This window comes from Rana temporaria, chromosome 13 (genome assembly GCF_905171775.1).
Source record: "Rana temporaria chromosome 13, aRanTem1.1, whole genome shotgun sequence".
Classification (NCBI taxonomy): domain Eukaryota; kingdom Metazoa; phylum Chordata; class Amphibia; order Anura; family Ranidae; genus Rana; species Rana temporaria.
In genome coordinates this window covers 73,413,822-73,485,910 of record NC_053501.1, presented here as the reverse complement: position 1 = coordinate 73,485,910, position 72,089 = coordinate 73,413,822, and the positions used below count along the sequence as shown (strand labels likewise).

General features: G+C 43.0%; 1 protein-coding gene across 2 annotated transcripts; it reads left to right on the top strand.

Annotated features, from left to right (window-relative positions):
• Positions 1-28,717: 28,717 nt before the first annotated feature.
• On the top strand, positions 28,718-64,648 carry PPP1R14D (protein phosphatase 1 regulatory inhibitor subunit 14D). 2 transcript variants are annotated; one of them, XM_040332733.1, is made up of 4 exons: positions 28,719-29,126; positions 50,762-50,851; positions 58,803-58,835; positions 64,103-64,647. In XM_040332733.1, exons 1-4 carry the CDS (start codon positions 28,941-28,943, stop codon positions 64,169-64,171), a joined length of 378 nt encoding a protein of 125 aa, XP_040188667.1. In that variant the 5' UTR covers positions 28,719-28,940; the 3' UTR covers positions 64,172-64,647. The 2 variants fall into 2 exon arrangements, with proteins under 2 accessions (XP_040188668.1, XP_040188667.1); XM_040332734.1 differs by lacking the exon at positions 58,803-58,835 and having other exon boundaries at positions 28,718-29,126; positions 64,103-64,648.
• The last annotated feature ends 7,441 nt before the right edge of the window (positions 64,649-72,089 follow it).

The window sequence follows — 72,089 nt, the reverse complement described above, 5'->3', positions numbered from 1 at the left end:
GGGAGACCAATGGTGGAATTTAACCCCTACAGGTGGGGTAGCAGAGGATTGCCCCATAGTGGCAAATGTGGGAAGCCATCTCATTACATAAAGTTACGAAACCCTTGTTTTTTTTATACATTAAAATAACAAACGTGTCATACTTACCTGCTCTGTGCAGTGTTTTGGCACAGAGCTGCCCAATACATTGTCACTGTATCCAACAAAGATACCTTCAAACGCTCTGTTTTGGAGTTTGGTGCGTTTTTCTTCAGGTATGTAGATAAATGCTTTGCATCCAAAAACTCTTAGGTGTCTTACACTTGGCTTCTCATTGTGCCATAGTTCATATGGGGTTTTCTCCAATGTTCTGGAAAGAAGTTGGTTCTGCAAATATGTAGCTGTCATGGCTGCCTCACCCCAGTATTTTTGTGGTAGTCCAGAGTCTGTCAGCATACATCTGATCATTTCGGTCAGAGTTCTATTCTTTCTTTCAGCTACTCCATTTTGTTCTGGTGTATACGGGACTGTCTTTTGATGTTCTATTCCATGCCTTTTTAGGTACTCTTGTATCTTACCTCCTGTGAATTCACCTCCATTATCGCTCCGAAGTATGAGAGGCTTCCTCTGAAACCTTTTACTTGTCTTGTAATTTGTCGAAAACTTCACTCTTGTGTTGCATTAGGTAGGCGACTGTATATCTTGAATAGTCGTCTATGAAAGTCACTATGTACCTGTTACCTCCAGGTGTTGGTGGGTTTAGGGGACCACACACGTCACTGTGAACTAAGTAAAGTGGTCTTGAAGCTCTCTTCTGACTGACTTTGGGAAGTGTTTCTCTTGTAGCTTTAGATTTAATGCAACATTCGCATTTAACAGTGACTGGACAAGGGGATACTATTAGATCCCTTGTCAGATTCCTCCTCTGTAGTTCCTGTATGCATTCTGGGTGTCTGTGACCTAGACGTCTGTGCCATATATGTATACAGTCATTGTGCTTGTGTGTACATAGTCTCACCTTTTCCTTCACTGTGTCAAGGTGATATAGATGATCATCCTGCTTGGCACTTGCTATTGTCTGTTTGCCGTTTAGAATGGAACACTTGTCACCTTGGAATTTCACAGTGAGTCCTCTGGCTGTTAGACGCTTCACAGATAAAAGTCCTCCTTCTAGATTAGGAACATAAAGCACATCTTTCACTGGTATGGTTAAATTGTGTCCCGCATCATCAGGGCATACAAGGGTTCCATGCCCACATACTTCTGCATGTATTTTGCTTCCATCTGCAAGGTAAATCGTTTCTTTGTTGTTCAGGTCAAGTTCTGTGAGGAAACTTCTATCACTCGTCATGTGACTGGTTGTCCCTGAATCGATGCACCAGTCTTGGCATTTATTGTTGCCTGTCGCTTTAAATGTGGCATTCCAGTTGCCTTCCCTTGGGTCATTAATTGTGGTTTTGACCTTTTGTTTAGCATAAGAGGGATGTTGTCTCATTTTCTCTGCTTTCAATATAGTACAGTCTTTCTTTATGTTTCCCTGTTTGTGGCATCTGAAACATACTCTGGTTTCTTTCCTGTGTAATCTTGCTTCTGTAGCTTTAAGGGCGGTGCTGGTGTCGGTTTCTGTGGAGTCATGCACTAATTCCTTTCTTCTCTGATACTCATCTATGAGCCTGGTTTTTACAAATGCTACCGTCAGATCTGTCTCGGGTTGTGTCTCCAGTGCATTGATTAGTGCAGTGTATGTATCGGGCAAACTGCATAACAACATGTCTGTTATGTGACTGTCTGTTATATTCTCTCCGCTTGATCTGAGTTGCGCAATCACTTCCAGCATTGCGTTTATATGCTCCTGCATGTCTTGTTCTCTGCCAAGTCTCATTTTGTAAAGTTTCCGTAGCATAAACAGCTTGTTGTTTAAACTGGATCTTTCATGCAGTCTTTTCAGTACATCCCACATGCCTTTCGCTGTGTCCTCATTGCGTATATGAATGAGCTGATCATCCTCCACTAGTAAGCTTTTGGTGACCCGTGCTTGTCTGTTTTTCTTGTCCCAGTCCTGATTATTATCCTGTGGCCTCTCTGTAGTGGTAACCTCCCACAAGTCATCTTTGGATAATAGCATTTCCACTTTAAACTTCCATAGCTGATAATTGTCATTGTTCAGCTTGGCCACTGAGAGTTTAAGCTCTGAGTTTACCTCCATTTTATCCCTCCTTTATATATAACCAGTCTTACTTGTCTATAGGAGATGTCACTGGAAAGCTTCCTTATGTTGATCTCCGCATCAGCCACACTGTCTTCCGTTCGAGGTTTTGTTCTGCTTGGGCCGCACCTGGTCATAAGACTTTATCCAGACTCTGGGCCCATAACCTGTTGCAAAGTACGATTGATAGGTGCAACAGAGTCAATTTAGATCAGACGTTGTCAGTGTTGTAAGTAACGGCGTTTAAATAAACGCCGTTACATAACGATTGCCCCTCAGGGGGTAATTAGTATTGTAACTAATTACATTTGCCCCAGTGGGAGCGCCGTTGCCGTTAGATTCGCTGCGTTACCCGTTACATCGAGCACGGCGCGGGTGGCAGTCGGGGGTCATGTCTCTGTCTAATTTCTCCTCAAGGCCGGCAGGATGGAGCATGTAAATGCAGTGTGAACTGTGATTGGATGGCCCGGGTCACAATGTCTGTCATCACATGATGCCATGTTGCTCCTTGATTGGTCGCCGGCGGGCATGTGACTCAGTGTCGGACTGACTCGGTGGATGGTGCTGGCGCGGCGCATGCACGCGCCCCTGGAGTCTCCCGCCCGCGGCCACAGATGTGACTTGTGTGTCTGTAGGGAGTCGGGACTCGTCGGGTGCGACTGACTGAGGGAGCCACCGACATCTCCCCCGTCCGTCTCCCACGGAGGCTCCGCTCCACTACCACCGGTCCGAGGCCAGCAGCAAGCCAGCAGCCAAGTCACACCAGGCAACACCGACTGTGGTTAGTACCTGCAGTACAAGCACACTCTAAGAACCACTTGTATTTAATAACTCAATATTGCATGCACATTTTTCCTAACAAGTTTTTGATGATTAAAGTGCTAATTAGAATGCAGTACTGAATAATAACTATCATAAAATTGTTGAGCTTCCAATCATTTGATCCATGAAACCCAAACCTGCTTTGATTACCGAGGAAACAATGATGACTGAGCTGGTTTTACCTGGGATCAGTTTGGGGCAGGTTCAGCGAACAGGACTAAATTTCAGGTGCTGAATCCCAACAATAATAAAATAAATGTTTGGTGAATGTTAATGGCCATTTTCTAGGTGAATATGCTAGTGATTATCAAACAAATGGCAAGGATAAGGATTGGGATGGGGGGGGGTTCAATGCCCTGGGGGACATGCAACAAAAAAAAACACACATATATATATATATATATATATATATATATATATATATATATATATATATATATATATATATATATATATATATATTTTTTTTTGCAGGCAGCAATTTTTTATAATGCTTAAAATGAAATTTTAAAAATGAAAAATTGCATAAATTACTATTCCTGGGGGGGTGCCCTGACCCTGCATGTGATTGGATGATATAGCAGATACCTCCAGGTGCTTGCACATTTTTCAAAAAAATTCTCAGTTACTTTTCCGAGTAACTAGTTACTTTGCTAATAAAGTAACTGAGTCACTAACTCACTTACTTTTTCGGACAAGTAACTTGTAATTGTAACTAGTTACTTTTTTAAAGGAAGATGAACAACACTGGACGCTGTGTAGTACCAGGAACTGGCTTCTTTATTGGAACATAACCACACTGGGAAAAATGTCACTGCACATGGTAAGAAGAACACACAGCCAGGAAAAAGAAAAACCAACAAGCACATCACTGTAGACATGAAATACAACACATCATAGAAAACACATAGCATAGCACACCACTGAGCATTAGCGACATCTTGTGTCCTTTTTCTAAACTGCATTCAATACAATAGGCTAAGCTGAAGGTTTGTTGTATCTCCAATTTCATACAGGGGGGGGGTATAGTATGCCTGTGAAGTAGTGCATGTTTCCCGTGCTTAGAACTGTCCCTGTACAAGATGTAATTTCTGAAGAAAAAAAAAAGTAATTTAAAAGTACTCATGGCTTTAAAGAATACAGTCATTGCTCATAAAAAAAAAAAGCGTGGGGTCCCCCCAAATTCAATTACCAGGCCCTTCAGGTCTGGTATGGATATTAAGGGGAACCCCGCCGTCAAATTAAAAAAAATATGATGTGGGGTTCCCCCCAAATATCCATATCAGGCCCTTCAGGTCTGGTATGAATTTTAAGGGGAACTCCACCCCAAATTAAAGAAAAAATGGCGTGGAGTTCCCCCAAAAATCCACACCAGACCCCTTATGCGAGCATGCAACCTGGCCGGCCGCAGAAAAGAGGGGGGGATGAGAGAGCGCCCCCCTCTCTCCTGAACCGTACCAGGCCACATGCCCTCAACATGGGGAGGATGCTTTGGGGTCCACCCCAAACCACCTTGTCCCCATGCTGATGGGGACAAGGGCCTCATCCCCACAACCCTGGCTGGTGGTTGTGGGGGTCTGTGGGCGGGGAGCTTATCGGAATCTGGAAGACCCCTTTAACAAAGGGGACCCCCAGATCCCACCCCCCGTGTGAAATGGTAATGGGGTACATTGTACCTCTACCATTTCACCAAAAAAAGTGTCAAAAATGTAAAAAAAGACAATAGCCGGTTTTTGACAATTCCTTTATAACTAAAGTTAAAGTTAAATAGTTTTTTTTTTTAGCTAGAAGTTAAAAGATTTTCAGGCCCCGCCTGCTGGCCAGGCCTGGTACAACAGGGCTGGCTGTACTGCCCTATTAGCGGCCCTAGGTCAGAGCACTGATTGAACAGCTGGTCACAAAATCTAGCACCTCTTTAGGGGTCATTGCTACAGTAAAACGATTCTTCTATTTAAAATTGTCAATAGGGATACTTGGCCACTTGGACATTTTTCCAATTAGTACAATGTTTAAACATCCATCAACTGCATCAGATGTTAGGATTTAAAGTATACACTGTATCTAAAAAAGAGAAGTATGGTGTTGGGCTTTTTTTAGATTAATATCACTTATGACTCATTTATTCTGCAAAACGCCCCCCTCCAGTGATGCGATACCTGCGATACCTGCGCTTCTTGCAAAGCACCCACCCCAGAGACGCAATGTCCACGGTCTCCCTAATCACTTTGTAATTTTTCTCTTGTTTTCTTCAGAGTTAATAATCTTTATATAAGTATCACATATTACTTTGTGGGGAAACAAAATAATTCAGAGATTATACAGTGAACTGTAGATGCAGAAAAAAAACAATGCTGGTGGTCCAGAGAGAAACATTTATGGCAGTATTTTTATACTTCCTTAAACAATTGTGCATAGGTTGGACATTTTACTCTTGTTCATGCGTTTTTTACAACTGTACCTTGCTCAAAGTTTTGCTATCTTTTCAAGAATTATTAAACCGAGGTGTGTCTGTTGGTAATAAACTTTTAAACAACATTCAGTCTCTGGCTTAGTTAGGGTGTGTAAAGCATAGAAATGGGTGCACTATCAGGCTAATTCAATAAGGCAGTAATTTTAAACTTCAATAACAATCAGAAAAGTGCAATAACCTTGAGAAACCTATAAGAGTTCTGTTTGCTACTGTCAGATCACTTAAAATATTAAAGAATAACTCTAGCGGAACATACAATAAAAAAGGAATATAAAGATAAAATAAAAGGCAGTATTTGCTGCAATGAACTTGTTCAATCCAGAGCTTTACTCTGCAAGATATTTTTTCTACCCCTAGATGTCCTCAGTTTTCTGCATTGAATGACAGGATAAATTAGCTGTATTTCATGCTTTGAAAGAATTAGGAGCGATCCAGGCAGGGAAAAAGCGGGATTTTTAACCAAAGAAAGAAGTGGTAAATGAGGCGATTAAAGGCCAAGAGAAGTTTTGAAACTGTCCCAGATGGATAAAAAATGTTTTGTGATATGATTGCGAGTAAAAGTACGATAAACAGTTGGTTTTAACCATAACATGTCAGATACTGAAATAGGGTCACAGTCAAAAGACACATTTGTTTCCCATAAAATAATTTCTTTGATTTATTGCATGATATTTTGGTAAATGTGCAAGGTGTGCAGCATAATACTAAGCAGAAATATTTGGGAGACCTAAACCTCCCCAGCTTTGTGGGATACAGAGAGTGGATTTGGAGGTTCGAGGGTGGCCATGGTGGCTTTGGCCAATTATGGCTCAGGGGGGTTTAGTACACGCCCCACACTATAAAAGGCCGCCTGCAGGTTGGCCTTGTGTAGTGTGTTTCGGCGGTGGTTAGAGATCTGTCTAAGAGAGAGAGAGAGAGAGTGTCTTTTTTTCTAGGTAGATAGAGCAGGCAGGCTAGTCAGTTAAAGTTACAGGGCCGGATTAAAAAAAATTGGCGCATATTTATGCCGGCGTAGCGCATCTTATTTACACTACACCGGACCAGGGAGGAGAGGCATGTACTGTATTCAGAAAGATATTACTCACCAAGATGCGCCGGTGTAATGTATTTTCGATGGCGTAGGGCAGCGTGGGTGTTAGTGGGCGTCACCCCATGCAAATGATGGTCCGACCGTGTCGCAGTGATTTACGTCGGGCTTATCTTAAACATTGTGACGCGGTCGACTTGCCTGCACCCATCTGCGCATGCTCACAACTACGCCCGGCGTAACCCCAAAGATACGCCGGCCCATCGCCTACGCCCAGTGCATAAATACGCCCAGACATGCTCCCGTCAAGTGCAAAAGTACACAAGCATTTTTTAGGACTGCTAGTACTTTTGTATTTTTTGGTGGCATGTCTGCACCAGTGGCTAAGACTCGGAGGAAGCTCAATTTCTCCCCTGATGAGAAGGCTATTATTATTGAGGGCCTCAATAGGTATGGCGCGTACCTCTATGGGGCACAGACTGGCACTACCAGCAAGGCGGAAAAAGACAGGATCCTGCTGGAAATAACTACCCAGGTGAATGCCCTTGGCATTGCGGCTATGACCACCAGGGATATTACAAAAAAGATGAACGACCTGCTGCGTCTTGTCAAAGAGAAGCTGGGCAAGATCCGCAGGCATGCTAGTGGCACAGGAGGTGGACCAGCCACCAACATTACCCTCACTGCTGATGATCTGATCGTTGCCAGGTGCCTGGAGTGGGAGATCGTTGAGGGCCTGGAGGGCTTTGATTCGGTCAATCAGCCCTTGAGGACAGGTAAGTGTGTTTTATCTTCACTCTGGTGTGTAGCATGTGTGGGGGGGCAAGGGAACATGTGTGGGTCCACCAACATGTGAATGTTTTGTGTCATCTACAGATGTCCAGGAGGTAGCTGGGCCTTCGTCGGCTGCTGGGCGACCGACCCCATCCCTGGCCGAGAGTGACCCCACCTCACCTGTAGAGGAAGTGGAGGAGGAGCAGCTCACTCTGGAGGATAGGTTTATCATATTGGAGGAGACCCCCATACCTATTCCCTCCTAAACCACCTCCCCATCAGGGATAGCCCCTCAAGGGCCACCTCCCCCATCAGGTATAGCCCCTCAAGGGCCACCCCATCCAGCCTGCCCCAAGCCTCTCCTGCCCAAGGAAGGCTACCAGGAAAACAAGGGGTGTCCCGGAGGCATTGGAGGAGAATTTGGCGAGGGACCAGGCCCGCCAAACCCACCATATGTCAGCCTTAGTGGGGGACCTTCACAATGTGGCAGAGAGCCTGGCCTCCTCGGCTCAGACCCAGGCTGCCTGTGCGCTATCTGTGCAGCAGGCCCTCACCCAGCAGGCATGTCATAATGTTGCCTTCAATAAGAGCCTGCAGGACGTGAGTGCCAATTGCACTGGGATTCTGACATGTATGGGGGAGCTGCAGGCCACCACATCAGGCCTAGTGACGGAGGTGCGGAGCCTGGCAGAGGCAGTCCAGGCCAATACGGCTGCCATGCAGGTGGAGGGGAGGAGCCTGGCAGCTGCCGTACATGAGAAGGGGGGGGCAGACACGGCGCCACCAGCGCAATACCACCACCCGCCAGCTGCGAATGCAGGCGGTGACAAACACTTACCTCCGCCGTATTGCCCTGGCATTGGAGGGCAGCCTGGCAGCCAGGGAGAGACCGGGGGATGTACCTCCACCAGATAACCCCCCCCACACCTGAGGCTCCCCCCAGGCGACTGCAGACCAGGAGCCTAGGCACTAGGCGCAGCCCACGACAGGGCAGATGATTTTTTTGTTGCTTTTCTTTTCTGCTCAAATGATGAGTTTTTTATTTTATTTTGTATACTCAGGTGATGAGTGTTTTTATTATTTTCACTCAGATTATGATTTTTTTTTGGTTTATAATCCCTGCACACGGTCAGGAGTGCAGGCTACAGTGTGACTGGTGAGTGAATGTGGGGGTGACACTCCTGCCAGTAAGGGGTGTCACCCTGGCTCGTTGGGGAGAATTTATCCCCACGGCCATGTGAATGTGGTATGAATGGACAGCAACAAAATTGGAGCCTTGCCGTGGCGTTGCTGCTCCCAAGTCCTGCATGGTGGACTTGGGCTAATCCAATGTGATGTGGATGTGGGGTGTGTGCTAGGGACCACAGTGGTATGCATGCGTTCATTCCCTTGTGCCATGATGAATGTGTGTGTTTAACTTGTAAAGATGCGTTCCACAAGGTATCTCCTGACTGCTGATCCCTCAGCAGACGGGGTACCCTTGGGCAGGGGGGGAACTTTGGGGTTCGGGGGTCAGGTCTTCGCGTAGGTCAATCTCCAGGCCCTTTCTCATGGCGTAGTTGTGCAAAATGCAACATGCCCCGATGATCTGGCACAAGAAGTTTGGGGAATACAACAGGGTCCCCCCTGATTTATCCAGGCATCGGAAACGGGACTTTAGGAGGCCAAATGTGCGTTCCACCATTGCACGGGTACGTAAGTTTGCAGCATTGTATTTTCTCTCTGCTCTGGTTTGGGGATTGTGTGCAATCAATGGCCTCCACGGTGCGTGGGAATCCTGCAATTCTGAAGAAATCTGCCATTGCCTTCTGCCGCAGATGCTCCTGGGTGGGTTCTGCTGAAGTCGTGGGACATGTGTCTGAGGATTGCGGGGACAACCTGGTGCACACATCTGCTCATGGAGGATTGTGACATCCCAGCCACTACTCCACTTGTTCTTTGAAAAGATCCACTTGCAAGGAAATGCAGTGTTGCCAGGACCTTGACCAGTGGCTGCACTGCATGTACGCGGTGTGTCTTGCTGGTGATGTCATCCTGAAGGGTTGTGGCTAATTCCATGATGGCTTCAGGACTGAATCTGAAGTTGCGATACACCTCTGATTCACCCATGCCAAAAAAATGTATGCGCGTGCGGTATATCCTCTCCCGTGCCCTCCTACGTGCCCGTAGACACAGTAGTGCTATGACCACGGCTGCCCCTGGCATGTTGTCATATAGATGTGTTGTCCTGCAAGTGTGATTGCTCAGCACGTCTGTAACGGTGCTGCTGTAGCTGCTCTCCAGCTGACTGGTGCAAAGTTACCCCTGCTTTATGAGTGGTAACTTTACGCCAGAAATTCCACTTGCGCGCACCGCGCGTAGCCTGCGCTGGCCAAACGTACGTTTCTGAATCGGCGTATATCACTCATTTGCATATTTGAATACAAAATGAATGGGAGCGACAGATGCGTCCAGCGTAAATATGGGCCTACTATACGCCGGAGTAAGAATTTTACGTCGGTCGGAAGAAGCCTATTTTACGGCGTATCTAGTATTCTGGGTACGGCGCAAAAATACGACAGTGCAAATTTACACTTACGCGGCGTATATCGAGATACGTCGGCGGAAGTGCGTTCTGAATCTGGCCCACAGTGTGTAGAGGATATATATACATGCCAGGTGTTGTACATATATTTATACACTGTATAGTTTAGCTAGATCAGTTCTTCCTAATTTACTGGCAGGCAGTTGATTGTGCTAGCTGCAGTATTCTCACATGGTGTATTGCCTGTGTCCTCTGTAGTTTGCACCTAAAGCTACTTGGTGTGTACTGCACGTGTCCTCTGTAGTTTGCACCTAAAGCTACTTGGTGTGTACTGGCCGTGTCCTCTGTAGTTTGCACCTAAAGCTACTTGGTGTGTACTGGCCGTGTCCTCTGTAGTTTGCACCTAAAGCTACTTGGTGTGTACTGCACGAGTCCTCTGTAGTTTGCACCTAAAGCTACTTGGTGTGTACTGGCCGTGTCCTCTGTAGTTTGCACCTAAAGCTACTTGGTGTGTACTGCCGTGTCCTCTGTAGTTTGCACCTAAAGCTACTTGGTGTGTACTGGCCGTGTCCTCTGTAGTTTGCACCTAAAGCTACTTGGTGTGTACTGCACATGTCCTCTGTAGTTTGCACCTAAAGCTACTTTGTGTGTACTGCACATGTCCTCTGTAGTTTGCACCTAAAGCTACTTGGCGTGTACTGAACGTGTCCTCTGTAGTTTGCACCTAAAGCTACTTGGTGTGTACTGCACGTGTCCTCTGTAGTTTGCACCTAAAGCTACTTGGCGTGTACTGCACATGTTTTCTGTAGTTTGCACCTAAAGCTACTTGGTGTGTACTGCACGTGTCCTCTGTAGTTTGCACCTAAAGCTACTTTGTGTGTACTGCACGTGTCCTCTGTAGTTTGCACCTAAAGCTACTTGGCGTGTACTGCACGTGTCCTCTGTAGTTTGCACCTAAAGCTACTTGGCGTGTACTGCATGTGTCCTCTGTAGTTTGCACCTAAAGCTACTTGGTGTGTACTGCACGTGTCCTCTGTAGTTTGCACCTAAAGCTACTTGGCGTGTACTGCATGTGTTTTCTGTTGTTTGCACCTAAAGCTACTTGGTGTGTACTGCACGTGTCCTCTGTAGTTTGCACCTAAAGCTACTTGGTGTGTACTGCACGTGTCCTCTGTAGTTTGCACCTAAAGCTACTTGGTGTGTACTGGCCGTGTCCTCTGTAGTTTGCACCTAAAGCTACTTGGCGTGTACTGCATGTGTCCTCTGTAGTTTGCACCTAAAGCTACTTGGTGTGTACTGCACGTGTCTTCTGTAGTTTGCACCTAAAGCTACTTGGTGTGTACTGGCCGTGTCCTCTGTAGTTTGCACCTAAAACTACTTGGTGTGTACTGCATGTGTCCTCTGTAGTTTGCACCTAAAGCTACTTGGTGTGTACTGCCCGTGTCCTCTGTAGTTTGCACCTAAAGCTACTTGGTGTGTACTGGCCGTGTCCTCTGCAGTTTGCACCTAAAGCTACAAGGTGTGTGTACTGCCTTTGTCCTCTGCAGGCCATTCGTATGTCTGGAGGACAACAAGGAGAGGCAGAGAGTCACGAGGGCAAGCAGGCTCTGTGTCTAGAGGCAACAGTGCTGGTTGTGGACACGGTGCATCCTCATCAGCACATGGCCGTTGGACACTCTCGTCCTTGTTTTCGGCAGCTGGCCGTGTTGAGCCGCAACATGCCGAAGACTTGGTAGAGTGGATGACCAAGCTGTCCTCATCCTCCTCATCCTCTCTCACCCAGGCTCAGGGTACTTTGTCTGGCAAAGTAGCTGCAAAGGCGTCCTCTTCCCTCTGCTCAATAGCATCACTCACTCCTTCCCTAGCCCCACCATGTCCTCCTGAGGAGTCCCCCGAACTGTTTGACCACAGTGTTGGGTACATGAAGCATGAGGATTCGCAGCGTTTTGAAGGCTCCGATGATGGTACACAGATAGAGGAAGCCAGTAAAGTGAGCCCAGAGAGAGGGGGTGCCCAAGAAGGACAGCAATCTGGCAGTCATGTTTCCCCAGCTGTAGCATACTTGTCATAAATATGCATCAAGTCTGTCCGCTTACCTGATCTCCATGTGTTGTTTAGAGGCAGATCCTGTTCTGGTTTCCCTTTTTATCACTTCCTCTTCCTGTATGGCTCCACCCTAGTCCATCCCAGGAAGCCTATATTAACCTTTGCTCTACAGGTCTGCAGTGCTGTTCAACAGTGTTCCTATGCTTAGTTCCTGTCTGCAGTGTAATCGCTAGTTCCTGTTTGCAGAGTGCTACGATCATCTTCCGTGTACCGTTTTGGCTTGTCCCCGACTTCCTTGTCTGCCTGTGCCCCTGACTATTTGCATGTTCCACGGTTATCCTTGTCTGCCTGTTGCCCTGACCTCGGCCTGTCCATCACCACTGTTTGTCCTGCTGACTGCTTCCCCCTTCTCCCTGCGGAGTGTGACTTGAGGAATCTCGGGGATGCGACCTGGACCCAGTTGCGGCCAAGACCATCCCTACCATCAAGGGCCCTGGTGAATACAAAACTGGGTCTTAGACTCCGCGCCCTGGGTGATCTTAGGTTCACGCTTCGTCTCTGCTAGCAGCAGTCGGCCATAGGATTCACCACCCTGTGGTGCATCCCTGACCCCTACGGGGTGCACTTGTCACCTGGCTACGGGTGACCTGACAGTTTGAACAGCCATGAATCCGGCCGACATGCCGCTCCCCGCAGATGATCCATTACAGTGCATTGTTCGCAGACTCGAGACGCATGAAGCTAATCAGGATCAGGTGATGCGTTTCCTTCAGGATCTGGCTTCCCGCTTTGATCAGCTTCAGACCTCGCTGGGAACCCCGAATCCGCAACCTGTAACGCTATTAGCGTTAATTTATGTACTAGGAGCGCAGCTTTACCTAATATGACAGCTGCGCTCCATTCACAAAGACATCCGCGTCACTTCCGGTACGCGGACGTCTGCGCTCCACGCTGGAACGCGGAAGTGCGTTCCAGTGTGCGGCGCTCGGCGTGCATGGGAGACCGGGCTATTTAAACCTCCAGCACTGGCGACAGGTTGTTGGAATATTCCTGTTGGACCCTGTCGCCACCTGGAGACCCTCCACCAACTCACACCAACCTTGAACTTCACTTTTGGGATACTTGGATCCAGATCTTAGTTGCTATACTAGATAGAAGGACCACCAGCGTTACACCTGTGCTTATTTTCCCAGTCTGGACTACCTCCTAACCGCAAGTATATAGAGTATATTACTGCATATTGGGATTACCATCTACTCCTGTGCAAACAGACCTGGTCCATACTACTTCTTAAACTGCATAAGGATATATAGCATATTACTGCATAAAGGGATTACCATCTACTCCTGTGCAAACAGACCTGGTTCACACTACTTCTTAAACTGCATAAGGATATATAGCATATTACTGCATAAAGGGATTACCATCTACTCCTGTGCAAACAGACCTGGTTCACACTACTTCTTAAACTGCATAATTATATAGAGCATATTATTGCACATTGGGATTACCATCTACTACTATGCAAACTGACCTGGTCCACACTACCTCTTTAACTGCTTGTGTTTAAAGACTATTTTGCCATATAGTTAGTGTTGTTGCCCATAGTCTGGACTACCTCCTTCTCTCTCTTTCAGAAATACATATTAACTATTGAGATACTTGCTCTAAATATATTGAGGTTTTGCTTCTATATGTTATATCAGGAGTGCTAATTTCCTACATGACTCAAGTTCAGTACCTATATATTCAAAAAGCACTTACTAAAGACTTATCCTTGTCATTGCTCTAGACAAAGGTTACTATATAGTTTAACAAGTATTAAACTATTACTACATGTTTTGCTCCAATCAGAGGATATGATGATATAGACCCCATACTCTTATAGTTCAGTGAGAGTGAGCTGGTGGTTAATTCTGATAGGCCTCTACAGCTGGAGTCTAAACTTGAGACAGAGTGTTCTCAGAATCAGGGTCGTAACATAATATTCCAACCTCTTTAAAAAAAAAAAAAAAAAAAAAAAAAAAAAAAAAAGGGAAACATTCAAGATGGATCCAGCTGAACTTGCAAATCATTTAGTTACACTCTCCCAAAGAGTGGATAACCTGACTGCTAACATGAATGAATTGCGTGTTCAGAATGATACCTTACGCAATCTCAATCATGCACAAGCTAGAGACAGACCTGAAGCTAAGGTCTGCCCACCAGAACTTTTTTCTGGTGAAAGGAAGAATTATAAACAATTCATTAGTTCATGTCGTTTGATGTACGAATTACGTCCGCGCACTTATTACTCTGATAGAATAAAGATCCTCACTTTAGTTACCTATCTCAGAGGTGAACCCAGAGTGTGGGCTGATACATACATAGAAGAACATGGAGATCTTTTGGGAGCTTTTGATACTTTCATTAATGAGATGTCTCTCTTATATGAAGAGCCTAACAAACAGCTAACAGCTGAAAATTCAATCAGAACCCTCAAACTGGGTAAGAGGCCTGTGGAGGACTTTATTTCAGAATTTAAATGCTGGAGCAGGGAGACCCAATGGTCAGAGATTGCTCTTAGAAATCAATTTCGTTTGGGTTTATCAGAGGCTATGAAGGATGAGCTTGCTCGCGTCGTGCTCCCTGATACTCTAGAAGACCTCATGCACCTATCAGTGACTATCGATCGCCGTCTGCGTGAGAGAAAGGCAGAACGTGCAAATACATACCCAGTCATTTCCTTCAGGAGATTCAGATCGCCTTCAAAAGAGTCTCCAATGGAACTTGGAACTATAAGAGGACCTTTGACTCCAGCAGAAAAGCAACGCCGTAGAGCCAATAATCTATGTCTTTATTGTTCAGCTCCAGACCACATTGTGTCTACCTGTCCTCTACTTAAGAAAAACTCTGAAGGTAAATTTTCCCACATTAATAAATTAGACTCATCCCTTTCCACGTCTAATCGATATATCTTTATCCTTCTTACTCTACAGTGGGATCAAGAAGAGATTTCCATTGAAGCAATGGTCGACAGTGGAGCCTGCGGCAACTTTATAGATTCAAATATTGTAGAATCAAATAAAATTCCCTGTGTGTTTAAGCAAAATCCAGTGTCACTCACTTTTATTGATGGGTCCAGTTCAACTCATGGTCCTGTTATATCTCAGACATCTCCCCTAAAGGTTACATGTGCCACTGGTCATTCTGAGACCCTCAAATTTGATATTATTTCCTCACCTGTCTTTCCCATTGTTCTAGGCCTCCCATGGTTACTTCTTCATCAGCCTATTTTCTTATGGTCCACCAAATCAATTTCTTTACAGTCTGATTATTGTAAACAGTTCTGTTATTCCCCATGCATCATCTCTTTCTCTGACGCCATTCCACATGACCTACCTGAATATTTACATGATTTCCTTGATGTATTCAGTAAGACTAATGCAGATAAACTTCCTCCACATAGAATTTACGACTGTCCCATAGACCTTATTCCCGACAGTCCTATTCCTACTGCTCGAATCTACCCCCTCTCTCAACCAGAGCTTGTACATTTAAAAGAGTACCTCGATGAGAATCTAAAAAAGGGGTTTATTAGGAACTCCACCTCTTCAGCAAGTGCAGCTCTCTTTTTTGTAAAAAATAAAGATGGTTCACTCCGACCAATCATTGATTATCGTTCCCTCAATAATATCACTGTAAAAAATAGATACCCATTACCACTCATTCCGGAACTCATTGAGCGTCTACAGAACGCCAAGATCTATACAAAACTGGACCTCAGAGGTGCATATAATCTGATCAGAATCCGTTCGGGTGACGAATGGAAAACTGCCTTCAAAACCCGATATGGCCTTTTTGAGTATTGTGTAATGCCTTTTGGTTTGTGTAACGCTCCAGCAACTTTTCAGTGGTTCATTAATGATATTTTTCATGATCTACTTGATATTTGCGTTGTAATTTATTTGGACGACATCTTAATTTATTCTGAGAATCAGGATGAACATCACAAACATGTGCGCTGGGTTCTGGCTAGGCTTAGGACACACTCTTTGTATGCAAAACTTGAAAAGTGTGTATTCAATCAAACTACTATTTCCTTCTTGGGTTACCAAATTACTCCTAGTGGAGTTCAGATGGATCGATCTAAGGTAGATTGTATTCTGTCCTGGCCTTCACCACAAACTAGGAAAGCTCTTCAGAGATTTCTCGGTTTTTCAAATTACTACAGAAAGTTCATAAAGAACTTTTCAGCTATTGTGAGACCATTAACCAGCTTAACCAGTTCAAAGATACCTTTTGTTTGGAATGATGATGCACAGAAATCTTTTGACACACTCAAGAATAGTTACACTTCTGCTCCTATTCTTCAATTGCCAAATCCATCATACCATTTTACATTAGAAGTAGATGCTTCGCATTTTGCTCTTGGCGCTGTACTCTCCCAACAACCTACATTATCGGAACCACTACATCCAGTTGCCTTTTTTTCCAGGACACTCTCCTCAGCGGAAAAAAATTATCCTATTGGCGAGAAAGAATTACTAGCAATAAGAGATGCTCTCTCTAACTGGAGACATTTGCTGGAGGGTTCAACACATACTATCACCATCCTCACTGATCATCGAAATTTACAACACTTAAAATCTTGCAAAACTCTCTCTGCCCGTCAAGTCAGATGGAGTCTATTTTTCGATAGATTCAATTTTGTTATTTCCTACCTTCCTGGTACCCAAAATACTAAAGCAGACTCTTTGTCTCGTATGCATGAAGAACAAACATTGGAGATTCCACCATTTTCAATTATTCCATCCAATAGGATTCTGGGTACTACTATGACCTTCAATAAGTTGCTTATTCAAACCCTCACTAAAGAGAGATCTCATTTACCTATGGGTTTACAACAAGAGTCTAACGGTCTATTAACTTTTAACAACAAGATATATGTTCCACCAAAATTGCAACTTATGTTACTAAAAACAACTTCATGATGCTCCACTTGCAGGACATCCTGGCATTACTAAGACCCTTCATCTAGTCAAGAGAAATTACTGGTGGCCAAATCTCACAAAGACAGTTCAGGACTATGTTAATTCTTGTCAGACCTGTGCCACCAACAAACATTCTAGAAAACCTCCCTATGGTCTATTAACTTCTATCCCAGTACCAAATAGACCTTGGGACGTTATTTCTATGGATTTCATAGTTGACCTCCCAAGGTCAAATGGAACAAACACCATCATGGTCACAGTTGATGTTTTAACAAAGATGGCCCATTTTGTACCTTTGAAGAGGTTACCAACCTCTCAAGAGACGGCAAAGGCTTTCATATCCAATATTCTTAAACTTCATGGCTTACCATCTCAGATCATTTCAGATAGAGGCTCACAATTCATTTCCAGATTCTGGAAAGCTCTCTGTCAAACGCTACAAATAGATCATCGCATGTCTACCGCCTATCACCCCCAAACTAATGGGCAAACAGAACGGGTAAATCAAACACTGGAACAATATCTGCGCTGTTACTGCACCCACCTCCAAGACGACTGGTTTCATTTACTTCCACATGCAGAATTTGCTTACAACAACGCCTCCAGTTCATCCTCCCAGTTTTCACCTTTTTACGCAAATTATGGTTTTCATCCTAATAATTTACCGTCTACTTTTCCTTCAACTAATGTCCCTGCTGTTCAGAATCTTTTATCAACCATAAAGGATACTCTAGATACTCTCCGTTCTAATCTTGAAGATGCGCAGATTAGACAAAAGAAGTACTACGATTCTCATAGAACAAAACCCCCATCTTATAAGATTGGAGATTTGGTATGGTTATCTACTAGGAATTTACGACTCAAGATTCCTTCTAAGAAACTTGGCCGTCAGTACACGGGACCTTTTCCAATTTCCCACATCATTAACAATAATGCTGTCAGATTAATTCTACCCTCCGATTGGAAGATTCATCCATCCTTCCATGTTTCATTAATTAAACCTTTCAAACCAAACCCTTTTCCAAACAGAGATCCACAACCTCCTCCACCAGTTCAAGTTTTTGGTGAGACTGAATATCAAGTAGAGAAAATTTTGGATTCTAGGAGGAGAGGTTCTTCCATTCAATACTTGATTCGTTGGAAAGGCTATTCTCCCACAGATGATTCCTGGGAATGCTCATCAGATATTCATGCCCCTAGACTTATTAAGCAGTTCCATCACAAATATCCTGATAAACCATCTCCTATTAGGCGCCCCGGATGGGCCCCCTTGAGGAGGGGAGTATGTAACGCTATTAGCGTTAATTTATGTACTAGGAGCGCAGCTTTACCTAATATGACAGCTGCGCTCCATTCACAAAGACATCCGCGTCACTTCCGGTACGCGGACGTCTGCGCTCCACGCTGGAACGCGGAAGTGCGTTCCAGTGTGCGGCGCTCGGCGTGCATGGGAGACCGGGCTATTTAAACCTCCAGCACTGGCGACAGGTTGTTGGAATATTCCTGTTGGACCCTGTCGCCACCTGGAGACCCTCCACCAACTCACACCAACCTTGAACTTCACTTTTGGGATACTTGGATCCAGATCTTAGTTGCTATACTAGATAGAAGGACCACCAGCGTTACACCTGTGCTTATTTTCCCAGTCTGGACTACCTCCTAACCGCAAGTATATAGAGTATATTACTGCATATTGGGATTACCATCTACTCCTGTGCAAACAGACCTGGTCCATACTACTTCTTAAACTGCATAAGGATATATAGCATATTACTGCATAAAGGGATTACCATCTACTCCTGTGCAAACAGACCTGGTTCACACTACTTCTTAAACTGCATAAGGATATATAGCATATTACTGCATAAAGGGATTACCATCTACTCCTGTGCAAACAGACCTGGTTCACACTACTTCTTAAACTGCATAATTATATAGAGCATATTATTGCACATTGGGATTACCATCTACTACTATGCAAACTGACCTGGTCCACACTACCTCTTTAACTGCTTGTGTTTAAAGACTATTTTGCCATATAGTTAGTGTTGTTGCCCATAGTCTGGACTACCTCCTTCTCTCTCTTTCAGAAATACATATTAACTATTGAGATACTTGCTCTAAATATATTGAGGTTTTGCTTCTATATGTTATATCAGGAGTGCTAATTTCCTACATGACTCAAGTTCAGTACCTATATATTCAAAAAGCACTTACTAAAGACTTATCCTTGTCATTGCTCTAGACAAAGGTTACTATATAGTTTAACAAGTATTAAACTATTACTACATGTTTTGCTCCAATCAGAGGATATGATGATATAGACCCCATACTCTTATAGTTCAGTGAGAGTGAGCTGGTGGTTAATTCTGATAGGCCTCTACAGCTGGAGTCTAAACTTGAGACAGAGTGTTCTCAGAATCAGGGTCGTAACACAACCCCAAGTACAACCAGCAGCTGCACCTGTTGCACCAGTCGCAGAGTCGCATTCACTGAAGTTATCACCTCCAATCCGTTTTTCTGGAGACTCCAAAGCCTGCAGGGGATTCCTTAGCCAATGCACTATCCATTTTGAACTACAGCCTCAAAACTTCTTGTCTGATCGGGCAAAGGTAGCCTATATCATTTCTCTCCTCTCCGGGGAAGCCTTAGCCTGGGCTGCCCCTCTGTGGGAATTGAATGATCCAGTGGTTTCTAGCCTGCCTGTTTTCTTGAAACTTTTTCGGAATATCTTTGAAGAACCGGCTCGTGTCTCTTCAGCAGCCAGCGCCCTTTTACGTCTCCGCCAAGAATCCCGTTCAGTGGGACAATATTCTCTTCAGTTCCGTATCCACTCAGCTGAACTGAGTTGGAACAATGAAGCCTTAGTCGCAACCTTTTTGCATGGCCTATCTGATAGAGTGAAGGATGAACTAGCAGGAAGAACCATCCCCACTGATCTGGACGGAGTGATCTCCTTGTGTAATCAGATCGATATTCGCTTTCAGGAAAGGACCCTAGAAAAGCGACGCCAACATCCCTTGGCCCTTAGTCAGCCTGAGATCCCCTCTCTTCGACCCGTGGAGCATCCCTTGCCAACTGAGGAACCCATGCAGCTGGGTCGGACCAGGCTATCCCCTGAGGAACGTGCCAGGCGCAGAACTCTAGGCCTGTGTCTATACTGTGGGGGCAAAAGTCATTTTCGTGACACTTGCCCTCTTCGCCCCGAGAAACGCTCGGGTTCAATACATCTGGAAGGTGGAGTATTGGATCCAGAAATATCTCCTTCACCTTCTCGTCTTTTTCTTCCTGTGTCCCTTAATTTTGGTGCTTCTTCTCATTCGGTCTCGGCATATCTGGATTCCGGAGCCGCTGGCAATTTCATAGACTGGGAAATCGCATCGTCCATGAGACTTACCCTTTTGCCCCTCACCACACCATTGGTGGTCTCGTCGATTGATGGCACTGTTCTCCCGGGGGGTCCTATTCGCTTCCAGACAGTCCCTGTTAAGATGTCAGTAGGCACACTTCACCAGGAGTGGATATCCTTCCTTGTTCTACCTAAGACCTCAGCTCCTATCGTTTTGGGTCTTGCTTGGTTAAGACTCCATTCTCCTCACATTGACTGGACTGCCGGACAGATCCTGGCTTGGGGTCCCTCCTGTTCCACGTCTTGCCTACCCAAGGTTGCCCCAAAAGAGAAACTTCCTGTTGCCACCATTCCAGAATCTTTTGCTCGTCCTACCACATGTAGTGGTGTCCGGAATGTGTCCTGCAATAGTCAGGCTGATGCACTTTCTAGCCAATGTAGCACTCTGGATGAGGAGCCCGTCTGTGAACCTGAGCCGATCATTCACTCCAGTTTACCGTTGACTGTCCCTAAAACGCACAGCCAGGCTAACTTGTCTGCGAGTTCTGCAGTCACTACGCCTTGTGATGCGATTCGGGTAATCACTACACCTGACTATGCTATTCAATCGGCCTCTGCATCAGCTATGCCAGGTCGGCCCATGCCCAGTGAGCCTCCTACCTTTTCTTGTTCAGGCCCTCCTGCAACCTGTCTAAGGGGCTCAATCCATCCTTTGGATAGATTGCCTCATTCGGCTAAATGGGGTTTTCTACCTTGTTTTCAGGGCTCTCTGCATTCTGCTGATTTCCCTGCTATCCAGCTTGACTCCTGTGCCCTGTCACCTTCTAACCAACCTGACTTCAGGGTTCCTCTGATCTCTGCCCAGTCTGAAGGTCTTGTGCTTAATCCCCAGTTCATCTTTAAGGGTCTGCTTGATCCTCCTCGGATTCCTGTTGACCCTCTCATGCCCTTACTTATTCCTAAAAGGCCTTTGGTCCTCAATAAATCCTCTCCTCCTGTCCCTACTTCGGTTTTGGTCAATGAGGATACTCAAGTTCTGGATTCTCGTCTCTGCGGAGGCATTCTTCAGTACCTTGTGCTTTGGAGAGGATTTGGTCCTGAGGAGGCGTCTTGGATTTCTGCATCTGAGATCTTTGCGCCCCATTTGTCGAGGAGGTTTCTTCTGGGATTCCCCTTTAGCCCTGGCTCCAGGCTGGGGAGGGGGAGGGGCCTTAAGAGGGAGGGTACTGTCATGAATATGCATCAAGTCTGTCCGCTTACCTGATCTCCATGTGTTGTTTAGAGGCAGATCCTGTTCTGGTTTCCCTTTTTATCACTTCCTCTTCCTGTATGGCTCCACCCTAGTCCATCCCAGGAAGCCTATATTAACCTTTGCTCTACAGGTCTGCAGTGCTGTTCAACAGTGTTCCTATGCTTAGTTCCTGTCTGCAGTGTAATCGCTAGTTCCTGTTTGCAGAGTGCTACGATCATCTTCCGTGTACCGTTTTGGCTTGTCCCCGACTTCCTTGTCTGCCTGTGCCCCTGACTATTTGCATGTTCCACGGTTATCCTTGTCTGCCTGTTGCCCTGACCTCGGCCTGTCCATCACCACTGTTTGTCCTGCTGACTGCTTCCCCCTTCTCCCTGCGGAGTGTGACTTGAGGAATCTCGGGGATGCGACCTGGACCCAGTTGCGGCCAAGACCATCCCTACCATCAAGGGCCCTGGTGAATACAAAACTGGGTCTTAGACTCCGCGCCCTGGGTGATCTTAGGTTCACGCTTCGTCTCTGCTAGCAGCAGTCGGCCATAGGATTCACCACCCTGTGGTGCATCCCTGACCCCTACGGGGTGCACTTGTCACCTGGCTACGGGTGACCTGACAATACTGCCAGGTTTTCTACAGTGATGAGGAGGGAGGGGATGATGAGGTCACTGATACTACGTGGGTGCCTGATAGGAGAGAGGAGGAGGAGGCACAGGCACATCTCCAACGAGGCAGGATGCCCTCCAGGGGCCAGCTTAAGGGCAGCACACCAACTGCATCACAACGCAGAGTTACGCATGTGCAGGGCGCTGCTGTGTCTCAGCGTTACACCAATGAGCCCTCCAAGACAACAAAGGTCTAAGGTAGCAGATATAAGTGCACACATAGAGAGAATGCATGCATGAAAAATATACAATAAAATGAATATCTAAAAAAAAATTAAAAATATATAAAAATAAAAATAAATAATAATAATTATTATTTATTTTTATTTTTATTTATTTAAAAAAAATTTCTATATTCATTTTATTGTATATTTTTCATGCATGCATTCTCTCTATGTGCGCACTTGTATCTGCTACCTTAGACCTTTGTTGTCTTGGAGGGCTCATTGGTGTTTCACGCATTGACTGCAGGCGCCGCCCCCATTCTCATATGATTGATGTTTGTATATATGTATACATGTACTTGTGTATTTATAGGTACAATATGTGTGTATAAACATACCCGGTTTGGTCAGTGCTAATTTGCTAATTAGCTAATTATTGTTCCCCCTTTTTTTATACTTTCTGTTTAAATATTATTGTGCCCTGTTTGATCGTCATTCTAGCAATCCTATTGGTCGGTGCCCCTCCACATGACAAGCTCTTAAATTCTCCTTCCCTTCACTTGTTTACACTTGAGAAAAGAGCGCGCTTGTCTGTTCCTAGACTCGTGCATGCTCTGAAACGCGTTGTGGTCCCCCTTGGCTCCCGTCCAGCTGACGTCACACGCCAGCATACGAGATTCCAGCCCAGCAGCTTTCTACCATCACGGATACAGTCGGCTCCCCCTGGCTCCCCCCGGCTCTGAGCGTCTGCAGATGTCTGGTTTAGATGCGAACATCTCTCGATCCTGGCTCCACTGACTGTCAGAAAAGTCTACACCAGCTTCCCGGACTTCACCATCCTTTATCATGATGTAAGTGCTGGATATCTTTTACTTCAAATATTAAAACAGAATACTCAGGCGCTTATCTTCTTGTTTTTTTATCACACAGGAAGAGGACGAGGAGGATTGTGTCAGCATAGAGGTGGAGCCTAGCACTCAGCATCAGCAGCAGTCTTCAATGGATCAATTACAGTCCCAAGGAACCCATGGACTTGTACGTGGCTGGGATGAGGTGGCTGCGGATCATGTCGTCCTCAGTGACCCAGAGGACTCCACACCGAATGCCTCAGCAAACCTATGCTGCATGGCCTCCCTGATCCTGCAAAGCCTGTGGAAGGATCCTCGTATTCGTGCTATCAAGGAGAGGGATCATTACTGGCTGGCAACTCTCCTTGATCCACGTTACAAGAATAAGGTTGCGGACCTTATCTTGCTGCCACAGAGGGAGTAGAAGATGAAACATCTTCAGGAGGCCTTGCAGAAAGGTCTGTGCAACGCGTTCCCAGAGACTGGGGGGTTACAAAATCCTGGACCTGGACAACGTGTTGCTGAGGCTTCGGTCAGTCACAGAAGGAGTGGTGGAGAAGGTGGCCGTCTGACCGATTCGTTCAGACAATTTTTTAGTCCACAGCCTCAAGGTATGACCGGTTCCAGCAACCATCGCCAGCGTCTGTTTTACACGGTGCGGGAATACCTAGGGGCAAGATCAGACTTGGACACCTTTCCCATCGAAAATTCTATGGCTTACTGGGTCTTGAGGATGGATCACTGGCCAGAGCTTGCACACTACGCAATTGAGCTACTGGCTTGTCCTGTATCCAGCGTTCTTTCGGAACGCACATTCAGTGCTGCTGGAGGCTTTGTACCGATCACAGGGTGCGCCTCTCCACCAACTCGGTCGATCGACTGAGCTTCATAAAAATGAATCAGGCTTGGATCACCACCAGCTACGATGTAACTGCGCTCCAACTAGAGTATCTGTGAGGGGTTGCAGTGTTGTGGCACCAGCACCAGTGCCTAAGGCCCAATTTTTCTGCCCCTGTTCAACAGGGGCATGTAATTACAATTCTTGATCTAATATTTCACAGCAGGGTGTTCCAGCACCCACCAAGACTAACTGTGAGGGCTTACAGTGTTGTGGCAACACCAACACCTAGGGCCCAAATTTATGCAGAGTATATACGGCAGGCCCCAACTTTCAAACATCCAACTTACGAACGACTCCTACTTGCAAACGGAAGGAGACAACTGGAAGTGAGAGGAAATCTACCCATAGGAAGGGAAATTCTCTTCTGTAAAAGGTGTCTCCTGTCCACTGATGTTTTATCACAATCCTTGTTTCACAAAAAAAAAAAAATCTCAAAAGATCATTTGTCATTGGGACAGAAAGTGAGGTGTAATCTTCTGAACAGATGCACACAGACAGCAAAACAAATGTTACAAGGGTGATAACCCTTCTCTATGTTTTCAGAAAAGCTTAAAAAAAGATTTTATGGCTGAAGCTACACTTTAAAGAAGTACCAGTTGAAAATTACAGATTCTACTTAACAACAAACCTACAGTCCCTGTCTTGTTGGCACCGCCTGTATACTGCTGTTCAAAGTATATAGGGGCTTGTAATGACCTCGGGGGAGGGGGGCGGGGGCAGTCTTAAATTACTTTTTTCTTATAGTAATCTCATTTTGTGCAGGGACAGTTCTAAACACGTGCCACTACTATAGACACCCAGCAGATACGATATTTAAAGGAATTTTTCATTTTTTTCTTCACTTTAAGCATCATTAAAATCGCTGCTCCAGAAAAAAAGACAGTTTTTAAAACTTTTTTTCCATTGATACATGTTCCCTGGGGCAAGACCCGGGTCCCCAAACCCGTTTTCCGACAATAACTTGCATATTAGGCTTTAAAATTAGCACTTTTGAATTCGAACGTTCGAGTCCCATTGACGTCAATGGGGTTCTAAATGTTTGCGCGAACGTTCGGTCCGTTCGAAGTTTCTGGTGCAAACCGAACGGGGGGGGTGTTCGGCTCATCCCTAATCTTTAGCAAGCTGAAGGTCTAAAGCAAGCAAGGACATGTTGAGTGCAGTTTAAGAACAGAGAGGAGATTAGGTGCTGTGATATGGGGACATGACATGAAGAGTAAGATGTCATCTGCAAAAATACATATTTTATGATGACACCCAGCTAATTCAATACCTTTTATGTTTGGATCAGATCTAATTAAATGGATCAAAGGTTCAATGAGGAGTGCAAATAGGAGGGGAGAGAGAGAGGACATCCTTGACGGGTGCCTCTTCCAATAGGGAAAGGGTCTGATTTAAAACCAGAATATTTAATAAATGCATTCAGCTTGTTGTATAAGGATGAAATCCACTTAAAAAAATGCAGTCCAAACCCTCATTTTTGAAGAATATATTGTAAGTATGACCATGAGACAGTGTTGAATGCTTTTCTTATATCGAGCGATAAAAAACACGCAGGTAGACATCTGGATTTAGGGACATGGGCAAGTAAAGAAGCTCTACGAATATTATCACTTGCTTGGCGTGAGGGCATAAACCTAACTTGATCTCAATGAAGAAGTTTGCCTACTACTTGATTCAAGCGGGTCGCAAGTATTTTAGCTAAAAGTTTAATGTCAATATTAAGAAGCGAAAAACAACAGTAATTTGTCCAAAAGGTTGTATCAGATTTAGATTTGGAAAGCATAAAAATTATGGCTATTAAGGATTCTGAACCAAAAAAAGTGTCCCCTCAACAATGTATTGAAGGCCTCAGTTAGGATAGGAGATAATTTATCAGAAAATGTCCTGTAGTTATAGTAGGAAGCAGAAAATTCACCTGGGCCGGGACGTTTATTAAATTTTAAAGCCTTAATAGCCTCATGTCTTCTGTTGCAGAGATGGGACACTCGAGTCATTCATGGTGGGTTTGTGAGAGTGTTGGAAGGGTATTTTGTGAAAAAAGGGAAACAGCAGCAGCATGGTCAAAATGATGATTAGGCGAATATAATTTAGCAAGATTTGAGCAGAATGTGTGTAAAATTTTGACAGGGTTACTTGTGTATGAATCGTGGTTTAGTTTGAGTCGCACAGATGTCATAGGTTTTTGCAGTGAGCATAAGGTTTGAGCCAATAGAGTATCTGGTTTGTTTGCTTTGAGGTAATAAAGGTGTTATGATTTACGTATTAATGTATCTGCAGAGTCAGTGAGAAATAGGTTGAATTCTAAGTGGGCTGTATCAAGCTTAGCTTTAGTGGAAGAGGAAGGAGAATTTTGGAATGCATTGTGACACAGATTGAGGTCACTTTCAAATTTTTGGTGAAGGAGCTTACTCTTCCTTTTGAGAAATTATGCTCGCCGGATAAGCGTACCTCGAATTACAGGTTTATGGACGTCCCAAAGAGTGAGAGGAGAAATATCTGCAGAAGTTTTATCAATGAAATAGTCATTGAGAGCATGTTTAATATCTAGACAATGGGCCAGATTCTTGTAGATCGCCGCATCTTTGCGGCGGCGTAACGTATCTCATTTACGTTACGCCGCCGCAAGTTTTCCGGGCAAGTGCTTGATTCACAAAGCACTTGCCTGTAAAGTTGCGGCCGCGTAGCGTAAATCCTCTGGCGCAAGCCCGCCTAATTCAAATGATCCGGTAGGGGGCGTGGATCATTTAAATTAGCCACGTTCCCGCGCCGAACGCACTGCGCATGCGCCGTCCCTAAAATTTCCCGACGTGCATTGCGCTAAATGACGTCGCAAGGACGTCATTGGCTTCGACGTTAACGTAAATGGCGTCCAGCGCCATTCACGGACGACTTACGCAAACAACATGAATTTTCAAATTTCGACGCGGGAACGACGGGCATACTTAACATTGACTGCGCCTCATATACCCAGGGGCAACTTTACGCGTCGCAAATCTTACGTAAATGTTGTAACTTCACTGCGTCGGTCGGGCGTACGTTAGGGAATTCGCGTATTTTGATAATTTGCATACTCGATCGGGAAAACGACGTCGGCGACACCTAGCAGCGAAAAAAAAATTGCATTTAAGATCCAACAGCGTAAGAGCCTTACACCTGTCGGATCTAATGGTTATCTATGCGTAACTGATTCTATGAATCAGGCGCATAGATACGACGGGCGGACTCAGAGATACGACGGCGTATCAGGCGATACGCCGGTGTATCTCTTTTGAGAATCTGGCCCCATATCTATTAATGCACCAAAACGAATCCTGGGATCTGGGGATAGGGGAGGAGATGGAACTTCAAACTGCACTATGATCGGATCAAGTAAAGGGCTTAATAATTGATGATAGGATCTCCTGGGGCCATGCCAACACTTTGGAAGATTTAAAATAAATAGTTAATTCCACACTACGATGAAAGTGGTGAAAGTATATATAGGCATGACGGCTGCCTACCCCCAAAAAACTCCATTGGGTGGAGTTGATGAAAAATGTATGTTACATTATAGACACTATACACATTTATTGTTAACACAACTACTTACCCCTTTTTTTTTCCGATACACTTAGGAAGATATGATCAATCCTAGAAAACGATTTGTGTGGATGGGAGTAATATGTAGAGCATTTTTACGAGCTGGATTGAGCCCATGCCATAGCGATAAGTTGCTGAAATGAAAGCTTAGGGGAACAGGAGGGGGAGAAGGGGGAGATTTATCCAAGAAGGAAAAAAAACTTGGCTTGAGTCTCCACATAATATCACTGTACCTAACTTGTGTGAATTAATTACATGAAAAAGATAGGAAATAAATAATAATGGATGTTTATTAGGAGCATAATATGATACAATGGTTACAGCAACATCAGAAATGTGCCCAATAAGAATGAGGGAGCGGCCTTCAGGATCTTTCATTTCAGATGAAAGTACAAATGGGGTTGTACAGTGAATAGCTATAAGAACACCTTGTTATTTAGTAGCTGCCAAGGCTGTATATACCTGTGGATAAGAGGAGCTGAAAAATCACCAAATCATGGCTGGTGGAAGGGGCCGGCAGGGTGCTGTACATAGCTTCCTGAAAACATCACAGCACCCCACCTTAGTACTCCTTTCAGGAGCCCTCAGCCCAGATGCCAAATGGTAAGTGGTCTCTTTGGAGAGGTATACAAATATCAAAGTGCCTGGAGTTCAACATTAATATTAAATAACTTGAAATTTAAGTCGTAGCTTCCTGTCCACATGAGTCCTGCTGAAAAAAGCCTGAAGTCTTTCTGTTGCACTACAATATTAAATATTAAGAAAACCTGTATGAAAAAGTACAGAGCCTGCCAATGCTGAACCCTCTATTTAAAAACACATATCGTCTGACTATTATGTAGATCCAAAGGCTTTAATACTTTCATTACCCTGCTGGTTATGGAGATCAAGACACTTGACACAAGACTGACTTCACTAGCTGCATGATTGTCCAGAGTTTGTTATTCAGAATAATGAGGACAGAGATAACCAGGCAACAAACAGTATTAAAAAGACTATGACTGAGTTTTTTTCTCAGTAAGGGTTTATAACTATTTATACATCAGACAAATTTGACGTTAGCAGTGTGTGGATGTTTGTAATGTTAATGAACTATGAACTATAAAAGTGTTGGTGTTATCTTGCAGCTTATCCCTTTAGAGTGATATAAGATAATATGTGAACATTTGATCTCTATCTGGCCTGAAACAGTGAAACACAAGAAGCTGGCAGAGACTTTGCTTCCTTGTAGCTGTACCTTCGTCACAGTCTTTCCCTGTCTCCTGACCGCATGTATCGGATCCTCTGCACACCTGCAGACCTACTTCATTTAGGAGAAAATTGGATCAAACTGAACAAACTCACAGGTCAGTGTCTCCGAGAGTGACAATGGCTACCAGTGACAGCACTGCTCCTCGGGTCACCTTCTTAAATGTAGAAAAACAAGACGATGAAGACAAGACATCCAAGAACCTGGGAAAACTCACAGTGAAATATAACCGCAAGGAACTGCAGCGCAGGATTAAACTAGAAGAGTGGATTGACACTCAAATACAAGAACTTTACCAGACCAAGGTGAGGTTATAGCACATGATGTTTTTTCTTTACTGCTAAAGTAACTAGAATCTTGTGGTTCAATAGCCAAATGCAGATTTCAGTAACTGCACTGATATGATAATTTTTGTCTTATCATGCAATATTATTAAATGTGATAAAAAATGCTTGTCAGTTATTATCAAAAAGAGAGAAGTCTAGCATTTTTTCCCTTGCAATTAAACAATATTGTTATGACTATAAATTGCAGTGCTAATAAGTGTAAAGAAAGAATAACAATAGTGATCTACTATCATAAATTGCCCACAGTCTTCAAAATATATGGGTAGTTAGTGGTCGATGGTCCTAATAAAGATACAGCACCTCATCCCTTAATTAGAAGTGAAAAAGGGAGTGGAAGGCTATGGGATTATTGCGGTGCCAGCAAATAGAAACCAAAACAAAATAGATATATAAAATAAAAAATATTTATTGGTTACAAGAAGATAAAAATTGTTTCAAACATGTAAACAGAGCAATAGAAATGTGGGAGCAAGGCATAGAGATACAGGCCATTGGTCAGGTCTACCCAACTAGTTTCGCCAATCGTTGGCTTCGTCAGGGGATTTGTGACATGACCGTCTCAGTGAGTGGCTCTGAAGGAATGGAACAAGAGTTATTTAACAATTTAGTTAAATCCATTAAGTACAAGTACATACTTTATTCATCATTTATAACATATATAGTTTCAGTTCCAGCCAAACTATATATGTTATAAATGATGAATAAAGTTTGTACGTATTTAATGGATTTAACTAAATTGTTTGAACCGATTTTTATCTTCTTGTAACCAATAAATCTTTTTTATTTTATATATCTATTGTGTTTTGGTTTCTATTTGCTGGCACCGCAATAATCCCATACCCTTCCACTCCCTTTTTCTCTTCAAAATATATGTGACAACATAACCAAATATCATTGCTAAATTCATGTAGTGCATAAGCCCTGGTGCAGCTTTGAATCTGCGCTACTTCAGATAGATCTGTGCGATTTGCTTCATCGATTTCATTGCGACTTGCAAATTCATTTAACAGAAGTCTATGCAAGTCACAATGAAAATTGAAAATTGTAAAAAAAGTAGTGCAGGAACCTTTTTCATAATCGCTGCGATAAGTAAGACTGTGCGCTCACTGCATGGGCGTGTTGCTAAACAATGAAGCAGCAAAACAAGTTCAATCTGTGATCCCTGGATCCATCCACTCAATAGGTTTGGCAGTGTTATAATTCTCTTTTGTCATGGGAGGCAGTATATGCACTAAGCACTCATAAGACACCAACAGCCAAGAGATAATAAAGGCATATAGTGTAGTATTTATTTTAAACCTTGTGGTACAGAGTGCATAGCCAGTACTTTTAAAATATCCGAAAATGACTTCATCCAATGCCGCATGTAAGCACTTACATCAAATCCCACCACAGACCTGATTGGCGTGGCTGCGTGATGTCACGCTCTATGTTGCTTACAACGCATTTCATGCTCCTGCGCATCCTCAGGGGCCTCAAATACAAGAACTTATAGCTCATAGTGTTTTTTCTTTAATGCTAAAGTAGCCCACCTAGAATCTTGCGGTTCAATAGCCAAATTCTATATTAAATGCATGTAACTGCACTGATATTATTATAATTATATCTCATCATGTGATAAAAATGCTTCTAGGTTTTTATCAAAGAGAGAAAAGCTAGCATTTTTTCCCTTACAATTAGACAATATTATTAACTTTGGTTTTTGAGATCCCTTTAGGTGAAATACTATTTCCTGACTGACTCCATGGCAGCCTACGTGTGGGTTAATCCCGCCTCCTCTCCAATGTTATAGGACCCCATACCCATAAAGTTAACTCACCGCCCAGTACTGGTGTTCCTTTTTTTTTCCTCCTCCATGGATCTAGGAAACAAATTTTTCAGCAAACTTGGATGGATAGCACACTATGAGCGGTGCAGCTCGGATCCCAGCCATGGGCGGGTGGAGAGCTTTGCAGCAACTTCCCCTCTATTCTGCGGTTGTTGCTGCGTGTGCTGAAGATCCGGATCTCGGCTGGCAAGGTCTTTTCTTTCATTTCCATGGCAGTCACTTATGTGTATCTGTGTACTTGTATGTGTGTATCGTTTTGCCTGTATGGCGGCTGGAGCGCTTCTGCGTTCCAGCTCGCCGTTTCACTTCCTGGTCGCGAGCGCCAGAGCCCCTCGCAGAACGAGGCTTGGTTCGCGCATGCGCAGTCAGACAGGACCCGCGGCGGCCGCGCAGGCGCCGTCGGGTCATTCTCCACTGCGCAGGCGCGTACGTGGACGACGTCTGACGTCACCGGCGGGTGATTTAAATCAGCTGCTCGCCTGTTTACATTGGGGTTCTACTGACAGGCGAGCAGCTGATTCTGTGATAGTGCTTTGGCTAGCAGGTCAGTGTGTCAGGATCTGCCTAGGCTATAGGCAGGTCCCTTTTATCCATTAAGCATTGGGGATTATTATTAAATGATCATGTAATTAGGTTTTTATTTAAAAAAAAAAAAAAAATGTGTATTTGATAACTACCTTTCTGTTTTTTCCAAAAAAAAACAAAAAAAAACAAACAAACTGCAAATTAGATTACTATATCTTTATGTGCTACTATATTGAAATACTGTTTAAAGGGGCAGTTTATTTATTTGTTTGTTTTATCCGGCACCATAGGATTTCCCCTTTTTTGGATCTAAAGTGTCACAGCGTTACGCAAGAATCAGCGGGTTCGCATTTCAGCATCTATGAGGAGCAGCCTCTTTTGGTGGCTTCAGCCCAAAAATCTCCTAAATTGCCATTCCATCGCTCCAGTCTCCTGGGTCACAGTGACGACCGATGCCAGTGGCTCCGGCTGGGGGGCCCTGTGTGGTACAAGCATAGCGCAAGGCAGGTGGGATGCTCGCCTCCGCAATCCGGGCTCGAACATCCTGGAGCTTCGGGCGGCCTGGTGTGCCCTCCAGTCCTTCTCCCAACTCCTGAAAGGAGAATCGGTACTGTTGAGGATGGACAACACCACGGCGGTGTCCTATGTCAAGAGACAAGGGGGGACACGGAGTTTGTCTCTTCTACAGGAGGTCGAACCCATTATGAAGTGGGCCCAGAAAAATCTGGTCAACCTGACAGCAGTCTTTATTCCCGGAGTACAGAACTCCCAGGCGGACTTTCTTTCACGCACTCAGGTGGATATCAACGTGTGGTCTCTCCACGATCAAGCATTTCAATGGATCTTGTCTCTGGGAACCAATCCCCAAGTGGATCTTTTTGCTTCCCCGCACAACGCCAAGATGGAGAAGTTTTATACGAGAGGTCATTGCAGTCAGGCAGTTGGGATGGATGCCTTGACGGATCGGTGGAGGTTCCAGAGGGCATATGCCTTTCCCCCGATCCCAGTAATCCTGAAATTCCTACAGAGACTTCAAGCAGAAGAGGTCGAAGTGACGCTAGTGGCTCCCTACTGGCCAAACAGGCCATGGTTCCCTCTCCTGGTCCAACTGAGTTATCGGGACCCAGTACCTCTACCGGTCAGATCAGACCTTCTCTCCCAGGGGTCACTCCTACACCCCTGTCCAGCTCTGATGAAACTAACGGTCTGGTTCTTGAAAGGGAGAGGCTAGAATCCCTTGGTTGCGCCTCTGGGGTGATCTCCACACTGATGAGCTCGAGAAAGGGCAAGCACGAACAGAGTTTACGGAAGGATTTGGGCTAAATTTGTGGAATTCTCTTCGGCCTCAGGCAGGTCATAGTTACATAGTTAGTCAGGTTGAAAAAAGACACAAGTCCATCCAGTTCAACCACAAAAAATAAAAAAACAAAAATAAAAAACACAGTAAAATCCTATACACCCAACTCCATTCCCACAGTTGATCCAGAGGAAGGCAAAAAACCCCAGCAGAGCATGATCCAATTTGCTACAGCAGGGGAAAAAATTCCTTCCTGATCCCCCGAGAGGCAATCGGATTTACCCTGGATCAACTTTACCTACAAATCTTAATACTCAAGTTATATTCTGTACATTTAGGAAAGAATCCAGGCCTTTCTTAAAGCAATCTACTGAGCTGGCCAGAACCACCTCTGGAGGGAGTCTGTTCCACATTTTCACAGCTCTTACTGTGAAGAAACCTTTCCGTATTTGGAGGTGAAATCTCTTTTCCTCTAGACGTAAAGAGTGCCCCCTTGTCCTCAGTGTTGACCGTAAAGTGAATAACTCAACACCAAGTTCACTGTATGGACCTCTTATATATTTGTACATGTTGATCATATCCCCCCTTATTCTCCTCTTCTCAAGAGTGAATAAATTCAGTTCCTCTAATCTTTCCTCATAGCTGAGCTCCTCCATGCCTCTTATCAGTTTGGTTGCCCTTCTCTGCACTTTCTCCAGTTCTCCGATGTCCTTTTTGAGAACTGGTGCCCAAAACTGAACTGCATATTCCAGATGAGGTCTTACTAATGATTTGTACAGGGGCAAAATTATATCTCTGTCTCTGGAGTCCATACCTCTCTTAATACAAGAAAGGACTTTGCTTGCTTTGGAAACCGCAGCTTGGCATTGCATGCCATTATTGAGCTTATGATCAACTAAAACCCCCAGATCCTTCTCCACTACAGATCCCCCCAGTTGTACTCCCCCTAGTATGTATGATGCATGCATATTCTTAGCCCCCAAGTGCATAACTTTACATTTATCTACATTAAACCTCATCTGCCGCTTAGTCGCCCAATTAGACAGAGCATTGAGGTCGGCTTGTAAATTGGAGACATCCTGCAAGGACGTTATTCCACTGCATAGCTTGGTGTCATCTGCAAAGACAGAAATGTTACTTTTGATCTCAGACCCAATATCATTTATAAATATATTGAAAAGTAAGGGTCCCAGCACTGAACCTTGGGGTACACCACTGATAACATTGGACCATTCAGAGTAAGAATCATTAACCACGACTCTCTGAATTCTGTCTTTCAGCCAATTTTCTATCCATTTACAAACTGATATATCCAATCCTGTAGACCTTACCTTACACATGAGCCGTGTGTGCGGAACTGTATCGAACGCTTTTGCAAAATCCAAATATATCACGTCCACAGCCACTCCTCTGTCCAGGGTTTTACTTACCTCTTCATAAAAGGAAATCAGGTTTGTCTGACAACTTCTGTCTTTCATGAATCCATGTTGTCTGCTGCTTAAATAGTTTTTTTCCTGCAAGAACTCATCCATGTGGTCTTTTATTAAACGTTCCAGTATCTTCCCAACTATAGAAGTTAGACTAACAGGTCTATAGTTACTTGGTAAAGACTTTGTTCCCTTTTTAAATATGGGCACCACATTGGCCCTGCGCCAATCCAGTGGTACTATTCCTGTCTTTAATGAGTCCCTAAATATTAGATACAGTGGCTTTGAAATGACAGAGCTCAACTCACCTAGGATCCGTGGATGGATGCCATCAGGTCCAGGTGCTTTATCCACCTTTATTCTGTCTAAATATTTCTGGACCATATCACTTTTGAGCCATTGTGGATTTGGGGCTGTGTCACTCCCACCCCCATTTTGGACATGAGCTCCCCCATGCTCCATTGTATACACAGAGCTGAAGAAAACATTTAATAAATTTGCCTTCTCTTTGTCCCCAGTCACCCACTCTAGATTATTTTGTAAGGGGCCTACATGCTCAGACTTCACCTTTTTACTATTAATATATTTAAAGAATTTTTTGGGGTTTGTCCTACTATCTTTTGCAATCTGTCGTTCGTTTTGAATTTTTGCTTCCTTGATTTCCTTTTTGCATATCCTGTTATATTCTTTGTAACATTTAAACAACACTAGTGTTCCTTCATTTTTATATTTTTTAAAAGCTGCTTTCTTTTTGTTTATAGCTTTTTTAACTTTGACCGTGAGCCACATAGGTTTTATTTTTAGCCTTTTAAACTTATTGCCCATGGGAACATACTTTGCAGTGAGGTTCCACACAGTCTTTTTGAAGAATTCCCATTTCTGTTCTGTGTTCAGCTGTGCCAATAGTCCCTCCCAGTCCAAGTCCTGGAGAGCAGCCCTCATCCTTGGAAAATTTGCTCTCTTAAAATTTAGTGTTTTAATATTTCCTGTATGTATTTCTTGCTTATAGTTAATATTAAATGAAATCATGTTATGATCACTGCTACCCAGGTGTTCCTTTATCTGAACATTAGTAATAAGCTCTGCGTGGTTTGAGATTATCAGGTCCAACAGGGCATCATTCCTAGTTGGGGCCTCAATAAACTGCACCATAAAATTGTCCTGCAATAGGTTTTTAAATTTTTGTCCTTTAACTGTCCCAGAAGTGCCATTAATCCAGTCAATTTCTGGGTAGTTAAAATCCCCCATTATTATCACCGTCCCAGACCTTGCAGCCCTTTCCATCTGTGCAAGGAGCTGAGTCTCCACCTCCTCATTAACATTGGGTGGTTTATAACAAACTCCAATGATTAATTTTGAACTACGCACATCTGTATGCAGTTCCACCCATAATGCTTCAGCCTCATCACACTCTCCATCAACCAGGTTCTCTTTAACGCTTGCTTTGAGGTCACTTCTCACATAGAGACAGACCCCTCCACCTTTCCTTTTTACCCTGTCTTTCCGAAAGAGAGCATAGCCAGGAATATTAATAGCCCAGTCATGTGAGGATTGAAGCCAAGTTTCAGCAATACCGATTACATCATAGCTCTCCTCATGCACCAGAGCTTCCAGCTCACCTGTTTTGCTTGGCAGACTTCTGGCATTGGTGAACAAACACTTAAATGTATTGTTACATTTTTTTTCTCTGGTCCTTCAGGAATCCGGAAATCCAAGACGTCCTGAGTTTCCTCCAAACGGGGTTAGATCTTCCCCTATCCGTAAGCTCGTTGAGAGTTCAGATCTCAGCACTGTCAGCTTTTTCTGGGATCTCGTGGGCAGCTCACCCACTAGTCAAACAGTTCTTTCGAGGAGCATCAAGATTGAGACCTCAAAGGAAGCCAAGATTCCCCAAGTGGGATCTCCCACTAGTCCTTGATTTTTTGAGTGGACTCAGTATGTCGGGGCCTTCCCCGTCCTCTATAAAGGACTTTTCAGCCAAAGTGGCATTTTTGGTCGCCATCACCTCGGCCAAAAGAGTATCGGAGATCGGGTTTCTTGGTCACAAAGAGCCGTTCCTTACGTTCTTCCCGGATCGAGTGGTTTTGATACCCATGCTGGGTTCAAATCCGAAGGTTTCTTCTGTCTTTCATGAGAATCAAGAAGTTGTCCTCCCTACTTTCAGGTCTTCGGATTCCAACGAGACTCACCCTCTAGACATGGGCAAGATCCTTTCTGAGTACATCCAGATGACGTCCCCCTTTAGACGTTCTGATCATTTGTTTATCCTGCACTCAGGCAGTAACAGAGGGAAAAAGGCTTCTACCAGAACAATCGCGGCCTGGATCGTTCAGACAATACAGCAGGCTTATAGGGCGAAGGGCTTGGCTCCTCCGCAGGCGGTGACAGCTCACTCTACCAGAGGGATGGCAGCCTCCTGGGCGGCAGCTCGTCACGTGGCTCCAGATGTCATCTGCAGAGCGGCCTCTTGGTCTTCCATAAATACCTTTATGTCCCATTATTGTGTTGAGCCTGCATCTCTTTCCTCTGTGAATTTCGGTTTATCAGTTTTGTCAGTTGACGGGACAAATTAAAATTTCTTTTTGTTCAGCATACCCACCCGTGTGGTCTGGCTAGTTATTTCCCACACGTAGGCTGCCATGGAGTCAGTCAGGAAAAGGGAAAATTTATTATCATACTTACCGTAATTTTCCTTTCCTGATGGACTCCATGGCAGACGGAGTTCCCACCCTGAAATTATGGAGTCGGGATAGTTACGGAACACCAGTACTGGGCGGTGAGTTAACTTTATGGGTATGGGGTCCTATAACATTGGAGAGGAGGCGGGATTAACCCACACGTAGGCTGCCATGGAGTCCATCAGGAAAGGAAAATTACAGTAAGTATGATAATAAATTTTCCCTTTTCACATGAGATGGCAGTGCACCTGTCATGGAAACCCTACTGGATAAAAACATTAAATACAAATGAAAAACATGAGGTCTACCCTTAGGGCTTTTCCACACTGGTGACCAGGGGGCAGAAAAAGAACAGACACAAATGTATGCAGGTAAAAAAATATCCTCCTGAGTCTAACCTTTATAGGGGTTGTAAATGTTTGTTTTTTGTTTTTTTTCTAAATAGGTTCCTTTAAGCTAGTGCATTGTTTTAAATATAGGCACCACATTGGCCTTATGCCAATCCAACGGTACTAAATAGTCTCTAAAATGGTTTAGAAATAACAGAGCCATAATCTTTGGGGACATGTGGGTGTATGCCATGTTGTCCAGGTGCTTTATTCACCTTAATTTTGTATAAAGGTTTCTGAACCATATCAATTTTGGATCATTAGGGGCTAGGTCAATACTATTCAATAATCTTTGCTCAATTGGCACAACTCAACTAAAACCATAATAATAAAATAAAAAAACAAAACAAAACACAAACATCCAGCTACTGCTACACCGCAAAGCATTTTCACTACAGAACAGACTGATTCAATTCCATTAATAATTGGTCTCCCTGGGGGCTTATTTAAACTTTTATGAATCTTAGGTAGAAAATAAATAATTGGGGTTCTACATGCTACAGGATTTAAATATTATGTAAAAAGGTACTACAGCGCTATTACTAAAACCATATAAAATACTAAAGATAAGCTGCAGACACGTGAGGTGCACAAAACCAAAGTGAATAAATAAGAAAATATTGTGTTGCGCTGATAATCAAGTAAAAAATTGCATACATATATATATATATATATACCATATACATAAATAAGAACCCCCTACACCTCAAATCAGGGAGGTATATGTGCAAAAGATAAACAAAAACCACTAAAAAACTATAATGTGAAAAAGTTCTAATAGAACCAGCAAAAATAGTTCATGAAAAAAACACACATTTAAATATTGTGTCTCTTTGTTATTAGGCACATTTTTCAGGCACATTTTTCTTTTTTCCTTTCTTAATCAATTTATCTAACTTGAACTCATATTCATTTATGGGTTTTCTATTCAGCACCTGGTAAGTATCTTTATCAGATAGTTGCCTATTAATTTCCTCTTCATAATAACTTTACTCATGAAAAAACACCCCCCCCCCCTTTTCAGCGGAGCATATGACAACATCTTTATTTTTTTCTATATCCTCTATGCCTTTCTTTATCCTTTCTTTTTCTTTATCCAATGGGGACTACTTACTACTAACTCCTAACTTCCATTATTTCTAAATCCTCTACAACCATATTACAAAATCCCTCTAGAAATTTATTGTCAGTATTCTGGGGAATAAAAACTGATTTATTTCTTAGGGTGGAATGAATACCAGTATCTATTGTGGGAGGTCTGGTGTCCAATTTCGACAAAAAATACTTTTTTATATTACATATTAAATTCATTAAAAAATTTTATAGGCACATACTTAAGGCAAGGACCGTTATCTCTTCCCTATTTAAATCCGTCCTACTTATGTTATATATGCCTGTCCCTACTGGTATTTTCATTTTTTGGATCCGTCTCCCTCTCTTTCTCTTCTTTTTCAACCAAATGTTTTTCCAGCTAATGTCTGGTTTACTTGGGCATTAGCGTGTAGGTTTCCCTAAAACAAAAACACTGTTTTGATGCTCAACAGACTGATTGTATAATGGAGCAAATCTATTCCCAGTTGATATAGCATACCTATCCCCACCCTGATTGTACGATTGGTGATCATTTCTATATGGTTGCTCATAACTACTCTGATACTGTCCCCTTTGATCCCCCTGTTGAGTAAATGTGAGTAAACATTATTATGAAGAGGAAATTAATAGGTAACTATCCGATAAAGGGTGTTGCCACGGGGGCTAGATTTGAATTGGGAGGAAGAGGAGGTACTGATAGAATGCTCCAAGGAACTTTTTTGTTATCAAAGATTTATTGTTGACCTTGTGCTAATTTGGAAGGTGGATATGGCTTCCTTAGAGGTATTTATAGAGAAGATGAACGGGAATGCTTAAAATATTAAATTAAAATGGACTATTAACTGCAAAAGTATAATTTTTGGGGATTTGGAGATAAATAAAGAGCAAGATCGGTTGTATACACCTATAGTATCTCACAAAAGTGAGAACACCCCTCACATTTTTGTAAATTATTTTATTATATCTTTTCATGTAACCACACTGAAGAAATTACTTTGCTACAATGTAAAGCAGTGAGTTCACAGCTTGTATAACAGTGTAAATAACTTAACACGCAGCCATTAATGTCTAAACCGCTGGCAAGTACGCCCCTAAATGTAAATGTCCAAATTGGGCTCAATTATTAATTTTCCCTCCATGGTCAACCAAGGAAGTAGAGTGCACGTGCTCAGTGTCATATCCAGAGGTTGTCTTTGGGAAATAGACATATGAGTGCTGCCAGCATTGCTGCAGAAGTTGAAGGGGTGGGGGGTCAGCCTGTCAGTGCTCAGACCATAGGCCACCCACTGCATCATGGCTGTTGTCCCAGAAGGAAGCCTTGTCTAAAGATGATGCACAAGAAAGCCTGCAATCCGTTTGCTGAAGACAAGCAGACTAAGGACATGGATTACTGGAACCATGTCCTGTGGTCTGATGAGACCAAGATAAACTTATTTGGTTCAGGTGGTGTCAAGCATGTGTGACAGTGAGGAGTACAAAGACAAGTGTGTCTTGTCTACAGTCAAGCATGGTGGTGGGAGTGTCATGGTCTGGGGCTGCATGAGTGCTGCCAGCACTGGGGAGCTACAGTTCATTGAGGGATCCATGAATGCCAACATGTACTGTGACATACTGAAGCAGAGCATGATACCCTCCCTTCGAAGACTGGGCCTCAGGACAGTATTCCAACATGATAATGACCCAAAACACACCTCCAAGACGACCACTGCCTTGCTTAAGCAGCTGAGGGTAAAGATGATGGACTTGCCATGCATGTCTCCAGACTTAAACCCTATTGAGCATCTGTAGGGCATCCTCAAAAGAAAGGTGGAGGAGTACAAAGGGGGTTATCCACAAAAGGGATACGCCGGCGTATCTACTGATACGCCGTCGTATCCTTGTTTCTATCTATGGAACTGATTCACAGAATCAGTTTACCATAGATAGGCAGAAGATCCGACATGTGTAATTGAATTACACTGTCGGATCTTAAGGATGCAATTCTAGGCCGGCCGCTAGGTGGCGAGGCCATTGCGGCCGGCCTAGAATATGCAAATGAACACTTACGGCGATCCACGAACGTTCCGACGGGCCCGTCGCGCTAAATCTACGTCGTTTACGTCAAGTTACGCCGTGTAAAAATAGGGCTAAGTCCTATTTGACTAAGCCCTATTAAGTATGGCCGTCGTTCCTGTGTCGAAATTCTAAACTCTATGTCGTTTGCGTAAGACGTCCGTGAATGGCGCTGGACGCCATTTACGTTAACATCTAAGCAAATGACGTCGGAGCGACGTCTGTTAGCGCAATGCACGTCGGGTAAGTTACCCGACGGAGCATGCGCAGTACGTCTGGCGCGGGAGCGCGCCTAATTTAAATGGGACTCGTCCCATTAGATTCGGCACGCCTTGCGCCGGACACATTTAAGTTACACCGCCGCAAATTTCAAGGTAAGTGCTTTGTGGATCGGGCACTTAGGTAGAAATTTTGCGGGGGTGTAACTTAAATCGGAAGATTTAAGTTACGCAGGATATTTGTGGATCTGGCCCCATGTCTCTAACATCCACCAGCTCCGTGATGTAGTCATGGAGAAGTGGAAGAGGACTCCAGTGGCAACCTGTGAAACCTTGGTGAACCCCATGCCCAAGAGGGTTAAGGCAGTGCTGGAAAATAATGGTGGTCACACAAAAGATTGGCACATTGGGCCCAATTTGGAAATTTTCACTTAGGGAGTATACTCACTTTTGTTGCCAGCGGTTTAGACATTAATGGCTGTGTGTTGAGTTATTTTGAAGGGACAGCAAATTTACACTGTTATACAAGCTGTACACTCACTACTTTACATTGTAGCAAAGTGTAATTTCTTCAGTATTGTCACATGAACAGATAATTATTTTTTTCAAAAACTGAGGTTTTTTTGTGAGATACTGTATCTATTTTAAACCAACCATTCGCAATTCTTATTTGCCATTGGAAAGTTGCCATCATAAGCAGAGGCGGCTCTTTAATTAGGCAAATTAGGCAAGCGTCTAAGGCCTCGAACTCACAGGGGCCTCGCGGTCGCCTAACTTACCCAATGCATTACCCCAGTTTTGAGGAACAGGGGACCTTAAAGCTGCTGTGCTCAGGCAGCAGGGCCGCCAGTGTCCCTTACAACCAGTGAATATCAGTGACACCACCCCTTGTGATGTCAATGACCCAGCATGCCCTCAGTCAATGATGTCACAAGGGGGCGGGTTTCACCAGGTGACATCACTGGGTGGCTCCTGCCCCTTAGTTATTAAAGAGCAGGATCTGGGGGCCGCCTTGTTAAAGGGCGCTTCCAGATTCCGATAAGCCCCCCTGCCCAAAGACCCCCCACAACCACCAGCCAGGGTTGTGGGGAAGAGGCTCTCGTCCTTGAATTATTTTTCATTTGCGTGAGTGGGGCCCCATGTCAAGTTTTGCCTAAGGCCTCACAAAGCCTAGAGCCGCCTCTGATCATAAGTCATAGTTACTTAATATACCTAAGTAACAATTTGTAAGGAATTTCTCTAGAGACAGACTACCTTCAATATAAGGTAGAAACGATGTAAGCTGAAAAAATAAAGGCAATGAGTATGGACAGAAACAAATTGTTTTAGGATGGAAAAAAACAGGGGTCACAAAATTAATATAAAAAAGTGGAAAGAATTTATGTCTACCAGTATTGGAAAAAATTATAAAATTAAAGATTAGGGTAGCTAAACAGTATTATCCACAGTGTATCTAAACATTTTAAATCGATACATAATAAAGACCCTAGCTCAGCCCTTCTCAACCAGTGTGCCGTCAGAGGTTCTCAGGTGTGCCACGGGGTCAGTGGAGAGAAGGCAGTCAGATGAGCCTGATCTCCTGCCGAACTGTGAGAAGCTCTGTCGGCTTCAAAAGTAAAAGTAAAGTGCAGAGGAGTGTGCTGTGCTCTCTGCTTCCCCCTAGAGTGCAGTACCTGGCTAAATGAGGAATCTGGAAAGGTATTGAGCTAGAAGCTAGATTCATTTTAAAATGGCTTTATACATGTGAATGTCTGAATGTGTGTGTGTGTGCATGTGTATGTATGTATGTATGTATGTATGTATGAGTGTGGGTATGCGTGTGTAAGCATGTGTCTGTATGTATGTGTTACTTTTAATCCTGACCCCCCCCCCATTCCTGTACCATCAGAATGGCTTTTGTAGGGATTGTTTGATAGCAGCAAGGACTGCTGCTCCTCTGAAAAGCAATCCATGCACAGATCGCTTTTCAGAGGCATTTGACAGGCGGTAAAGAGGCATTATGTTGCCTCTTTACCACCTGTTTTAAGCCCATAAAAGCAGCATCACTACACCGCAACCGTGCAATGCACACAGTTGCAGGGTAGTTGCAGTGCAGCCCCATTCACCCTCAGTATACCTCCAGTTGCAGCCACAGCATGTGAACACCCTCAGCTGCTGCCTCTGCAGCTAAAGGTGGAGAAGTTGGGGGTGGTAAAAACAGCTCAACCATGTGGTTTTACCGCCCCTATGTGTTACGACCCTGATTCTGAGAACACTCTGTCTCAAGTTTAGACTCCAGCTGTAGAGGCCTATCAGAATTAACCACCAGCTCACTCTCACTGAACTATAAGAGTATGGGGTCTATATCATCATATCCTCTGATTGGAGCAAAACATGTAGTAATAGTTTAATACTTGTTAAACTATATAGTAACCTTTGTCTAGAGCAATGACAAGGATAAGTCTTTAGTAAGTGCTTTTTGAATATATAGGTACTGAACTTGAGTCATGTAGGAAATTAGCACTCCTGATATAACATATAGAAGCAAAACCTCAATATATTTAGAGCAAGTATCTCAATAGTTAATATGTATTTCTGAAAGAGAGAGAAGGAGGTAGTCCAGACTATGGGCAACAACACTAACTATATGGCAAAATAGTCTTTAAACACAAGCAGTTAAAGAGGTAGTGTGGACCAGGTCAGTTTGCATAGTAGTAGATGGTAATCCCAATGTGCAATAATATGCTCTATATAATTATGCAGTTTAAGAAGTAGTGTGAACCAGGTCTGTTTGCACAGGAGTAGATGGTAATCCCTTTATGCAGTAATATGCTATATATCCTTATGCAGTTTAAGAAGTAGTGTGAACCAGGTCTGTTTGCACAGGAGTAGATGGTAATCCCTTTATGCAGTAATATGCTATATATCCTTATGCAGTTTAAGAAGTAGTGTGAACCAGGTGTGTTTGCACAGGAGTAGATGGTAATCCCTTTATGCAGTAATATGCTATATATCCTTATGCAGTTTAAGAAGTAGTGTGGACCAGGTCTGTTTGCACAGGAGTAGATGGTAATCCCAATATGCAGTAATATACTCTATATACTTGCGGTTAGGAGGTAGTCCAGACTGGGAAAATAAGCACAGGTGTAACGCTGGTGGTCCTTCTATCTAGTATAGCAACTAAGATCTGGATCCAAGTATCCCAAAAGTGAAGTTCAAGGTTGGTGTGAGTTGGTGGAGGGTCTCCAGGTGGCGACAGGGTCCAACAGGAATATTCCAACAACCTGTCGCCAGTGCTGGAGGTTTAAATAGCCCGGTCTCCCATGCACGCCGAGCGCCGCACACTGGAACGCACTTCCGCGTTCCAGCGTGGAGCGCAGACGTCCGCGTACCGGAAGTGACGCGGATGTCTTTGTGAATGGAGCGCAGCTGTCATATTAGGTAAAGCTGCGCTCCTAGTACATAAATTAACGCTAATAGCGTTACATACTCCCCTCCTCAAGGGGGCCCATCCGGGGCGCCTAATAGGAGATGGTTTATCAGGATATTTGTGATGGAACTGCTTAATAAGTCTAGGGGCATGAATATCTGATGAGCATTCCCAGGAATCATCTGTGGGAGAATAGCCTTTCCAACGAATCAAGTATTGAATGGAAGAACCTCTCCTCCTAGAATCCAAAATTTTCTCTACTTGATATTCAGTCTCACCAAAAACTTGAACTGGTGGAGGAGGTTGTGGATCTCTGTTTGGAAAAGGGTTTGGTTTGAAAGGTTTAATTAATGAAACATGGAAGGATGGATGAATCTTCCAATCGGAGGGTAGAATTAATCTGACAGCATTATTGTTAATGATGTGGGAAATTGGAAAAGGTCCCGTGTACTGACGGCCAAGTTTCTTAGAAGGAATCTTGAGTCGTAAATTCCTAGTAGATAACCATACCAAATCTCCAATCTTATAAGATGGGGGTTTTGTTCTATGAGAATCGTAGTACTTCTTTTGTCTAATCTGCGCATCTTCAAGATTAGAACGGAGAGTATCTAGAGTATCCTTTATGGTTGATAAAAGATTCTGAACAGCAGGGACATTAGTTGAAGGAAAAGTAGACGGTAAATTATTAGGATGAAAACCATAATTTGCGTAAAAAGGTGAAAACTGGGAGGATGAACTGGAGGCGTTGTTGTAAGCAAATTCTGCATGTGGAAGTAAATGAAACCAGTCGTCTTGGAGGTGGGTGCAGTAACAGCGCAGATATTGTTCCAGTGTTTGATTTACCCGTTCTGTTTGCCCATTAGTTTGGGGGTGATAGGCGGTAGACATGCGATGATCTATTTGTAGCGTTTGACAGAGAGCTTTCCAGAATCTGGAAATGAATTGTGAGCCTCTATCTGAAATGATCTGAGATGGTAAGCCATGAAGTTTAAGAATATTGGATATGAAAGCCTTTGCCGTCTCTTGAGAGGTTGGTAACCTCTTCAAAGGTACAAAATGGGCCATCTTTGTTAAAACATCAACTGTGACCATGATGGTGTTTGTTCCATTTGACCTTGGGAGGTCAACTATGAAATCCATAGAAATAACGTCCCAAGGTCTATTTGGTACTGGGATAGAAGTTAATAGACCATAGGGAGGTTTTCTAGAATGTTTATTGGTGGCACAGGTCTGACAAGAATTAACATAGTCCTGAACTGTCTTTGTGAGATTTGGCCACCAGTAATTTCTCTTGACTAGATGAAGGGTCTTAGTAATGCCAGGATGTCCTGCAAGTGGAGCATCATGAAGTTGTTTTAGTAACATAAGTTGCAATTTTGGTGGAACATATATCTTGTTGTTAAAAGTTAATAGTCCGTTAGACTCTTGTTGTAAACCCATAGGTAAATGAGATCTCTCTTTAGTGAGGGTTTGAATAAGCAACTTATTGAAGGTCATAGTAGTACCCAGAATCCTATTGGATGGAATAATTGAAAATGGTGGAATCTCCAATGTTTGTTCTTCATGCATACGAGACAAAGAGTCTGCTTTAGTATTTTGGGTACCAGGAAGGTAGGAAATAACAAAATTGAATCTATCGAAAAATAGACTCCATCTGACTTGACGGGCAGAGAGAGTTTTGCAAGATTTTAAGTGTTGTAAATTTCGATGATCAGTGAGGATGGTGATAGTATGTGTTGAACCCTCCAGCAAATGTCTCCAGTTAGAGAGAGCATCTCTTATTGCTAGTAATTCTTTCTCGCCAATAGGATAATTTTTTTCCGCTGAGGAGAGTGTCCTGGAAAAAAAGGCAACTGGATGTAGTGGTTCCGATAATGTAGGTTGTTGGGAGAGTACAGCGCCAAGAGCAAAATGCGAAGCATCTACTTCTAATGTAAAATGGTATGATGGATTTGGCAATTGAAGAATAGGAGCAGAAGTGTAACTATTCTTGAGTGTGTCAAAAGATTTCTGTGCATCATCATTCCAAACAAAAGGTATCTTTGAACTGGTTAAGCTGGTTAATGGTCTCACAATAGCTGAAAAGTTCTTTATGAACTTTCTGTAGTAATTTGAAAAACCGAGAAATCTCTGAAGAGCTTTCCTAGTTTGTGGTGAAGGCCAGGACAGAATACAATCTACCTTAGATCGATCCATCTGAACTCCACTAGGAGTAATTTGGTAACCCAAGAAGGAAATAGTAGTTTGATTGAATACACACTTTTCAAGTTTTGCATACAAAGAGTGTGTCCTAAGCCTAGCCAGAACCCAGCGCACATGTTTGTGATGTTCATCCTGATTCTCAGAATAAATTAAGATGTCGTCCAAATAAATTACAACGCAAATATCAAGTAGATCATGAAAAATATCATTAATGAACCACTGAAAAGTTGCTGGAGCGTTACACAAACCAAAAGGCATTACACAATACTCAAAAAGGCCATATCGGGTTTTGAAGGCAGTTTTCCATTCGTCACCCGAACGGATTCTGATCAGATTATATGCACCTCTGAGGTCCAGTTTTGTATAGATCTTGGCGTTCTGTAGACGCTCAATGAGTTCCGGAATGAGTGGTAATGGGTATCTATTTTTTACAGTGATATTATTGAGGGAACGATAATCAATGATTGGTCGGAGTGAACCATCTTTATTTTTTACAAAAAAGAGAGCTGCACTTGCTGAAGAGGTGGAGTTCCTAATAAACCCCTTTTTTAGATTCTCATCGAGGTACTCTTTTAAATGTACAAGCTCTGGTTGAGAGAGGGGGTAGATTCGAGCAGTAGGAATAGGACTGTCGGGAATAAGGTCTATGGGACAGTCGTAAATTCTATGTGGAGGAAGTTTATCTGCATTAGTCTTACTGAATACATCAAGGAAATCATGTAAATATTCAGGTAGGTCATGTGGAATGGCGTCAGAAAAAGAGATGATGCATGGGGAATAACAGAACTGTTTACAATAATCAGACTGTAAAGAAATTGATTTGGTGGACCATAAGAAAATAGGCTGATGAAGAAGTAACCATGGGAGGCCTAGAACAATGGGAAAGACAGGTGAGGAAATAATATCAAATTTGAGGGTCTCAGAATGACCAGTGGCACATGTAACCTTTAGGGGAGATGTCTGAGATATAACAGGACCATGAGTTGAACTGGACCCATCAATAAAAGTGAGTGACACTGGATTTTGCTTAAACACACAGGGAATTTTATTTGATTCTACAATACTTGAATCTATAAAGTTGCCGCAGGCTCCGCTGTCGACCATTGCTTCAATGGAAATCTCTTCTTGATCCCAGTGTAGAGTAAGAAGGATAAAGATATATCGATTAGACGTGGAAAGGGATGAGTCTAATTTATTAATGTGGGAAAATTTACCTTCAGAGTTTTTCTTAAGTAGAGGACAGGTAGACACAATGTGGTCTGGAGCTGAACAATAAAGACATAGATTATTGGCTCTACGGCGTTGCTTTTCTGCTGGAGTCAAAGGTCCTCTTATAGTTCCAAGTTCCATTGGAGACTCTTTTGAAGGCGATCTGAATCTCCTGAAGGAAGTGACTGGGTATGTATTTGCACGTTCTGCCTTTCTCTCACGCAGACGGCGATCGATAGTCACTGATAGGTGCATGAGGTCTTCTAGAGTATCAGGGAGCACGACGCGAGCAAGCTCATCCTTCATAGCCTCTGATAAACCCAAACGAAATTGATTTCTAAGAGCAATCTCTGACCATTGGGTCTCCCTGCTCCAGCATTTAAATTCTGAAATAAAGTCCTCCACAGGCCTCTTACCCTGTTTGAGGGTTCTGATTGAATTTTCAGCTGTTAGCTGTTTGTTAGGCTCTTCATATAAGAGAGACATCTCATTAATGAAAGTATCAAAAGCTCCCAAAAGATCTCCATGTTCTTCTATGTATGTATCAGCCCACACTCTGGGTTCACCTCTGAGATAGGTAACTAAAGTGAGGATCTTTATTCTATCAGAGTAATAAGTGCGCGGACGTAATTCGTACATCAAACGACATGAACTAATGAATTGTTTATAATTCTTCCTTTCACCAGAAAAAAGTTCTGGTGGGCAGACCTTAGCTTCAGGTCTGTCTCTAGCTTGTGCATGATTGAGATTGCGTAAGGTATCATTCTGAACACGCAATTCATTCATGTTAGCAGTCAGGTTATCCACTCTTTGGGAGAGTGTAACTAAATGATTTGTAAGTTCAGCTGGATCCATCTTGAATGTTTCCCTTTTTTTTTTTTTTTTTTTTTTTTTTAAAGAGGTTGGAATATTATGTTACGACCCTGATTCTGAGAACACTCTGTCTCAAGTTTAGACTCCAGCTGTAGAGGCCTATCAGAATTAACCACCAGCTCACTCTCACTGAACTATAAGAGTATGGGGTCTATATCATCATATCCTCTGATTGGAGCAAAACATGTAGTAATAGTTTAATACTTGTTAAACTATATAGTAACCTTTGTCTAGAGCAATGACAAGGATAAGTCTTTAGTAAGTGCTTTTTGAATATATAGGTACTGAACTTGAGTCATGTAGGAAATTAGCACTCCTGATATAACATATAGAAGCAAAACCTCAATATATTTAGAGCAAGTATCTCAATAGTTAATATGTATTTCTGAAAGAGAGAGAAGGAGGTAGTCCAGACTATGGGCAACAACACTAACTATATGGCAAAATAGTCTTTAAACACAAGCAGTTAAAGAGGTAGTGTGGACCAGGTCAGTTTGCATAGTAGTAGATGGTAATCCCAATGTGCAATAATATGCTCTATATAATTATGCAGTTTAAGAAGTAGTGTGAACCAGGTCTGTTTGCACAGGAGTAGATGGTAATCCCTTTATGCAGTAATATGCTATATATCCTTATGCAGTTTAAGAAGTAGTGTGAACCAGGTCTGTTTGCACAGGAGTAGATGGTAATCCCTTTATGCAGTAATATGCTATATATCCTTATGCAGTTTAAGAAGTAGTGTGAACCAGGTGTGTTTGCACAGGAGTAGATGGTAATCCCTTTATGCAGTAATATGCTATATATCCTTATGCAGTTTAAGAAGTAGTGTGGACCAGGTCTGTTTGCACAGGAGTAGATGGTAATCCCAATATGCAGTAATATACTCTATATACTTGCGGTTAGGAGGTAGTCCAGACTGGGAAAATAAGCACAGGTGTAACGCTGGTGGTCCTTCTATCTAGTATAGCAACTAAGATCTGGATCCAAGTATCCCAAAAGTGAAGTTCAAGGTTGGTGTGAGTTGGTGGAGGGTCTCCAGGTGGCGACAGGGTCCAACAGGAATATTCCAACAACCTGTCGCCAGTGCTGGAGGTTTAAATAGCCCAGTCTCCCATGCACGCCGAGCGCCGCACACTGGAACGCACTTCCGCGTTCCAGCGTGGAGCGCAGACGTCCGCGTACCGGAAGTGACGCGGATGTCTTTGTGAATGGAGCGCAGCTGTCATATTAGGTAAAGCTGCGCTCCTAGTACATAAATTAACGCTAATAGCGTTACACTATGATATGTGAACAAGCCCTTGGTTCACATCTGTGTAGCTGCATGAAGGGCAGTCCATTAATTTCCGTACCCACAAAATGCAGGGAAACAAGTCCTCAAAACTTTTTTTTTTAATTGCACTGCAGCAAATGCACCCCACGTTTTCCAATGTGTGTCAGGAATGAGCACGATTTTGCGGGTGTTCTGCGACACACCGTAATGTGAACCAAGCCTTGGACTGGGGTGCCTCAAGACTGAAAATACTTTTTAAGGGTGCCCGACTAGAAAAAGGTTGAGAAACACTACCCTAGCTCACTAAAATGTTGGGGAATTGAAAAAGTGGAGAAACATTGGAGGGGGGGGTTTGATAAGCTACGTCAGACAATTAAGCAGGAGAGAATCTTTTTGGATTTTTGAGGCTAAGGTTCTCCCACCCAGAGGTCCTAATGTAGAGTTTGATCTCAACTGTTTCAGTATTGACTTCTGAGAGGGGGTGCCCCCTTTTTAGCCTGATTTGTATTTTATTTTATTTTGTGTGATCCTTGTCTTATTTTACATTTTTTACGTTTTTTTTTTTTTTTATATATTTTACAACTGCTAATAATTGTTTAGGATCCTTAGTAATAAATAAATTGCTTATAGAGATGTGTTTTAATAAACTATGAGTTTAAGATGATTGCGATATTGAATAGTAAACTTGTAAAGGTGGCAGCGAGATGATTTATATAGTTATCAGTTGCTCCGAGTATTCCTTGTTATGTGGGAAGTTTTATTGAATGTTTTTTATTTACTGAATTTTCCGGTTGGTACACGAGAGTGTGGTGTCTCGAAAAGTTTTTCTTACTATTGTGCTATGGGTAACACTGGGGGGGGGGGGACGGGGGGGGGCAGTCCCAGCCCCAGCCCGTGCACTTCCAGGAGCAATAGAGTATTTTTATAGAGTAATTTATAAATAGAAACACTGATAATTACCACTAAAGAAAGAAATGGATGATCTCATAGCCAGAAGAGTAATCCAGGTACACAATCTGGAGAGTCCCGTGGTGATTCCCAACTCACCAGAAAGACAGGAAACCTGGCAAAAATTCCAAAATGTTATGTTATTCTATTCCAACATTTTGTGTCTCTCACAACAGGAGGGGCTGCGAGATGAAGCTGCAGAGCCAGAAATTGATATTGATGATCTTTTGGATCTTTCAATAGAGGAGCAAAAATGTAACCTACAGGTACAGACCTTCAATTTTTAATTGTAAAATATGTAAGAAATTACTTTCATTAGTTTATGTGAATAGTTTTGAAGTATACTACTGCAAAAAAAATGATACAAAAGGTTTTGAAGTTACCACTCATTTAAAATGAATTTATTATTACAATCAAAAGTAAAAAAAAAACTGAGTACGTTTTAGCACATTGTTAGAATTTGAATGTTCAAACTAATCGGGAGAATTAAAGAATTATCTTTAGTTTTTAGCACTTTTTGAGTGTTTCCAGGAGGGGGTGCAGCGTCATCTTGACGGCCAGGGTCTGTCTAGGAGGACAGCTATAGAAGTGCCATCAAATTTACTGTGACCTTTATCATGGGCAGCTCTTCTTAATACCCTCTTTAGTTAAAAAAAAAAAAAATGAACTGATTACAGATCACATCCATGATTTTTGAAGGGTCAGGGCTTTTGGGTCCATGTTCTCTGTCAATAAGGAGTTCTGCCTCATGGTGGGGGTGGGGGGGCATTAAAATGCCCTGTAAGGTAGGACTAATGTCCCGTACACACAACCGTGTGTGGGCGCCAGAGCATTTTTCATGACGTGAAAAATGGGCATTAAAAATTTAGAACATGCTCTATTTTTTCGCTAAGTTTTTCACGTTGTTGTTTTTCACGTCGTAAAAAACGGTCGTGTGTAGGCTTTAATGACGTGAAAAAAACGCGCATGCTCAGAAGCAAGTTATGAGACGGGAGCGCTCGTTCTGGTAAAACTAGCATTCGTAATGGAGATAGCACATTTGTCACGCTGCAACAGACTGAAAAGCACGAAGACTGAAAAGCGCGAATCGTCTCTCACCAAACTTTTACTAACACGAAATCAGCAAAAGCAGCCCCAAGGGTGGCGCCATCCGAATGGTACTTCCTTAAGCACTAGTTTCAGTGTGAAAAACGTCAGCAGTCAGGTTTTATTTTGCTGTGACTTGTAGTGCTGTCCTTCTTTTAATAAAAGGCTACAATTTGTTCAGAGTGCGGCTGTCCAGAGACAATCTTTGTCCCCCTTTATAGTACCGTCGTACCTGTTGTACGTCATCACGCTTTGCTCAAGCATTTTTTTCCACGATCATGTGTAGGCAAGGCAGGCTTGACAAGAATCACGTAAAAAAAAAACGTAGTTTTTTTATAGACCATTAAAAATTGTCGTGTGCGCGGTATAAGATATTGAGGGCCCGTAACCTCTGTTAGTCCCCTCGCCCTTGTGTTATTTCATCTATTGCAGTTTTCCAGGTTCTCAATGGACATTATAGCAAGTCTAATTCTATGGTTGAGTTCTGTGGTAGTGAGAATAGTTTTTTGCATTTCAAAAATACTGTAAATACATGTACTTTTTGGGTGTCGTAAGTCTACCTCTAAAGTGGTCAGTTCCATCATTTATGTATTTTTAAGTATCTGAACAACGCTTTGGAGATCATCCATTGTAAGTAACGATCTACTGTAAGAGTGTACTTCCCAGGCTACTGTATATTCACTGGTTCTCTTACAGAGGATTGGGATATGCTTCCTGACCCAGGAAGGAGAGCAGGGGTTGTAGGTCTGTCCTTGCCTGAAGGATTACAATGTAGTTCCTGCGTCCAACATGTACTGTGCCACATGGAGCTTTTGGGAGGAATAGAAAAAAAAACAGCATCACAACTTCCCAAACTCGACCTAGAAGTAATTAAGGATGGGTCTCTTCACTTATTCTTCCCCATCATCATTATTATTATTATTATTATTATTATTATACAGGATTTATACATCATGTGCTGTATTGTTGAGGAGAGGGTGAGGCATAAATGAGAGATTGAAGAATATCCTTTCAAATTAAAATGCTCCAGGAATCTAGTTTGTATACGTGTGATTTTGTTTTGCTTCTGAGTGTGCAGTGAGTCCACGTCAGACAGGCTTTTATAGTTAAGGGCCTGGTGGCCCATATTTATTAAACAGAGAAACAAAACATAAAGTCCATTCAGGATTCCCACACAGGAGTTTAACTTCATTTAGCACATAAGGAAAACATACCGAGCCACCTGGCTCTCTTGTCAGCAGTTCCTCTGCTTGCTCTCAATAGATCTGATTCTTTCCAGCCCCCTGGACTCACTGGCTATCGTAGTCTTCCTGACTGTCAAGGCTGGCCAGCCTTTCCTAGTCCCTGGGCAAAGAATCCCCCGAGCAAGGGCTGCAGTCTCCCACAGGGCAGACAGCTTTCCAGACACAGGTCTCTCTTCATACAGCAGTAGCAAACTGCTCACACTCCACCACCCTCCACTTACTGCTCTCACCAGTAGGGTTGCCACCTGTAGGGGATTCACCCGGACAGTCCGGGTCCTGAATCATCTGCCCGGTTTTCAGACTGAAACCCGTACAGACCATTTGGGCAGGGGGAGCTCCATTAGCATATGTGTCACTGTGGAGACAGCAGGGTCTCTCTTATCTGTGACTTAACACCCCCCCTCTTCCGATCACTAGTGCAGTGTGTTAAGAGAACCCGGGAGGCGGAGCTAAGGAGGAGATCATGTCGGGAGGAGTAGATAATGTCAGGATGGCGCTGCTCACACTACATGCAGGAAGGAGGTGAGCTGAGATTGTTTGTATGAATCTCCTAGGGTGGAAAGCTGACAGGCTTTGTTTTTCAGGAGTTGCTGTAAAGGGTTCAGGTGACAGGAGGATCAGAAGTGTGTGTGACCGATATTTTCCAAGCCTCACAACTGTCTATACAAACATCCCCTATCCTCAGTCCAGATAATGTGCAGTAATTTATGACCATTCATTAACCCTTTGTGTATATGTGAAGAGTGTAAAATTGTGATTGTACAGAGCTTGGATAACACAGGGTTATATGAATGGTCATCATTAACCTTCACATCATCTGTACATACTACCCCCATCATCCCCTCCACACTCCTCTCCTATACATACTACCCCCATCATCCCCTCCACACTCCTCTCCCATACATACTACCCCCATCATCCCCTCCACACGCCTCTCATATACATACTACCTCCATCATCCCCTCCACACTCCTCTCCCATACATACTACCCCCATCATCCCCTCCACACGCCTCTCCTATACATACTAACCCCATCATCCCCTTCACACTCCTCTCCTGTACATAGTTACATAGTTACATAGTTAGTCAGGTTGAAAAAAGACACAAGTCCATCCAGTTCAACCACAAAAAATAAACAAACAAAATAAAAAACACAGTACAATCCAGAGGAAGGCAAAAAAAAAACCCAGCAGAGCATGATCCAATTTGCTACAGCAGGGGAAAAAATTCCTTCCTGATCCCCCGAGAGGCAATCGGATTTACCCTGGATCAACTTTACCTTCAAATCTTAGTACTCAGTTATATTATGTACATTTAGGAAAGTATCCAGGCCTTTCTTAAAGCAATCTACTGAGCTGGCCAGAACCACGTCTGGAGGGAGTCTGTTCCACATTTTCACAGCTCTTACTGTGAAAAAAACTTTCCGTATTTGGAGGTGAAATCTCTTTTCCTCTAGACGTAAAGAGTGCCCCCTTGTCCTCAGTGTTGACCGTAAAGTGAATAACTCAACACCAAGTCCACTGTATGGACCTCTTATATATTTGTACATGTTGATCATATCCCCCTTATTCTCCTCTTCTCAAGAGTGAATACATTTATTTCTTCTAATCTTTCCTCATAGCTGAGCTCCTCCATGCCTCTTATCAGTTTGGTTGCCCTTCTCTGCACTTTCTCCAGTTCTCCGATATCCTTTTTGAGAACTGGTGCCCAAAACTGAACTGCATATTCCAGATGAGGTCTTACTAATGATTTGTACAGGGGCAAAATTATATCTCTGTCTCTGGAGTCCATACCTCTCTTAATACAAGAAAGGACTTTGCTCGCTTTGGAAACCGCAGCTTGGCATTGCATGCCATTATTGAGCTTATGATCAACTAAAACCTCCAGATCCTTCTCCACTACAGATCCCACCAGTTGTACTCCCCCTAGCATGTATGATGCATGCATATTCTTAGTCCCTAAGTGCATAACTTTACATTTATCAACATTAAACCTCATCTGCCACTTAGTCGCCCAACTAGACAGAGCATTGAGGTCGGCTTGTAAATTGGAGACATCCTGTAAAGACGATATTCCACTGCATAGCTTGGTGTCATACTACACATACTACACCCATCATCCCCTCCACACTCATCTCCTGTACATACTCCCACTAGCATACCCTCCACACTCCTCTCCTGTACATACTACACCAATCATACCCTCCACACTCCTCTCCTGTACATACTACACCAATCATACCCTCCACACTCCTCCCCTGTACATACTGCCCCCATCATCCCCTACACACTCATCTCCTGTACATACTGCCCCCATCATACCCTCCACACTCCTCTCTTGTACATACTACACCAATCATACCCTCCACACTCCTCTCCTGTACATATTGCCCCCATTATACCCTCCACACTCCTCTCCTGTACATACTGCCACCATCATACCCACCACACTCCTTCTGCCACTCTGAATGTCACAGAGCGTGTGCCTCTAAGCTTCGGCCTGCCACATTAATGTTGGCTCCCATGAGACAGCCATCTTTAAACCTGGGGACCCATGATCTTCAATTGCCCGCATGCCCCAGTCCACCCTTGGCCCAGACTGTGGCTACCCCACAGGGTTGCTCACTGCAATTGTAAGCCAAGAGTGTCAACTTTGTTGACTCTGATGTAAAGGGGAACTCTTGATATTAACTCCATATGATTAGAAATGTTATTTAATCACAAAATATATGTATAGTGTATACTACATAAATACATAAAAGTTGCATTGCATTGTATAGAGGTAAAGAATTTAATTTACTACTAAAAAAAAATTGCCGTGCGCTGCTAATGTCCACTTGAGCCCAGGTTCACAGTGGGCTGCGGGAATGAAGCCGTGCGAGTTCAGTTAAACTCGCACAATTTCACTCCCGCTTGCCAGTCCCGATTTCGGCTGCGATTACAGAGACATCTGTGCATTTTTCACAAAAAGTAGTACAGAAACTACTTTTTGAAATCGGTGCAGCGCCGCAGATGCGGTGTCGCACCAATTAGGACAATGCCATTTCCGTCAATTGTCTGGAAATATCGCCGATTTGACATGTCAAATTGCATGTCAAAACGCACCAGTATGAACCAGGGCTTAACCCCATTTTGCCAGAAACAAGGACTCACACTGTTACATATAGTATATGTGCACCTTAACATGCAGCCAAACCCACATATGTTACAATAAGGAAAATTCATTAAGATGTCTCAAAGATTTATTATAAAATGAAGAAATATGTAATAAGAACACATGAAGTTGAGCATTTCACAGTACAGTAAAAATTGTATACGGGGGATAAATGCATACGGAGTAGGACATGTGTTTAATTAAACTGTATGAATATGTAACAAAGAGTAGCTGGCTGCTAAAACATTAAGTTATCTCTCTCATACACTGCAACAGCAGCCCGCTTTTGGGGTGTGGTTATAAAAAATTTGCCTCTTTAAACATTACCATAATTATATACTGTAGATGCACACCACTATAGAAATAATACAAGCTTTATATAGGAAAAGATTATTAATAGTACAAACATCCAGCGTACAAACAGGTATTATCAGAAAATGGCACAGCAAGAGTCCTGGTGGATTTGTGCACATATACCTGGATATATATATATATATATATATATATATATATATATATATATATATATATATATATATATATATATATATATATATTAATGAAGATACATCCAGGTGAATGTTGCTGCAAAGTTCAGTTGCAGGGATCCCTTAGGATGATCGCGATGTGGCATCCATCTTTGTGTTGCAGACCTGAAGACAAGATCAGTGGTGATGGGGAGATCCTTCAACCATTGTCCTACACGCCTGCTACACAGATTCTCACCAGCAGAAACTATAGTGTGGCACTGGCACTAGAACTCAGAGTCAGTCTATCTAAGTTGGGTAATAGTCCCCAGGCGTTTCTAATATGTCACGCAACTGGATGTCAAAGTACCAAAAGTGGCTAACCTGGCCTATGCTGATTATTGAGCCCTGTGCTAAAACTAGCTATAGAATCCCAGACCAGAAGGGACAGGATTAACTAAAATAAAAAGAGCTGCATAAAAACTCTATTGCAATAAACAGGTTCACCTACTAATATACTGGAAGGTGATCACTACACACATATAGTAGCACAGACCTAGCTATCTGGCACTGTGCATGTAAGATAATAACAATGGGATAGAGATACATTTGTCACAAATATTTAAATACACACGCAAGAATCTTTGGGCAGCTGCAGTTAAACTATTATGCCCTGTACACACGAGCGGAATTTCCATCGGAAAAAAGTTGGATGGTTTTTCCGACAGAATTCCGCTCAAGCTTGGCTCGCATACACACGGTCACACAAAAGTTCTCTGAACTTTCGAGCGTTAAGAACGCGGTGACGTACAAAACTACGACGAGGCGAGAAAAAGAAGTTCAATGCTTCCGAGCATGCGTCAAATTGTTTCCTGAGCATGCATGTTTTTTTCCCGTCGGAATTCCATTAAGACGAACGGATATTCCTGATTTTTTTCCGTCTGAAAATGAGAACCTGCTCTCTATCTAAGTCCGTCAGAAATTCCGACAGAAAAAGTCCATCGGAAAATCCGATCGTGTGTACGCGGCATTAGGACATGCAAATATTTACCTAATGGTCTGGGTGAAATTCAGCAGTACCTGTGCCTACTTCATAACTCTGTGATAATTATTGAGCACAAGTTGTGAAGGATGCTTCAGTTTAAATTCTCCCTGCTTGGTTAATGCTGTATTAGAAGGTGATTTCAGGTGTGACTCACTCTGCTAACAGGCTGTTGAAATGTTAATTGATCTAGTGTGTTGTGTGAAGAAGCCCTGTGGTTACTGTTTACAGTGATTAGAAGGGGCTCAGGTTAATTATTCTGATTGCTTCATTGTGGTAATTATCTCTTCTATATGCGGGGCGAAGCTGTCTAGATAATGTATTCTGTTACACCTAGTAATTAACTCCACTGATGTCATTATCTAAAGAAAATGTGTTTTCAGAGTCGGCTCCGAAATGTCTGCCCATGATCTGTATGGAAGCCCCAGTGTGAGGGGGGCGGAGATTTGTCATTGTAACAGTTTTGGAAATTACATATAAGCTGTGTGTTATACCATTAAAGTCTGTCTGGTTCCAGCATTCAGCCTTGGCTCATGTGTGGATGATTCTGTGATGTTCTGTTATGGGAAGAAGGGACTGTTTGACGGGGATATCATACCAATACCGTCACACAAGTTATTTACAAATACAGACAGGACAACATCCTTATATGTGTGTAGTAGAAACCACAGATCAAATGCTCACCCGAGAAGGGAAGTTCCGCTTGTCTGCCTCCTTCCCCCTCCTCTTTAAGTTTTCGCACATAATTTTTTATGGGGGAGGGGGTATTTGGTTTTAACACTTCTGGTCTGACACTTTCCCATTTCGGTCAAATCACTACAGTAATCTGTGCATAAATTCATCACCTCCTCATGAGGGTCACCAGAACTATTGTCCCCATTGGAAGATTTTCCCTCGATTGCTATTCTGGTTGCCACCCAAAATGTGGGGTTTTCATTCACTTTCACTCATGGTGATAACAGAGAGAGGGTAAATGACAGGTGTCAATCTGAAACTGAAAAAAATCCTTTAGTTATACTTTCAAAATAAAGGAACTTTATTGATGAGGAGAAAGGTGTGCAGTGACATTTTGCGCTTCCCTTATTATGAATTTCATTGTATAGTGATGCGGACTAGATATTAGATGGAGTTGATACATGATCTAATATGTACAATAAAACGTATAAAAATGGTTCTTGCTGGAAGTATGACACAAGATTATACTTTATATATTTGTTTTGCCAGGATATCCTTCAAGAATGTATCAGACCTACACAAGTAAGTTACACTGATTTAAACATGTACATTTTCAAGTAAAAGGTACCTTTTTAACAGGGCTAGTGCTACCGCTAGGCAACCTAGGAAGCCGCCTAGGGCACCCTGCTGCCTAGGGCGCCCGTCCACTGGTGTTTCTACTCTCTTCTCTCTGCAGCAAGCAACTAAGGCCGCGTACACACGATCGGTCAAAACCAATGAAAACGGACTGAAGGACCTTTTCATCGGTCCAAACCGATCGTGTGTAGGCCCCATTGGTCAGTTAACCTTTGGTCAAAAAAATGAGAACTTGCTTTAAAATTGAACCGATGGACTGGTAACCGATAGGTCAAAACCGATCGTTGGTATGAAAAACTATCGGTTAAAAACCCGGGCATGCTCAGAATAAAGTCGACGCATGCTTGGAAGCATTGAACTTCGTTTTTTTTCAGCACGTCGTTGTGTTTTACGTCACCGCGTTCTGACACGATCAGTTTTTTAACTGATGGTGTGTACGCACGACGGACCATCAGTCAGCTTCATCGGTTGATGGGCGTTGGTGAGGCTGCATTTGATGGGAGCTGGTGAGGCTGCATTGATGAGCGCTGGTGAGGCTGCATTGATGGGCACTGGTGAGGCTGCATTGATGGGCGCTGGTGAGGCTGCATTGATGGGCGCTGGTGAGGCTGCATTGATGGGAGCTGGTGAGGCTGCATTAATGGGCGCTAGTGAGGCTGCATTGATGGGCGCTGGTGAGGTTGCATTTGATGGGCGCTAGTAAAGCTGCATTTGATGGGTGCTGGTGGGCTGCATTTGATGGGCCCTTTATTAAAAAGGTGGGGTTTACATGGGCAGGAAAGAGGGGGTGAAGTCAGGGGTGGAACTTAGGGGTCAAAAATCCTTCCAACAACCCTTTGCATCAAATTAACCCTCTAGCCATCAGAAAATGCATAAAAAGTACAATAAGTATTGTTGCTTGGACCTTACTTTTATTTTTATTCAGTTTTCTTAAAGGGAAAGTACAGTAGTACACCCAGGAGTATGTATTGTTCAAAATGTGTTTTATTTAGAAAAAAAAAGACAGGTAAATGTGAATTATTGCTTATAAATTGTTAACCTTTACTGTTTTGTAGCCAGTAGGTGGCAAATGTAGGTCTGGTACTCCAGGCTTTCAGATTGTTTACTTCTATACTGTGTGTACAGCGCGGAATAGCAGGATCCCAGTTTAAATACACACCTGATGCCCTGTACACACGATCGGTTCATCCGATGAAAACGGATCGATGGATTTTTTCATCAGATATCCGATGAAGCTGACTTTCATCAGTCTTGCCTACACACCATCAGTTAAAAAAACGAACTGTGACGTAAAACACAACGACGTGCTGAGAAAAATGAAGTTCAATGCTTCCGAGCATGCGTCGACTTGATTCTGAGCATGCGTTGATTTTTAACCAATGGATTTCCCCACAGACGATCGTTTTTTTTCTATCTTTTTTTAACCATCGGATCATCATTTAAAACAGGTTCTACGTTTTTTCACCGATGGGGAAAAAACTGATGGGCCCACACACGATCGGTTCGTCTGATGAAAACGGTCCATCAGATGAACCGATCGTGTGTACGCGGCATTAGTCTGCAGGTGCAGTCAAAAAGTGAACCGCCTAATGATGGGCTTTCTTATTAGACAGCCCAGCTTTCACTCACTGCACACATAAAACACTGAGGTAACCTGTATTAAATGTTTATATGTAAAATAATGATATTAATAAACACTAAAATAATATACAATATCAGTTTATAAACCTTAACAGAGATGAATGTAAAATTCGTCAAAAAACACTATACAGTAAAACCTTGGTTTGAGAGACAAGAATATTGTTTTAATAAATTTTGCCTTGATATACAAGCATTGTCTTGATATAAAAGTAGTGTCATGTCACAACTGAGTACAAAGAAGAAGAGCTGAGCCTCTAGGTGTAGCAATATGGTTACATTTAATGAAGGTACAACATTTAGCAACTTATTGCTACACTTAGAGGTGCCTCTCTTCTCTTTTATACCCTGTAAAAAAAATGCTTTGATATACAAGTGCTTTGGATTACAAGCATGTTTCTGGGACGAATTATGCTCGCAAACCAAGGTTTTACTGTAATTTCCCTTTAAAAGAGCCACAGATTGGCCTAATACTGTCTTCAGCAAAAACACAACTATAGCTTGTGTGGCAATGCACAAATATACTGCTGGAGACGACAACATTTTTGTTCTTGTGAATTCTAAAGTGATACTTTTTTGCTCTTTTTTAATTAAAGCTCAATTAACACTGCATTTATTTTTTGGCCCGTGGGCCAGAAATAGCCCTTTGCTCATCTTTGGAGCACTGACACTAACACTAACAAAGGGGCACTATTCCCCTGAACTGACACCAAAACTGGGGCACTATTGCACCCACTGACAATAGGGATGGGTCACTATTCATCCCATCAATACCAAATGATGGGATACCATTTCCTCCTCCTACTAATCAATATTTAATTTCCCTACTCCCACTGACAACCAAGCCTGAGGCATTTTTTTTAGTCCCACTGACACTGGAGCATTTTCTTCTCCCACTGGCCACAGTCCCACAAGAAAAGGGAGGTTGGGACTTTAGATGAGGCAATTGACGAGTTGAGGTTAGGTTGTAAAAACATTTAATTAGCATAGATGGTTAAATTGATACATAGCAATTCTGCAAAGACAAGTAAAAACCATGCATTTCATTTATTTACATACATGCATACAGAACAGAGCATATACATCAAGGGAACATGATTACATACATATTGGCTTTGTGGCACAGAATATGGAATGAATTGATAGGTAGATGTTTGTCATAAATGCATAGACATGTCACCTGACTGGCACACCGCAATATTGTAAAAGATATGTGGACAGTATAAACATCATTGATTGTAGCGAGTGGGACTAGATATATTCCTAATAGCAGGCATATGACTGCATCCTAGATGTCCGATGCACTTTGTGTATAGCACACCTTCCTCAGGGGCGAGTGCTCAAACATATCTACAAAATATAGGTTATAATTAGTCTAATATGGCACCAAGAGTAACAGGCGGGAATGCAAGATAGGGGGGGCCAAAAATTGGTAACCCAGGGTCGGACTTTTGAGGCACAGTAAACAACGGAGAATATTCATGAAAAATTACAAAATGTATTGAGAAAAGCACATGGTACATAGAGAGCATTTAGAAAGAATTAAAAAACATATATATGGAAATACATGGTGTACAGTGAGCCCTTGTGTGTCAACGCATTTCGCTGTTAAGCTTCATCAGGACACAAACTAGGTTTGTTGGTAGCAAGAAAGAAAGGGAGTCTCACTATCTTGTGGGAGAGTAACAGCCTTGTTCACAGGATTCAAAAAAGTTACATCCGAAAAGTTAATTCCAGTAATATCCAAAAGATTAGATTCAATGGTGTATTGTGAAATAATCATAAGGGCCAGTGGCTCATATATTCCATATAGAGGATCTCCTCGCCCAATTTTTCCCAACAGAACATAAAGAAAACCAAGCAGGGGAAGGTGGAAGAGGGATGAGTATGGACAGGCGACCGGAATAGGGGTAAATATATTCCTTGGGTCCAAGTTCAATCAGCCTTCAAACAAAGACCGTTCAACTGCATACAAACAGGATTGTACAATGTAGTCCAAACAAATAGATCCCATTGAGACCATTATCAATGGTGAAAGGTCGAAATAGCCCCCTGGAGAAAAGCCATATGCTAGTCACTATGGGCTAGTCAATCCTGGGTACTTACATGAAATAGAGTACATTGGTGTAGGGTGAGTATGGAAGCCAGGGCTAGAAAGGTTTGTCTCTACAGAGAGATGAGGGGGTCTAAGGCCACACACCAGTGGGGCGCACATACACAGAGTCCCCAGAACAAAGATCAACAGTCTTCAAGGTGTATGCAGATGAGCAAAGATGAGAATATTCAACTGGCCTATGTTAAATAAAAATAATGTGTAACCTCCCTTTTCTTGTGTACCTGAACCAGGGATGGAGGCACATTTTTATGTGCATCATTTAAAGTCCCAAAAATTCCCCCCATATTTTCACTGGCCACAGTCCGGCCCCCTTAAAGTCTGAAGGTCAGTTATCTGGTCCTTTGTTTAAAGAGTTTGGAGACCTCTGTTCTAGACAAAAGTATGTGCCAAACGGTGGATAAAACCCTATGGCTGGCCATACACGGTTCAAATCCATTAATGGGCAGGCTAAATGTACCAAGTTAAAGGGGTGTTCCAGGCATTTTTCATGTTTATTAAAAGTCAGCAGTTACAAAAAGTGTAGCTGCTGGCTTTTAATAAACATGCACTGACCTGCTCCACGTTCCAGCGACGCGCCGTCCGGAGCTCCGCTCCTCTCCCACCCTCTCCGGCCAGCGTCCTTATTGCTACTGTGGGCACCCAGCCGTGACAGCTTTCGGCTTCACGGGCAGGCACTCACTGCGCATGCGCGAGCGGCACTTTCTGATTGGACAGACGATCGCCTGGGACCTGTCACATGTCCCAGTTGATCGCCTACAGGGAGGGGCCGTCAAAAGGCGATATGACGTATCGCCTTAGCGGCCCCTCGGCGGAAAGAGGAAGTGGGACAGGATGTCCCACTCCTCCTGAAGCTCCCAGCCCCCCACCCAAAAAAAATTTACATGCCAAATGTGGCATGTAAGGGGGGCGAGGAGTGGATTAAGCGGAAGTTCCACTTTTGGGTGGAACTCCGCTTTAATTGATCTGTCAACTTGGGTACAACCAGCCTGCCAGATTCTCTTGCAATTATGGCTAGCGACTGCTATGGCCTCTAGCAATAATCAATGTCTTTTCACAGCGGGGACAGCTTGCCCCGCCTGCCGCCAGGAGAAACCAATTGCTGATTCCCCTAGCAGCACTGTCTGTGTTAATGGGGGAATCCTGTGAATTTCTTGTTTGCAATCCATGGTTGCAGGAAAGATATTTCCACTGTGTATGGCCAGCCTAAGTCATGCTACCCACAATTAGGAAATCTGGGTGGAGCTGCTGTTAAGGTTTAATGTGTGTGTTATGGTAGAGTATATTAATTTGTAATAATGAATGGACAAATCAGTCAGATTCACTATACAATACATTCTCTAGGTACATTAAAATTAATCAAATGGACATGAAGTAAAGTTTGGGAACTCTCATTTGAAAATAATATCCTTGCTGCTTACTGCACCACTACCTTTCCTAGATTGTCAGTTTTGTATTTCAGGAATTCACAACGGAACTATTAGAGCGGTTAAAAGGATTGCGAAAAATTTCAGCCTTGCAACGCAAATGATGATCCCGAGAAACATTCCTAAGACTTCATTCTTCAGAAACCCATTGTGATGCTGCCAAGACAAAGCAGTGACAGTGAATTCTTGGACATAACTTTCATATTAGAGTTTTAATATGGCAATTCCAACTTGGTATATGAAAAAAGAAATGAGAAGATACTGAGTTTTTTATGTCGATTACCCTTTTCGTACTTCACTGAGCCTGATGGCAGCACGGCAAATCCATATGATAGTGAAGGTGACTGCAGTAAAAACTGTAAAAGAAGCTGACCTCCAACATATCCACCATAATGCTTCTAATGACCACTGCTTATTGAAAACAGCCTGTTTAATATGACATCATGGAGCACTTTACATCAGTTCTGAACACATGCTTATCTTTAAGTGATGGAAAATACAGCGGTGTATTCATTTTCAATTTAGACAATAGTAATTGAATGTTATAAACACAATTTCCAGCTATGACTAGTAATGCCTTGTACACACGGCCGGACTTTTTCTCGGAAAGTCCAGCCCTGTGTAGCCTCCATTGGACTTTTTTTGTCGGAAGTCTGACGGACCTTAGATAGAGAACCTGTTCTCTTTCTTTCCGTCAGACTTCCAACGGACTCACAGCGGACTTTTGCATGGTCAAAAGTCCGACCGTGTGTACAAGGCATTAGTGTCTTTTTTCCAGAATCTGCCTGCCTTCTCGTAGCTACGAATAAGTTAACAGCATATACTGTATGAATTCTGGAAGAGAAGGAAGTTGCTGTTAGATCCAACCTCAGTATGTGCTGTGGCTTGTAGTGGCTATATGAAAATCAACAGAAGAAAGACATTAGTTTCCTTTTTTCAAGCATTTTTTCAACTGGTGAAGCTACTGGTAGAACACTTCCTGTCCTAGGGTCATAGTCCTTACTCACTGTACTATAACTATAGAGGAGCAACACTGTCACCCTAGTGCAGGACTACATAAAACCTTTCCCTCCCATCTTCTCCTTAAAGACTACGTTCACCTTAGAAAATAGCCTGTGCAGTCAAGGGGTCCCAGTAAGTATTAAAAACTGTGCAGCTTTGTAAAATGTTCATAATTGTTATTGCCTTACCTGCAGTGGCGGTTCGTCCATAGAGGGCGCTGGAGCGCCGCCCCCCTCTGGCTCTGACCGCCACTGAGTCTAATAACATAGATTCATGCATTGCACGAATCTATGTTATTTTCGCCGCTGCCGCTGTTCTATTCAGATGGCCGGACATGAGCGCTGACCATCTGAATAACGACAGCTGGTTGGCTGTACGGAAGGGCTTTCTGAGTACACCCCTCGGGTCCCCGGGAAGCTTATCCTCGGAACGCACAATTAAAGGGCACAGTGACATCAATGGGCACAGTGGCAACAATTGGCACAGTGACGACAATTAAAGGGCACAGTGGTGATAATTGGCACAGTGGCGACAATTGATGGCACAGTGGCTGTGTTTGATGGCATGGCACAGTGGCTTCATTTGATGGCATGGCACAGTGGTGACAATTGATGGCACAGTGGCTGCGTTTAATGGCATGGCACAGTGGTGCGAATTGATGGCACAGTGGCTGCGTTTGATGGCATGGCATAGTGACTGCATTTGATGGCATGGAACAGTGGTGACAATTCATTGCACAGTGGCTGCGTTTGATGGCATGGCATAGTGACTGCATTTGATGGCATGGCACAGTGGTGCGAATTGATGGCACAGTGGCTGCGTTTGATGGCATGGAACAGTGGTGACAATTGATGGCACAGTGACTGCGTTTGATGGCATGGCACAGTGGTGACAATTGATGGCACAGTGGCTGCATTTGATGGGTACAGTGAGGCTGCAATTTTTTTTTCCGTTTGCCCCCCCCCCCCCCCCAAAATGTTGAGCACCAGCCGCCACTGCTTACCTGTAGTCCATTTGAAAACCATTGGTCTTTGCTCCTGTAATGCTGGGAGTGGGATTCCAATGTTTTTTAGGTCCTGACAAGAGCTGAAACAATGTAACTGATAAAAGTCAGCACAGCCAGAGAGCACATTAGGATTTAGCTCACCAGTTTTCTAGTATGATCAACAAGTATTTTTTTCACTGAGTCTCCATTGTTCCCACTGCCAGGTGAGTCTCCACTGTTCCCACTGACACTGCACACTGATGGGTGCAAGCCCCGTACATCATAGAAATCCCAACATAAAGAACTATGATTTAGCGCCAAGAATGGCATGAAACACATTAGTTGTATGCTGTTCCTCATTTGTACATTGTGGATTGTCATTGTGAATCAATAAATGTGATTTTATGGAAATGTGGACAGCCATACTTTTTTTCACATTGACTTTTTCTTTTAATTGTCAAACAATTATAATAAAACACTTTTAATTGGATATTCATCACATTAAAAGGGAGAAGTTTATTGTTAATACACTTTGCTGTTACCTGTCCACAAGTATAGAGCATTAAAATGACTTCCAAAAAGTACAGACATAGTTAAAGTCAGGTAGTGACATCGCTTCCAGTGAAGATGAGCAAGTTATGGTACCTCCCTGGCGGTATGATTATTTCAGATTTTAGGTGCTGAAAGCGGTACCATTATTTTGCATGGAAATTTGGCGTTTTACATGGTAGGCCTGCAATTCTTAGGAATAACTCACTTAAATCTGTCCAAACAAGAGTCTAGTAGACATCTCGGTTATGATAAAGTTTGAAAAACAAAATCATAAATTATAATATAATAAATAATTATAACAAATAATAATGTAATTATAATAAAAATTATTCAATAATGTAATCAAATCAAAAACACCGAAATTTGCTCATTTGCAGAATTGTCGCTGTCATTACTTTTATTGTTTGATGACGAATTTCCCCACAAATCACGATCGCTCAATTCTGCAAGTGATTCTAATTTATTATCGCTGTTTTCTAGCTGCTCTAAAACCACTTTTGATGTAAAGGGACACTTTTTGGTTGCTATGGACAATCTACAGTTTCCAGGCAAAAAGAACAGTTTTTATTATATAAAAGTGCATGCAGGACACTGGGAAGACCACTAGGGACAAAGGGGGGTGTATTTATTTAATACAGTACTGTAATCTATACGATTACAGTATACTGTATGTATTGTGTGTATTTACTTTTTTTGAATTTGGCGCCGATCTCTGCCCCTGTGCGTCGTAACGTCGCAGGGAATGGAGCTCAGCAGCACTCGGGCACTGTGAATCGAGCGGGGAGGCATCGTAGGATCCAGGGACAAGGTAAATAAACTCTGCCTGTGGACACTGCGAGGCGATCCCGAGTCTGGCTCGGGGTTACCGCTTTTGGTTCTGAAATTCCACCCCGAGCCAGACTCGGGAATACCGCTGAGGGGGTTAAATAACAACTGTACAAAGTACAACATTAACTACATTAAATACAGAACCCCTCAAAAATAAGAAAATAAGTATAAGTGACAAAACTCACCAAAATGTCCAAAAATACAGTATATAAAGAATGTAAATAAATCCTAAACAATGAATGTGAAATATAACATGTACCATCCCATAGGATGTATTTCTTAAGGCTGAGTTTCCAGATTATATTATCACGCTGAAGATGGGAAAGCCAAGTATATCACTGGGATGATATTTATCGATTCAGATAGACTATTATGTGTTGGTTTTAATCCTTTTATGTGAGTGTTCTGGAAACTTTTAAGCAATTTTTTTGCAAAATGATTTTTATTGAGTTTAACAAAAATATACACAACAGCACAAACAAAATAGCCATCGACAGAGAAACAAAAAAGTATGGTACAGTAAAAAATAAAAAACGTAGCAAAACATTTGCCTCGTCAATAATGCACATTCTAAAGCCTCCATCAGGAGGAGAGTGGGTGTCAAGACCAGTCCATGTCATTCCATCATTGTGAGGATACAAAGAAATGTCCAGTGACACTGGAGCCAAGTGGTCTATATAAGTGCAGCAGCTGCACTAGTCCATTGCTGTCTGATCTGCAGCTGTACCTGTGTTCCTATATCTGATCCTGCTGACTTCTGTGTTTGACCTGACTTGCTCCTGACCTTGCTTGATCGCTACCTGACTTTACCTGCCTCTGAACTTTGCTCTGCCTTCTGCTTATCTGCTTGATCTCATGTTGCCAACTTCTGCCTGTACCCTGATAATTCCTTGCCTGGCATCTATTCATCTGTTTCCGACCTGGCTTGTCTGACCTCCCATCCTGTTGTTCATCTGGCCTGCCTGCACCTGCTACCAGCCGCTATCTACTGATGCTTGCTGTCTACTAGCCCAGGGTCATCTACTGTTCCAGCTATCCAGCCAACTCTGGTGATGCACCTGCTAAGCATCACTACATACAGCAGAAGACTACACAGGCACCCATAACCGCACTCTCGTGACCACTGTCGCAACATTAGTGGTCCCTGAGCCGGGGCTGTACGAGAGGCCTTGCTCTGCATATCAGGCTCAGCCACAAGGTACAGTACGTGACAGAAACATCCATCATAATACATCAACGTGAATGAAATAAGGTAATGGTACACTTGTTCTGGTTAAAATAAGTACACATAGTTATTGCAAAGCATTAGGAAATGAGCAATAAGAGCACAATAACTCAATCAGAAACTGTACTAGTAGATGAGATACAACCACCCCACACCTTTTCAAACTTGGTAAGCTGCTTCGTAAAAAGGGACTACTTTATTCACAAAAGATTTCCATACCACCAATGTTGGCACAGAGGATTTCTTCCATAATAAGATAATCAACTTCCTAGTTTTAAGGTCTTTACAGATAGTGGATAGATTGGTCAGCGAATCATTTTGGGTTAATAATTCCAGGTCGCTGGGTTCGAGGCTAATATGGCCAGATCCAAATTGGGACAGAAAAGCATCTCTCTGTTGAATATATCTGACAAAAATGTGTGTTAGATAAGTGGTACTGCCTTTTCAGATCATCAAAGGTCATTAGTCATTAGGGAACAGTGAGATACTATATGTTGTAATGTCTTTATTTCATATTTAGTCCATACCACTGGGTCAGTTCAGTTTAATCATAGAATTGTGACAAATTTGGGCTTCTCCACAATGGAATATAGGGGGGACAACTGATCAGAGCCAGCTAGTGTAGACCCATGCACCACATGCCATGCTCTAATGACTGAGCGCATAGAGGAGGTAAGACAGTAGGGGGATTTCAAACCTCTATATACTAAGTGATGAGGGCCTCTTACAATCCCACATAGGCCGCCACTAGAGACTCTAAAGCATCATTGAAGGGAGTAACTTGCCAGTGGTGCGCAAAAACAAATTGACCAGCCAGGAAATATTTGTAGAAACTAGGTCAATTCAAGGTAAGTTGTCCCCAGTGCCACAGAAATGAAGACAACAGACTGTCAATAGATTTGAATATTCATTTGGGGATCCACATAGGGGAATTTCTAAAGACATATATAATAAACAAGGGCAACATTTTCATCTTAATTAAATTGATCTTACCAATTAGCAAAAGTGGAAGGTTTTTCCAAGTAGTCAATTTGTGTTTTAGAGTAAGAAAAGGGGAGACATTCAGGGTAATATAGTCTGCCACTGAATTTGTTATCAGCATCCCTAAATACCTAATCTGCGTAACCCATTGAAGAGAAATAGTTGGGTCTACATGTCCTGGCACAGGGTGAGAACGTAAAGGTAGAATTTTAGATTTAGTCCAAGTCACTTTCAAGCCAGAGACTACAGAGAAGCTGTCTAAAGCCTCATACACACACTTAGATTTTCAGACGACCGAACGTCCGTTTTTTGTGGCATGCTAGTCTCAAGTCGTAAGTGAAGAGGGTACGCACAATACGAAAAGTTTCGTAGGACAGAATACAATGTCAGAAGTGATGTAATGTGTTGAATCGTTTTGTATGTATTCTTTTTTTTCTAAAAATGTCTTTCTCTTTTTTTTTTTTTTTTCTTCCTCTTTCTTTCTTCTCTCCCTCTTCTCTTTTTATTTCTCTATCTCTCTCCATCCTCTTTTTTCTCCTCTGTCTACTCTCCTGTTCTTTCTAGGGGGACTTGCATCAGGGATTCTGTCGTGTCAGACTGTGTATCTCCCAGGGAGGTTGCCCTTGTGTATCTGGGTGAAGCGGGAGATGGGGATAGGGAAGGGTCTAGGGAGCGAAAGAAGGGGCACTATATCCTGACCAAAATAAAGGGACTGTAAGGAGACCATGTATGTGTTGTGACATGTTTGTTAGTATATATTGTGTAAGAATGTTATGTCAATGATAGTTGTTTGTCAATGAAAATTATATAATAAAAATTTTAAATGGAAAAAAAAATAAAAATGTCTTTCTCTTACGAAAAACGTAATAATGAAACGACAACTGGACGTTGAGTTCACATCCGACAAACATTTTATAGTCTGTACATCCAGCTTTTGTCTGCCGAAAAAGCAAAATCGGCTGTCGAAAGCACCATACTAACGATCCTAAAATCTTCAGACAGCTCGCCGTACAAATTTTTCCATCCGATTTTCGTATTAAGATACATATGATAGAATGACCAGGCCATTTTTTGTAATACGACACTTTGTTACTTGATGCGGTCCTGTCCTTTTTTTCCTACAAACTATGGGATATTTTTATTTATTTATTTATTGCTAGTAATGGCGGTGTTCATCGACTTATAGCGGTACTGCGACATTGCAGCGGACAAATTAGACACTGAGTGACACTTTTTTGGGGACCAGTGACACTAACACAGTGATCAGTGCTAAAAAAATATGCACTGTACTAATGACACTGGCAGGAAAAGGGTTAACATCAAGAGCGATCAAAGGATTAAATGTTTCCCTAGGGAGTGCTTTCTAACTGTGTGGGGGATGCTTTAACTGTGGGAAGACGTAAATCCGTGTTCCTGCTTAGCAGAAACACAAGCAGTGGCGGCCCGTCCATAGGGGGTGCCCGGGTGCCGCCCCTCCTCTTGTAGTCACAATTTTTTTACTAACTACTGCACTATGTGGCGCCGGCCACGTGCAGTATGGGAAGCACCACTTTAATGCAATCTCGAGATTGCAGACGTGGCGCTTCATTTGCGGGCTTTTGTCCCGCCTTGTGGCGCTTTCTGATGTGCCGAGTAGCTTCTGCCATCTGCCCGTCGCTCGTAGTATCTATTACTACGGCTGGGCAGTTTGATTGACATCTGAGTAAAATCATGATGTCACTTCCTGTTTTCTCTCTCTCATTGCGCCCGAGAGAGAGAAAACCGGAAGTATGAGGAGCAGACTCCATGGCCACTGCCATGGACAGAGGCTGCATTTGATGGGACAGAGGCGGCAATTGATGGGAGTGAGGCTGCAATTGATGGGACAGAGGCTGCATTTGATGGGACAGAGGCTGCATTTGATGGGACAAGTCACAGGCTGCATTTGATGGGATAGAGGCTGTAATTTATGGGACAGAGTCTGCAATTGATGGGAGAGGCTGCATTTGATGGGACAGGTCACTGGCTGCATTTGATGGGACAGGTAACAGACTGCAATTGATGGGACAGAGGCTGCATTTGATGGGACAGGTCACAGGCTGCATTTGATGGGACAGAGGCAGCATTTGATGGGACAAAGGCTGCAATTGATGGGACAGGTCACAGGCTGCAATTGATGGGACAGGTCACAGGCTGCAATTGATGGGAAAGAGGCTGCAATTGATGGGACAGAGGCTGCAATAATGGGACAGGTCACAGGCTGCAATTGATGGGACAGAGGCTGCAATTGATGGGACAGAGGCTGCAATTGATGGGACACAGGCTGCATGTGATGGGACACAGTCTGCATGTGATGGGACACAGTCTGAGAAATCCTCACTTCCTGTTCTTCTGTCTGTAACTACACACAGTAATGCAAGGCTTTCTCCCTGGTGTGGAGAAAGCTTCTTGAGGGGGGAGGGGGCGAGCA

Coding starts and splice junctions, on each gene's coding strand:
- PPP1R14D (XM_040332733.1), top strand. CDS start 28,941: ATGGCTACCAGTGACAGCACTGCTCCTCGGGTCACCTTCTTAAATGTA. Junction 50,852..58,802: donor AGCAAAAATGTAACCTACAG/GTACAGACCTTC, acceptor TTGTTTTGCCAG/GATATCCTTCAAGAATGTAT. Junction 58,836..64,102: donor AATGTATCAGACCTACACAA/GTAAGTTACACT, acceptor TTTGTATTTCAG/GAATTCACAACGGAACTATT.